General features: G+C 44.2%; 1 protein-coding gene across 1 annotated transcript; it reads right to left on the bottom strand.

The window, feature by feature from the left end:
- Nucleotides 1–42123: 42123 nt before the first annotated feature.
- On the bottom strand, nt 42124–66690 carry Cdc7 (cell division cycle 7). Its single transcript, XM_059274899.1, has 12 exons — nt 66482–66690; nt 65880–66064; nt 57376–57459; nt 57012–57147; nt 54032–54125; nt 53806–53948; nt 52544–52802; nt 51148–51243; nt 50208–50383; nt 49251–49333; nt 46587–46736; nt 42124–43566 (listed from the first exon to the last, which is right to left on the bottom strand). Exons 2-12 carry the CDS (start codon nt 65974–65976, stop codon nt 43187–43189), a joined length of 1698 nt encoding a protein of 565 aa, XP_059130882.1. The 5' UTR covers nt 65977–66064; nt 66482–66690; the 3' UTR covers nt 42124–43186.
- Nucleotides 66691–72089: the final 5399 nt, after the last annotated feature.

Below are 72089 nucleotides of genomic sequence, written 5' to 3'. Positions count from 1 at the left end.
AATAATTTTATTATTCATGTTGTATGTGTATCTGTGTTGAATATGTGCCACATGTATGCAAGTGCCCTCAGAGGCCAGGAAAGGCTGTTGAATCACCTGGAGCTGGAGTTACAGGCGGTTGTGAAAAACTCTACACAAATGCTGGAACCACCCTTGGTCCTCTGCAAGAGTAGAATGTACTCTTAACTGCTGAGCCATCTCTCCAGCACCTACAAAATATCTTTATTACTTTGTTTGCAGTTGTGGATTCCTAGGATAGAAATCATACCCACATTTAAACATGAACATAAACATTCCAAAGCCACGTTGACGAATTTTGGAGTAATTGCCTTAGAGTTATTTTTTAAGCTTTACAAATCAAGAATTTACTGTAGCAATATTTTCATATCCATTTTAGAGTCAGACATCTAGGGCTTACATGTTAGGCAATACCAGTAAGCTGTGCGATCTTAGACAAATCAGTTATGGTCTGAGCCTTGTGTATTGGAGGAGCGAGATGATTTAAGTTCAAATACCTGGATCAGTTCCTAGCTCACACCTGAACCTCTCATGAAGTCATAGTTAAATGGATCGTGCATGTTCTCCCAGACTTCCAAATCTGGTGAGGAGACAGATGCAACTAAGACATCCTTCAAGAAGATTTAAAGTAAGACTGAAAGAAATAAGCAACCTCCTGAAGACACTGGGACCTTCCAGCCAGCAGGAGTCAGGCCCCAGCCTGAGGGCAGCAGAGCTTCAGGAACTGCTTCTCTGTTCACGAAGGACATGGACTCCTCAGGACCAGGGGCTTAGGAGAGCAAGCTGGTGTCACCTTGGTCCCTTCCTGCTCTTGCAGGGATCAGCCTTCCCTCCTGCTTGCCCCTTATCCACCTTTGTCTCCCCCCAACAGGAGCCTTCCTCTACCTTCCCAGGGGCACGCTTGGTTCTTGACAGGCTGATGCTTCCTAAATAAGCAGCTTTGGTTCCAGCAATAAGGCCATAGCAACTCAAAGGCACCTTGTTTGGTCCAGCTCTGACTACTGGGTTCAGATTCTGCTGAGTCACCCTGATATACAGCCAGTCACTTGGCCTGGAGACACTGAGCTCGAAGGCTCTTGGGGGATCAGGGCTGAAATCCCCGTTTTCATGGCCAACTCAGGTCTAAGGCATCATCTTTTACTTTCACAGGTAAAGATTCCCTCCCCTACAGTGACATGGGCTTTTGTCCTTGCTGGACTTGGCTGTTTAGGCCACTGGCCTAATTCCCTCTGGACCCTAAAACCTCTCTTCTTTCTAGCCCTCACAGCATACCAGCCGGAAGACCGAAGGACGAAGCCTAAGGGACACCACGTACTTCCTGACATACACTTCTCTCTCTGGCAGCCAGTCTTGCTCCAGAGACTGAGGGCAGAACTCAGTGCACGGCTCAGCACGGAGCTCAGCCAGTGCTGGGTAGCAAGGCAATGGGGGATCCACAGCACCAAAGGCAGTGGGTGATGCGTGGCCCCAGGAATTTATAGCTCAGGGTGGGCACCGACAGCAAAATGCTCAAATGTAAAATGATGTTTGCTGAAGCCAGCAAGTATTCCCTCTAATAGCAGCTCCTAACTTGGTCCGTTAAAATGATTGCCATTGGCTGGTTGACCGTCCTCTGGTTGGTATTGCCAGGTTTATTTTTAACTTCTGATTCTGATCTTGCTGCTTCGCTTTTCCACCCTGTGCTTGAAAAGTCAGCATGAGGCATCTCTGTGTGCCAAGGAATCAGGCCAAGCCTTGCCTCCTACCATCAGATACCATCAGATGAGGGCAGAGCTTGAGGAGGCCAGAGGTAGTTTTATTTCAAAGATAGGCTTAAACTTTGGACCCTTTTCTCTTACACTGGCCTCTCCCCAGGCTCAGGGTCACATTTTACGTATTACAATTTGAGTTCTTCTTCTTTAAAGGGGGTAGAGAGAACATGGCTTGAAGGATTCTGCTAGCCCATCCTGGGTGGCTGGGAAACCATACAGGGTGTGGTCTCCATGTCAACAGCACCCAGAGCAATGACCAAGAACCATATGGAATCCAAAGGGCTCAGAACTTCAGGGAAAAGTTTAAAACACTTTAAAACCAAGGGAGTAACCAAAGTGAAGTGCTTTTCAATAGGCTATTGGAGCAACAAATTCACAGAAAATAAGTCTGTGGGCTCGTGATGTACCTTAGTTGGTAGAATGCCTGCCTGGCATGCACAGAGACTTGGGTTCAATCTCCCAACACCACATTACACTAGGCAGGATGGTGCGTGCCTGTAATCTCAGAACTCAGGAGGTAGAGGCAGGAGGATCAGGAGTTCAAAGTCATCCTCGGCTATATAGCTAGTTTGAAGTCAACCTAGGACACATAAGAGACTCAGACCCAGGAACCAAAACAAAAATCAAAACCCAGGCTGTGGGGTGGTGCCGAACACCCACCTGCCGCTTTCAGGAACCTCTCCAGTGTCCCACTGGACCTCCTCACTTGGGAGGCCGACATTTAAGGTTCCTTGTTCTTTCTAAAACCCTTCGGTGTCGCCGCCGCTGCTGCTGCTGCTGTTTCTGCGGTTTCTGTATAATCCTAGTCATTTCCCCAGGACGCTTGCCAAGTTCCTAGCCCCATGTTACCTGAGTGGAGAACAGGGAATGTAAATAGTATATAGATTCTGAACAACACCGTAAACGCTTTACAGACCATGTGTTCCAGGGAGTAGCTGAGCCATAAAATTGAAATTAAAGCAACGTGTTTACAGAAATGTGCCAATTATAAAGCCTCTACTTTCTAAATGTAGTTTTTGTGATATGGGACTTTGGGTCCTCAGAGGGTGGCTCAGAGCTGGGAGAGGCAGGAGTCACTGGTAGCTTTCTGTGAATGCCCAGAAACATCTTGGTCCCATTTTTCCACAGCACTCTGGAGTGACTCTTCTTATGGGGCATTCAGTCTTCTGCGAATCTGTAATGACTTGGAGATGGCCCTTCTGATGTGCCCTTCACACAAGCAAGCAACTGCCTCCCTCTGAGTGACAAGCACTGATGTCAACCCCTGCAGCCATGGTCTCCACCTCCCCTCACCTAAAACTAGAAAAGCTTTCCTTCATGGGCATGCTCACAGGAAATGCCTTTGGGTTCACTATTACCGGAACTAGGAAAGGCAGCCTTCCTTCCCCGCTTCCTTCCTTTCCTTTTCTTCCTGTTTCCATGGTTCCTCTGAGTGCTCTGACTCATTTCCTACTCTCTATACTTCTGTTCATTCTATCATGGCTGGGCTCAGCTAGTAGTGTAAAAACTGAAAGCTGTCCCAGCTCAGAGGACATTCTCATACCCCAACATGTGCCAGAAATGGGAGATGGAGGCAGCTTTACATATAAAAAAAAAAGTCTAACCATCCTAGCCTTGGCTGACCTTAGGCCAGTCACTCAGACCCTCCTAGGCTCTAGTTCCTTCCTCCAGTGGATAATGGGGAAACCTTTTGATGCTAGTGTAGGACTTCAGGTCTAGATGGTAGGTCCCACAAAGTGGTGAGTTTGCATGATCACTTACATGATTTGGAAATTTTGTAAGAGTTCTAGAAGTTCAAGAGGAAACAACCCAGAGATGAGTTCTATAGGCCGGGCTTCTGATGGCTGCAAACTGGTGACAAGAAGCTAAACAGCGTTTCAGGAACCAGCAAAAGTCAGAGGAGGCTCAACTCACAGGCCATTTTGGACTAATTTTGGCTGGTGACTCACTGAAGACCAAACCTGCCGAAGTTCATTCACTGTGAGCCAAATCAACAAACTAGGGTGGACACTGGCAATAGCTGAGCCTATCAGCCGGGTGTCCTAGTCTGTGGGTTTGTGGGTGCTGAGCATGCAAGAGCAAAACTCATGATGTTTTCTTAGTAGACTGTGTATAATAAAACTGAAAATCCCCCTCCTGGCTGGAGTCTTTCTCCAGCAGTCATTCCCCAAAGGGAAAGGCCTGCTGGTGGTAACATGTCTTCACAAACACTGAAGTAGAGGGCTGCAGAGACACTCAGTAGTTCAAAGGTCTTGCTGATCCTGCAGAAGACCGGAGCTCAGTGCCCAGCATCCACACCACACAGCTCCCGACAGCCTGTAACTCCAACTCCAGGGGGTCCAACACCCTCTTCTGGCCTCTGCAGGCACCTGCAATCATGTGCATATGCCCCCATATAGACATATGCATGATTTGAAAAGAAAAGAAATGATGTACGAAACTTACAGGCATCTTTTTAGTGCCTTGATATAATTTGGATATGGTTTGTCTCCCAAAGGTCCCCATTGTGATAATGCATGAGCTGATGGGACCCTGAAGAGAGGTGAGGCCTAGTAGGAGGTCCTTCTATCACAGATGTATCCATCTACTGTGGTGATACATTGTGTACCCCAATAAAGCTTACCTGGGGATCAGAGGACAGAGCCAGCCACTAAATTAGACATAGAGGTCAGGCAGTGGTGACACACACCTTTAATCCCAGGAAATAATATGCCAGGACACAGAAAGGTATATAAGGCATGAAGAAACAGGAACTCGCTCTCTTGAGGCTGAGGATTTCATAGAGGTAAGCTGGTTGTTCTGCATCTCTGATCTGTCAGCTTTCACCCCAATATCTAGCTCTGTTTTTGTTTTTGTTTTGTTTTGTTTTTTGTTTTTTGTTTTTGTTTTTTTGGTTTTTTTTTTGGTTTTTTGAGACAGGGTTTCGCTGTGTAGCTTTGCGCCTTTTCCTGGAACTCACTTGGTAACCCAGGCTGGCCTCGAACTCACAGAGATCCGCCTGCCTCCGCCTCCCGAGTGCTGGGATTAAAGGCGTGCGCCACCACCGCCCGGCTGGCTCTGGTTTTTTATTATAAGACCTTTAATATTCGTGTTACAATCCACCTTCCACAGGAAACACAAGAGGGTTAATGTAAAACCTGGAGGCTGGCTTCATCCAGTTCAGTGGCTTCCTATCTCAAAATGTGAATGCTTGTCCCTGAAAAGCCTCTGCTATCTCCATGAAGGATCCTCACCAGAACTGAAACAATCTGTAGAAGTGCCAGGGACCCTTGAAATTCCAAAGCAGCGAGCAAAACAAAACAAAACAAACAAACAGAAACAAACAAACAAACAAACAAACAAACAAAAACCTCCTATCTTTGTAAAGTCAATTGCCTTGGGTATTTTGTCATAGCAACAAGAGTTCACCAAGACTCCTGGCATGTTAATTATATTAAACCCTGGGTCCTCCTATCCTTGTTCAGGGCTTCCGTTGCCACCAAGGTGCTCACCTCTACATTCCATTTTATTCCCAGCCGAGAGTAGACCACACTAAGAAGCAACCTGGCAAACAAACCCCTAGGAAGAGATTAACAATTAATAAAGATAGCACGAAAAAGCACTTTGCAGGGTGTGTTATTTTAAATATACACAATGATTCTGCTTAAGCTTTTTCTGTATAATACTGTATAGGAAATTGAGAAAACTGAAGCACAAATGGGTATTTAATTTGCAGGCTGCACATCTCTAATACCCAGTAGAACTAAGATTTGAATTCAGATCCATCAGAGAGGGAGAGAGAGAGAGAGAGAGAGAGAGAGAGAGAGAGAGAGAGAGAATACCTAGGGTCTTATCTAAAATCAAAGCTGCATGGAATAGAGATTGGTATAGTTACTAAAGAGGAATTTACATTGGATAGCCTAAAGTCCACTGTGGGGTCCTACAGCTGGCCTTCATGTCCTGTGGCATATGAACAATTGTATCCCTTTGGGCAAATTTCCCCTCCTCGGCGCTTAAATCAAAAGGTAGAAGAACTCAACTCGGCAACACGGCAGTTACCCTGAGCTATGGTCATGATGGCCATGTGTAGTGATATTTTATTTGTGCTGAAATGTGGTGATATTTTATTTGTATGTTAATAAATAAAGTTTGCCTGGAGATCAGAGGTCATAGCCATAAACAAAAATCAGGCGGTGGTAGCACATGCCCTTAATCCAATCACATGGCAGGCAGAGTTTCTGTGTGTTCAAAGACACAGCCAAGCATGGTGACACATGCCTTTAATTCCAGTACCAACCATAGAGACCTGGAGGTCTGTATAGACAGGCAGTGACGAGGAAGTGATGTGGCTGGGCTTAGAGCCAGTGAAAAGGCAGAACAGGAAGGCAATAAAAGCACAGGTTAGACAGGAAGAAGCAGGTTCTCTTGGGAAGCTATAGCATGGTGAGCTAAGGTTAGCTGGTGACTCTCACTCTTTCCCTGATCTCTATGGCTTTCACCCCTGTATTTGGCTCTGTGTTCCTTATTTAATAAGACTGTTTAGAAATTCGTCTACAGCCATGAGGCATTAACAGGGACAAAAGCTGTTTCAGAAGGGATACAGAAGAAATGTTTGGTACTCAAAGGAATTTCAGAAGAGTAAGATCGCACACAGGAAGGTGGTTCCAAACCCCCCTGGATGGCATGGGCTTCAACCCCAGACACCTCCAGCCTAGATCCAGGTGGAAACCAAGATGCTTTCAAGGGCCCCCTTGCTGTTGCACACATGTTTCGTTTGTGTCTCCATGGGAGAGGAGACTAGTAAGTTAGTCTGGGGTGTTGTATGATGGAGCTTGATGCTTCAGAGGCTGGGGGGTCCTGAATCTACTTTCAGGAGTGTGTCTGGGTACATTAAGCTCTTCTGCTAGATGTGAGTAATTTCAGTGATAATGTACCTGTATTTCCCTAGGGTCTGTGAGGATTAAGTGGCTAATGTATGGAAACATTAGAGATTTCATATAACACATATGTCATATACGCCTAAAACAAAGAATGATGTCTTTATATAGTAGAGCTGTTTTCAACTAGAGGCAATTTTGCAACACCCCCACCCACTATAGGACACTTGGGGATGTCTACTGTCTACTGGCATTTTCGTTATTACAAGTGGAGGGTCAAGTGAAGGGTGCCCGCATCTGGCCTCTAGTGGGTAGAGAGGCCAGGCCTACAATACACAGAACAGCTGTGGCACTTGTAGAATGGGTTATCTAACCTAAAAATGAGGCGGTTCATAAAAATCAAACTTTGTGGGGCTGTGTCTCCTAGGCGACTCTAAATCCCATCAGCCCGACAATGAAAACCAATGATCACACACCATCATGCCATTTCCAACGTTAGCTAATGCTAACTTCAACGTTAGCTTCATCTTTCAAATCTGCTTCACACTTTCACCTCCTGGAACTTCATCACCGGAGCTGGAATTCTCTCTCTCTCTCAGTCTTCCGAAGTCTTTCTTCAAGGTCTGATCACACCCTGCCCTAAATGGAAGCAATCTGTGAATGTGTCTTTCTCCCCAACCTGCCTGGGAGCTGTTTAAGCTCCTTTTTGTATTCCTTGTAGCAAATGATGAAATAAAAATATGAGTAAATAGCCACACTGGTTCCCACAGAAACACTGCCCTGTTGCAAGCCACAGAAGTATAGTTGGGGGACCTGTGCCCAAACACATTCCTCCACCAGACATCTCTATGGTACTGTGTGTCTTTGACAAAGCCATTTTTTTCTTTTATTCTTTGAGAAAACATCCCAGACATGTGGGATAAAGGTCACCCCATCACGCAGAACAGTAACCAGCTGAATTTATGTTTCTGCCCCCAAGTTCCATGGAGCCAAAGTGCAAATAGGGCGGGTCCCAGAAATAAGAGGAGATTGTGGTGTGAATGCTAGCAGTGTAGAACACTGGGGCCCCTGCCCTCTAGGCAGCCAAAGGGCACTGCCCAGTCTCTGTGGGACTCTTGTTAAGGTCCAGAGAGTGTTGTGTACGTGTCAAAGGAAAGCTCACATTTCCATGGAAGGCCCAGGGGCCAAAGAGAGAAATCAGACGAGTCTGTGGGGCTTCTTTCTAACTGTTCTTTGTCAAAACCCACATGTGGCCCTGTCTCAGTCTGGTGGGTATCTATCTGCATGTGTTCCTGGGTGGAGCGCATACTGTGCAGCTGGCCCCTGAGTAATGATTCCGGCCTTCGACCATGTCGCTAGACAGGGCTGCCTTCTGCTCTCAATTTCCAATCTGGCAACAGAAACTGCATATTCATCTCAAGTCCGGAGAGTTAAGGGCGTTGCCACCACATTCTTCTCCCTTCCCACATGTCTAAGCCATGAGAGAAAGGTTTTGACTGCGTTTTTCTGTGATGCAAATTCATGGCTGAGGTCAATGCCAGTCTAGTGCCTGGTACATAGTAGGTGCTGTTTTCAAACTCTTTACTGTGGAAAATTCCAAGAATATGGAAAGGGTGAGTGAAGGTTCGAAGCATCAGAAAAAGGAGGCTGGACCTCACCAGTTCTGGATTCATGGCTGACACTGCTTTTCATGTCCACCCCATTCGCTTCCCCTCCGGTCTGCACGATTTTGAAGCAATCAGCAATGCAAGTTCCTCTGTAAACGGTTCTGCATGAGACCCTAAAAGAGGTCTCTTTTAAAACATAGGTATGATGGATGTTATAATTACATCTAAAGACTAATTAACATACCATTCAAACTTTTAAATAGCTTCATAATTGTTGTATTTAAAAAAAATTGCTTGGGCTGGAGAGATGGCTTAGAGGTTAAGAGCATTGACTGCTCTTCCAGAGGTCCTGAGTTCAATTCCCAGCACCCACATGGTGGCTCACAATCATCTGTAATGAGATCTGGAGCCCTCTTCTGTATACATAATAAATAAATAAACCTTTAAAAAAATTCTTTAAAAAAAAAAAATTGCTTATTTGATCCAAGACCCAGACAAGGTTCATGCATTGTGACTTAGCTGCTGTGTCTCCTTATTCGTTCTCATTTTCTGTCTGTCTGTCTCTCCTCCATCCCCTCCCTCCCTACATTTCTGTGGTGTCATTTTAATATTCTTTATCTTCTACTTTTCTATAAACTGCTAATTGGATCTTTTTGAAAAAATTAAATTTTAAAAAAGTGTGTATAAGTGTTCTGCATACATGTATGTCTGTGTACCGTGTGCCTTGTACCATGTGCATGCCAGGGAAGGTTATGCGGTTGCCTGGAACTGGAGTCACACGCTGTTGCAGACTGCCGTGTGGGTCCTCTGGAACAGCAGCCAATGCTCCTAACTGCTGAGCCATCTTTCCAGCCCCAGACTAGTTGGATCTTGATATGTCTTCCCCTCTTAATTCTGGAAATACTGCTTCAGTGCGGTGACATGGTCCGTGCAACACTTGGCCTCTCTCTTTTGTGATACTATCAACCATTGAGGATCACTTCCTAGGTCTATTGACTCATTAAAAGTTGATTTTTTTTTTTCTGTGATCCTTATAGGAAACAGAGAAAAGTCCCACCTATACTTGGTCACCCTCTGCAATTTTTCCTCTAGGAGAGGTAGAAAAAATGCTTGTGGGGTTTTTTTGTTGTTGTTGTTGTTTTTGTTTTGTTTTTTTACTAATTAGTAGCAAAAAAAATTAAAAAGAATCACAGCTTCCTATGAGAGTGATAAGTTATCTTTTTAGAATTGTCACAAACTCAAGATTTAAATTTTTCCTATCACATTGAATGTCCATATTGACAGATTGGCCAGTGAGAATCTGTAAAGTTAGTCATTCAACATAGTTTTAGCTGTCTTTGGTCCCATTCTTATAATCTAGGGCAGCAATGTTTCAGGGATTTCTTGAACATTCCCTGCTCTAAAAGTGGGATCACATTTCTCCTGGAGTCCCTTATTCCTGTTAGACTTGCAGTGGTTCTCAACCTGTAGGTCAAAACCCCAAAGACAAACCTCTAGCTCCAAAAATACTTACATATATGATTAATAACAGTAGCAAAATTACAATTATGAAGTAGCAATGAAAATTTTATGGTTGGGGTCACCATAATATGAGAAACTGTGTTAAAAGGTCGCAGCATTAGGAAGGTTGAGAACCTCTCACTGTTAGAAGAAGCAGTGTTCTAGAAATCACTGTGGGCCATGGCTGCATGGTGTTATTGCTAGGTCTTTTCTGTAGGCTGAACTAGGATGCGTGTTTATTCCTCTCAATAAAACACCGTGAGTTCAATTCTGATGACTCTGCTGAGCAGTTTCAACCCAGTTTTCTCCTTTGTCTGGTGGCAGAGAATATCGATGTTCAAATATACATTCTCAAATAATTGTGTAATCATCCTAAACACACACACACACACACACACACACACACATACACACACACGAACACCCCTTTTGCAGAACCAAGTACCAACATTTTCACACTCTAACACAATCCATGCCAAGTGGGTTTTGTTTGGTCCTGTCCCCTTGTGGTCCCTGGGACTGAACCCAGGCCTTGCTCGTGCTAAGTCTTCTACCACTTATCACTTCCTGTTGGGAAATAAGGCCTAAGTTTTCCAGGCAGCACTGAACTTGCCATCCTCCTGTATCAACCCCCCAGTAGCTGGAGTTACAGGCCTGGACCAGACCAAGCCTTGCTCTTGCAGTTCCTGTTGTCTGTATGATAGATATGCCAGCAGGCTGCAGGCAAGTGGAAGTCTCCTGGAATAGCTCCCCTCAGTGTGTTACACTAATCCAGATGTAGGTTCAATTGTTTTGTTATAGTTTTCGCAGACACACAAAACATGAAGTGTTCATTTTTAAAGATTCATTTTTTATTTGTGCGTGTGTGCGTGTGTGTGTGTGTGTGTGTGTGTGTGTGTGTGTGTGTGTGACAGAGACAGAGAGACAGAGACAGAGAGACAGAGAGAGAGAGAGAGAGAGAGAGAGAGAGAGAGAGAGAGAGAGAGAGAGAGGAGAGAGAGAGAATACGGGTGTGGAGATTAGGTGTTGAGAGAACACGGGTGTGGAGATTAGGTGTTGAGAACAGAACTTGGGGCCTCTGGAAAACAGTACTTTGATCTTAATAGCTCACTTGTCTCTGAAACCCCTTAATATTTGTAGAGTAAGTTTTTGATGATTACATGAAACATTTACATGATTCCAAAGTCAAATCTACCAAATGCAGTTATAAAGAGTCTAAACGTTTGTTCTTACCTCATTACCCGTTTTTTTTCTTCTCTTACAGGTAATCATTTTTTTTATTTTATAGTTCATATTTCTGGTCTCTAATTTTAAAATATTACACAACACACACAGTTTCCTTCCCTGTGTGCACACACAGTGTTGTATAGTTGGCTCTTTTATTATATCCCAGAGGTTGCTCCATATTGATACACAGATGCTTCCTATTTCTTCTTAGCATGTACATGTGCAATCGTTTACTTAGTTCAGTTAACAACAAAAACCACTCAAACTCTTTGCATGAATTAGATTGTGAAAAGCCTGTGTTGTTAACTACATTTGAATGGTCTCTTTCTTGACAAAAATAAGAAACTTGTCTTGTCAAAATTATGGATTTGGGTCTGATTTCTGAAAATGGAATACAGAATAGTCACTACCTTAAAGGAAACTTACAATAGTGTTCACCTGCATATTCACACAATTCTTACAGCCAGGAAGTAAGCACCGGTCCATGCAGCCTTCTAACCCTGCAGTCCACTCAGCCTTCACCAACCCCCCCTGAAGCCAAAGGACACCCGCATCCCAAGCTGATGTCACATCCTTTTAACATCTGTCCTTTTAAAACAGTTCCCTTGCTTTGCCTTTCATGACTTGATAGATTTGGTGATTACAAATCAATTATTTGGTTGTACTGTGTCTGTTCCTCGATTTGTGTTTAAAATAAGTTTTTTTGAAGATGAGTCACATTAATTCTGACCATATTACTATTAGGATTAGACCCAGGACCTTGGTGGAGAGGGTGTGGAGCAGGATGAAGGGAGAGAAATATCCAGAAGAGAGGCCCGTCATCCTCTTTGTAAATGTGCTTATCTCACTGTACACAAAGGAAGGGGACTCTAACCGAGAGCGCTGGTGGGGAGAGGAAGCCCTGTAGATAAGAAATCTGGGGCTCTGTAAACTCGTCGCTTCCGTGGACTTTTTTTTTTTTTTTTTAATCTTCTCTCCTTAGCTTCCTCAGTCCCAGTCAGATCATTCTGGGTTAGGGGAGGGGCAAGATCCCTCAGCGAACCTTGGAAATGGTCAAGACAGCTGCTTAAGAAACTAGGCTGCTGGGGTCAGGTGTTGCAGTCCAGAGCAGCGCGTGATGGGCAGCAGCTGTGTGGACAGGGTACTGCACCCCTTCCTCCTGTCGCTGGCCTCTCCCACTCATCTCCCTCACACCCCTGCTGCCGCACACCCCCACTGACACTGCCTCCTGAGTAGGAGCTGGGTTCTCTCTTGTCAGAGCCAGGCCAGGGGAATGGTGTGTCCGGATCAGCTTCCCCTTCGGTGTTCCTCTGGGGCAGAGGCGCTTAGGGGGGACGCAGGAGCAGCCTGGGCATCTGGAAGGAGAGCCTGACATGCATATACTTGATGCTATTTTCAATTCGTCCCTGAGCCCTTTCATTTCGACGGAATTTAAGGGGAGAAGGAAGAGAAAGGCAAACAGGAAGTTAAAGAATTTGTGATTGATTTCCCTTTCAAGACCAGGATGCTGGAGATAGAGGAGCCTAGTGTAGCCAGCCTTCTCAGGGGCCCCAGGGCCCCAGGCAGCCGGGCTCACCAGGACTCCACGCTCTGAGCCCACCTGGCCCGCACAGTTTGGTGAGGAAGAGAGGAATTTATTTGAACTGTCCACGCCCTTTGTTCAGCCCAGGTGTTTGTGCAGCTTGACTCAGGTAGCGCAGAATTGGTTCCCCGAGGGAGCAATGCTGGTAGTCTGGGGTATGGGATCTGTGCATATCTAAAAGCCCCAAACTGACCGGAGGCCTCCTGTAACTGGGTCGGTGCTTCAGTCCACTCATCAAGGAAAAAAAAACAACCCAAAGAATTCCTTCAAACAACAGCTTTGTGATAACCTCAAAGGTTCAAAGGCCAATATTTGCTCACAGGAACTCTGCATGCTTTCCTCACACTTCATCCTTGGGTCTTTAAAACCCCTCTGTGGTGTCTAGCTTATGGAGCAATACTAATCAAAGGTCCGATTGGTGCCTCCACTTGCCCTGTTTGGACTGAGCACTTAACCCTCTTGTGACTGGTATCCGGGTAAAAGTTGGAGCTCTCAAAGGTTTTATTTATCATTTTATGAACAGGACAGCGATAGTGAGCACAACATTGCCAGGGTGGCTTGTGGATTTTGTCAAGAGACTTGATATTTGAAAGACCTTCTTGCTTTGAAATGAGCCTTTGAAAGGTGATCCTTTTGAGACCCTGTGGTTTCAGAGGAAGCGCCCAGCTTTGAGGAGAAATGATTACTCTCTCCCCTGGTCCCACAAGTGAACATTTATCACATCCACGCACCCCTTCGCCGGAGCCCTCTGCTTCCTGACGCAGGAATCGGATCATTTGAAGGAACTGTGCTGAGTGGGGAAAGTGGTTTTTCTGTGCCCACCTGTGCTCTTTAGAATTACCTTGGAGCTTCTCACAGCCCAGTCTTTGACCTTCTGAGGGTTACTATCCGGAGAGCAGAGGTGGCCAGCCGGATAACGGACACGCTGTAACTTCGGCAGCTTTTACTAGCATGGGGGAGGGGTGTTCCACACATCTGTTACATTTGCTGAGCCCAGAACCTGACAACACAGAGGCAAACAGTAAGATTTATCAAATCTAAGTCAGATATTATAATCTTATCGACAAAGGAAATCTTGCCAAGAAAGAGAAGTGGGGGCGGGGGAGTTGGAGAGACAGCGTAAGAAGTGAAGTAATAACCCCAGAAGGCATGGAAAGACAAGGATGTGGTGGGTCAGGTTTATAATCCTGAGGAAGGGAGAGAGTTCCCTGGCCAGCCAGTGTAGCCTTAACCTTCGAATTCCAGGAAAGAGAGAGGGAGAGAGCCAGAGAGCTCTTCCCTGCCCCCTTCCCCCAAAAGGTGTCTTGTGCCCGAATAACTGTCCCCACCCTAGGGGCAGTGGGATGGGGAGAATGGAGCAGAGCATCAGACAGTGTATGCTCTGAGGGCTAAGAGGTGCAACATGCGTGAAGCTCTCATGAGTTCAAGCTGTGTACAACCACAAGGACAAGCCACTTGGCAAGGCACGTTTTCCACGGAGGGTTAGAAAGGGTATTTAAATGTTTAATCGAATAACAGCAGCAAGCAATAATGAGTGTCCTGAGGTAAACTCACCTCTATCTGCTACACCTGGGAGAAGCAGGACAACACATTCCAAGAACAATTCCACGTTTTGAAGAAACTGAGGCCACAAGACTCTTGTCTTGTTCTCTTGGAGTGTTCTCACAAGCACTCAGACTTCTCCTCACGTGACTCCACTCCTGGACCGTGTTCAGAGAAATAACACCCGACGTTGAAAAAGATTCTCTCCCAAATATAACAAAAGTAAGAGATGCTAAAAGGGGGTAAATCTGTGTCTTAAAATGAACGAGACAATCACAAAGCAAAGTAGGAACCACTGAGGGAGGTCTAAACAATTTGTGGACTGTCCAGAGCCAGGAGCACCAAAGGACAGCTGGGTGGGCTTCACTGGGGAGGACTAAAGTGGGAACCGCGTCTGGGCAAAGCAGCTGAAGACCCAGTGGAGCACCTGCCACAGCCACGCGGCAGAGATCAGCAGTGTGCCTCTCTGCACACTCAAGCTCGACTCCTCGGACCCCACAGTGTGATCAGCCACCGGGAAGGTGAGCCACTTTCTGTGCGAAGAGATTAAGTGTGACTGTATGTGCCTTACCGTTTTGTGACCTGGATGCTGTATACACCAGGACGCACATATTCATAAACAGCTGGGATACAAGAGGTTTCATCCCCAGCTCACAGCCGGCATTGGCGAAGGAGCAGTCCCTAAAGATCAAATCAGCTTGATGGTTCTGAGATTCACAGAGTCAAAAACAGGCAACAGAAGGTGTTTGAAATCTGTTTTGTGTTTGTAACGAGAAGTGAAAATGATCTCTCTTGGGGAGGGTACAGCTAAAAACAAAAGTGGGGTCAGAGGGGCCGGAGAGATGCGTCAGCAGTTAAGAACACTGGCTGCTCTTCCTGAGGACCCAGATTGGATGTCCAGCACCCATGTGGTGGCTCACAACCATCTGTAACTGTAACTCTAGTCGCAGGAGAGATCTGACGCCCTCTTCTGTCCTCCTTGGTCACTGCATGCATGTGGTGCACAGACAGACATGCCTGTAGGCAAAACAAACACCCACATATATTTTTTAAAGAGAGAGAGAAACTGAGCCAAACCAGTTTGCCTTAATTATTCTGCATAATACAAATATTTACTTGTTGCCTTCTCTTTGTGGGCCTCTATGCTGGGTTGGGAGTAAGACAGTCCTTACCTGATGATAGAGAGGTAAGGAAATCATCGATCAAGTAATGACTCACATAACTAACTGTACTTGGTACTAATGATCTATTTTTTAAGCCTAATTTCAGCTAAGAGACAGGATAGATGGGCCTGTGTGTACAGATCTGAAGATGGGCTTCAGCCCTACCGTGTTCCTGCTGAGGTTGCCCTAGGGGACAAGTGGAGCCCATTCATTAATACTTGGGCAATGAGCTGGTTCTTTCTGACGTTTCAGAGGATATGTGCTCCCTCTGGCCTCCTGGCTGGCCTGGAAGGTCCTTGTGCGCTCACAAACACAGGATTGTTTGCTCTCTCTGGCCAGGATAGCTGGGCTGGGAACCAAACTGGCCTACAAACTCAGGTTTTCTCATTTTATTTCAAGGACAGCCAACTTCAGGCCTTCAAAACAGGCTTATGGCAACACTAGAGTGATGCTGAGGTGAGCCAAAGTCAATGCCACCAACAGGACTTGCTGCCTTCAGAATGATTTCCCAGTCTTTGAAACAACTACAGGGGTATTGCCAGAGCCTCCCAGAGGGAAGGAGCTGGGATGGCATTAGCGAGGAAGTTGTGCATTGATATGATAAAAGTTTCCTAAGAATCCCTGACCTTGCTTATTTCCTAGCATGTGTGTGAGTTCTCCCTATAATTCTTGAGGGCACTGTGAATTTTAGCAAACCTATTAATGAATCAGTTCAATACAGATACATGCTAATTCACTCTTTGATTTGCCTTAATCTTGGGTTGTGGTCTATACCCTTCTTTCTACCCAGACTGCTGTGTCAACCCTATCTAGATTTCCTAATGTGGGTCAGGAGAGGAGGTGGGATAGGAATGGCTACAGAACACTATAAAAGATGCATTTGTTTCTTCTGAAATATACGGGAAAACTGCATTTCACACATCCCCTTGGAAGTTCCTTGGAGGTTCAGACCACAAAACTAGATTCTAGCCAATTGACTAGAGAGAATATGGTGTATATTACTGCTAGGCCCATACATTAAATGATTACAATTCTCCATGTTCTCACTTTCCTTTCTGGAGTGACTCTGAGCCCAGAAGTCAACAATGTAAGATGACAGAAATGTAGACCCCTGAGTCAACACTTGAAGGAGATGCCCCAGGATGCTTGTGGCGTACAAATTATATAATCTAGCCTAGACTTGGTTTCTCAAACTGTGACATACTTTTTAAAGGTGGAGATCTCCAGGTTTAATGTTGAAGAACAGAAACAATAATCTAGGATAAGTCAGGAAAAATGACTATTTTAAATGATCCCTTTCCCACAGAGGAAAAAAATGATATGTATAATAATAATAATAAACATCATCATCATCATCATCATCATCATCATCATCATAGCCAGCCTACCAGGCAAAATATTGCATTGCCATTTCCAAGTTTTCCATGAAGCCAGGTTTCTGCCTGAGTTGTATTCACTAAGGTACAGACTACAGAAATTTCTAGGAAAATTCCAATTCACAATTTGGAAAGTTTAAACAAGACTGGAGGAGGGAATGGATCTACATTCCCATGGTAACAATGGGTCATCTAGAGCTGAGGATGGCCCAGTGGCTAAGAGCACTTGCTGCTCTTTCCAGAAGACCTGAGTTCAGATCCCAGCACCCCTGTCAGGCAGTTCACAACAGCCTGTAAGCTCCAGGGGGTCCAGTGCCCTCTTCTGGCCTCTGAGGCTACCCATACACATTACACACACACACACACACACACACACACACACACACACACACACACACACACACACAAATAAATCTTTAAGAAAAGAATCATCCAGTTTTCTTTTCTCTCAAGCTCACAATTTAATGAGGTAAAACAGAAGAAAAGAGAAAGAACGTTGAGGTCTTTCAGTCTTAGGGCTTTAGACCTGGAATTTTCTCACCCAGGGGAGATTCTCCTTAAATGTGGATGCAAAGTTCACTGTAACTCAGACTGGTCTCCAATCTCCTGCCTCAGCACCCCATGTGCTGAGATTAGTGGCATGCACTGCCACACCCAGATTAAATAGATTCCATTGAGTGGAACCTGTGAATACCAAACCTTTGCATTATAATATTTCCAAGGATGTATATGTCTTATATACAGTTTTTGCTATAGAAGCTAAAGGAAGCAAGTTCTGCTTTCAAGAGAGATGAAGTCTTGGGCCTGAACCTGCTATACTTGACCTAACATCTCTGGTTCCTCCTATTGCAGACCTGAGTTATCAAGAAGTCATTAAGATGTGGCCAGAGACTCCATTCCATGACCTGCGTTCAGATAAGTAACTACAATATCAGTTTGAACATTTTATCTGAGAAGAGTGTGAATTCAAAGGACATGGTTGCAAAACTGAAGACAGGAGCTATGATCAAAAGACATGTCCTAGTTAGCTTTGTCAGCTCCACATAGCCTGGAGTCAGCGGAGAGGGGCGTTTGGGGGGGGGGGATTGTCTTGTTTATGAATTGCCTGGGGGAGGACCCAGACCACTGTGGATGACTCCCCATCCCTAGGCAGGTGGTCTGGCCTGAATAAGAAAGTGAGCTCAGTGTGAATGAGAGTCCGCCAGAAAGTAGTGCTTGCTCCTCCATGGTTTCCGCCCTCAAGTTCCTGCATGAGTTCCTGCCCTGACTTCCTCAGCAGTAGACTGTGGCCTCCCTCAACCCCCCCGAGTTGCTTTTGGTCAGGGTGTTTTATCGCAACAACAAAAAAAGAAACTAGAATATAAGTCAAGAAAAAAATACAGCCAAAAAATGGGAGGAGCTTTGGTCATCTAAGAATACACTCTGCTGATCACAGAGCAAGAGCTTCTTGGGGAAACTGAGGGATTCACAAAGCCCTACCCGAGTGCCTACTATGTGCCAACGACCCTACCGATGGCTTCTCAGCCGTCGTTTAATTTCTCTCCTGTGTCAGTGAAGGAAGTAGTAGAGATTTCTAGTTAGAAAACTGAGGCTAATTGCTTTGGCCAAGTATCAAATTCAGATTTTTAGCTACAGTCTCTCCAACTTTAGTGTTTTAATTCCCCATTTGGAATGTTGCCCCCCTTAAACAAAACAAAACAACAACAAATGCTTTTAAAGTCAGGGAGAAAGGCAGCATAGAATAAGAAACGAGCCATATTTGGGATATTAGCATGCCCAAGTGTCTGTGTACTGCCTCATTTCTACATAAGCCATTAGCATGGTTCCTATCACCCTCTTCTCCATGCTCGCTGGCCTGTAAGTGGGACCTACTCCTGCCTTGTATTTCAGTCCTGAAACATCTGTCTAAAAGAACTAAACGGTGATGGCTTCTAATGTAAGTTGTCTAAATGGCTTTAATATTTTAACTTCTAGAATTCCACAATATAACCAATGTAATCACAATAGAATCCACAACCCATCTGCACAACAGGAAACAGAAGTCATTCTCGGTGCTGTGTACTGTGCTCTGTCCCTTTGAGGATGGACAGGGAAATCATCTATATCCATATCAGTGTTGTGAAGGCAGCATGGGGTAGCCTGGAAGAGAAGTTGGCCCAGGATCTCACTGGCAGCCACTGTGGGAAGCAGCTGGTGTGGTATGGCAGCCAGGATGAGCCTTCTCTATCCACATATACGCTTCAACATCTTCATTGTCTTTGGTGAAAAAAAAACAAAAAACAAAACAAAGCTTTGAGATGCTTCTTTGCTACTTCCTGATTGGAAAGCTTGTATTAACTTCCCATGTCCTTTAACTGAGGCAGAAAGGGGTCCTTGGGCGGCTGCCTTACCCTGAGATGCAGGGGTGAGTCAGGGTGAGCCTCAGACACAGGCTAGGCCCTTTGTGTTGCTTATAGGTGCTGAGTAACCGTGGTCTTGAGGAGGCTTCGGGGATGAAGGGTGGAACCACAGAGATGATTCAAAACAGCATTTTACTTCCTTCCATGGATGATGTTTGTGTGGTAGGGGAAGACCCATCAAGGGTCCTGGAACCACAGTGTCTGAGGCACCACAGTGAAGAAGGCATCTTCTATAGAGTGGTGTGCTGCTCTGAGAGGGGGAAACGCTTTCTGTACACAGAGTAGTGGCTGCCTGCTCACCCTGCACTTCTAGGTTACAAACATCAGTTTCAATAAGGCAGATGTGTGAGGCACTCATACTGGACTTAAGTCCTATCTGTAAAGTAAACCTATCCCGGGAAGGTTTACTTATCTGAGCTTCAGCTTTGTGCTTGAAGTGGGGACAACTTGGTTATGATTATGAAAATGGAGTGAGATCACATCAGTTAGCACTGAGCACAGTCCCTGACTGCACACACAGGCTGAGCAGGGGAGTGGGGTGAGGGGACCAGACACAGACATGGACACCATTCAAGGCTGCTGACTCTCACGGGCCTGGGTTGTATCTTACGTTGACTTTGAATTTCCTGCTTACCAGTATAGTAGCGATGTTAAGGGAACCGCCTGCTGAAGTTTGGAAGGATAATGGAAGAATCAAATAGGAGGCAAATAGGGAGCAAGCTAAAAGTTGGGAACAGGACTAAAAGCTAAAATGTTAAGGTCTAGAATATTAAGAAGCAGGGCTGGAGAGATGGTTCAAGAGGGTCTGGATTCAGTTTCCAGCACCCACCTGGCAGTTCACGAACTGCCTAAATTCCAGTTCCAGGGGCTCCCATCCCCTCTCTGGCCTCTGTTGGAACTACATGCACATGGTGTACAGACATACATGCAGGCATTCACACATACACAGAAAATAAAAATAAATCTTTTTTAAAACCTAGTAAAGCAGAAATGGAATTTAGGATGGGAATGCTCACAGAGCGAAAGCTACTGTGGGAAGGATTTGAGGAAGGCCTCTGCACGGGGTGGTGGGTGTATGGATGAGTATGGATGCCTTTCCCTGAGAGGCATGCTATAGCCACAAGGCTGTGGCTGACTCGTGTATGTAGCTGGCCACACAGGCTCTGTAACACTCCCCATGATCCTCCTAAATTTACTTCAGAACACACAGCTCAGTTACAGTCAGATGTCTGCCTACCTACTGTGAAAAGTAGTAACAGATACAGACTCCCATGCCATGCTGGGTGAGAGGACCTAGAGTTGGAGCTGTTCAAACTTCTTTTCCCGCCCTGAGTTTCCTCACCTCCTTCTTCCTTACTAGAAAGGGGGCCATGGTTCAGGTTGCCCCAGTTTAGAGTCTCGTCACAAACAGGCAACAGTTCTTACGCTGTAGTGTGTGTACTAGTCACCAAGGAGTTTCAAATGTAGGCCTGTGTGAGGCCTTGATCCTGCATTTCCTAATCCAGAGTGATGCCATTCACCTGAGACCCACGCTTTCAGAGGAAAGATCTGCCAACGACTCTAAGCAGCGTAACTGCATGTCAAAATCACTTGATTGGAGTGTTTTCTTTTGTTGTTTGGAGGTGACTGGGTGCTAGGGATTGAGCCTGGGCCCTGAAGCATGCTAAAAATGGTGTTCTGCTGATGAGCTACACTCCCAGACCATGTGTTTTTTGTTTTTTGGCTATATTTTTCCACCTTGAATTTCTTTTATCTTTTAAAAATATTTTATTTAATATTTATACATACATATTTGTTTGGATCAAATCCGCTCTCAATTCCCTTTTCTCCAATTCCTCCACTTTTTCCTCCCAACTTCATGTTCTTTCTATCTATCTATCTATCTATCTATCTATCTATCTATCTATCTATCTATCTATCATCTGTCATCTCTATCCATCCATCCATACACATATACTCACTGAGTACACTTGGTGCTGCCTGTATGTATGTAGGTGTAGGACCATGTACTGGAGCATGGGTAGTATCATCTCAGGGCCCACATCCTGAAGAAAATAGACTTCTTCCCCCAGCAGGCATCAAGTGTGAATAGTACCTGGACTAGGAATGGGACTTCGAAGGCTCCCCCACATCCATGCTAAAATATTTTGGTTTTGGTTTTCAAGCAGGATCTTGTTATGTATCCACACTGGCCCAGAACTCAGAATGATCCTCCTGACTCAGCCTCCTGAGTGCTGAGGTTTATACAAATGTACCACCTGACTAAAATAAATAAGTTCAATTAATTAAAATAATAATCACACACTGAAAGGCACATTTATTTGGTATGCCTCAGTGACTTGGAAAAAACTGCATGGAACTTAGTCTTCTTCATGAATCCTCACCCACCTTTTCCACTGATGTTTTCTTTGTTAAATGGGTGACAATAAAGTCAGCCTTGTAACACCAGGGAACAGAGGGCAGCTGGGTGCTGAGAACCCGGGGCTGAAGAGGATGAGCTTAGAGAAGAGGCCCAGTCACATTGATTTGCAGGGGCTATCACAGGGGACTCTGGGTAGAGCTGCCCAGGGAAAGGAGGGGCCCCGACACCAGAAGAAATAAGCCCCAACAGAGGCCTCCTGAAAAGACATCCGGTTTTAAAAATGGGAAAGAAATGCCTCCATTTGACAAGTCTCAGAGGACATCGTCCCCTCGCAGCTTCACAGAAACCAGACCTATCCTGCCCTCTAGCCCGCGGCGGTACCCCAACACACTCAGTTGCAGATGAAGGGAATTCCCCAGGAGGGTGACTTTTGGTCGTTCTTGCTCAACCTATGAGTTGCTGCAAAGTGTTCCAACTTCCTCCCTCCCTCCAGCATCTCCGTACAGACTGAAGGGAAAGGTGGGAATAAGAGTCAGACACCCAGTTGTGCCTGGAACAGACTTTCTGCCCACTTCAGAGCAGGGTCAAGTGAAAGGCACAGTTGGGGTTCTGAGAGAGAGGGGGGAAGGGCAGGGAGAGGGCTGCCTCTCTGCAAGACACAAAGCCGGGAACAACCCTGTCTTTGCTTCACTGACAAAGGAGAATGAGGGACTGGAGCCAGGCTGGCTTGAACTGACTGCAGAAAAGCCACTTTTGTAACTCACAGCCCTGGGGCTGTGATGGAAACACTGGCAGGGCAGCTAAGCAGGCCTGCACTCTCCAGGAAGCGAGACCGTGAACGGTCCCATGATTAGAGGCTTTGCGGTTGTGGACAGGTTGCCCAGAGCCTCAGGGACTTCCAGGATGTGGTAGGAGTAAGAGAGCCCTCCAGCCCCTGGGGTCCCAGCGTCCTGGGTATACCTGTCAAGTACACCTGTGCCTAGCGTTCTGGCAGTGAGGCAGTGTGTGGGCTTCAACAACTTCCTGGATTGTTTGTGGCCAGGCTAGCCATTGCATGGTCCCTCAGATGTCCAGAAGGCATCAAGGTCCTCCAGGACATTGCTCGGCCGAGGAGAGGCACAAAGTCTAAGTCAGTTGATAGACAAGGATGCAGTGGGTGGTACACTCACTGCTCATCATAGCTGATCCTTGGCTCCCATTGCCTTCCAATCCCTTTAATTGATACAGAATATGTCAGATCTGCCCCCAATGGATGCTATAAGAATTTCAAAGAGAAGGTGGCATCTGTCCTGTTGGTTGACAATGGATTTCTTAACAGCATTGGTAGGTACATCTTTGTATCCAAGTCATCAGAGAAAGGCCTTACTACCTACCTAGCACCACCCTGCTGTGGTCATGTGGTCACCTGTGCAGAGATGGAGAGGTCTCTGGGGTCCAGGAAGAATGAGTTAGGTGCTGGCATATGGGTGGGATGTGGACAAGCAGAGGAAAATGGGAATGGGCAATACAACCAAAGACTGAGGTGAGTATGGTGGATTTGGGGGCCTTGGGGTTCAGCAGGTGCTCTGGAGAGGCAACTGGGGTGGCAGGACACCACAGTGCTCAGGAGGGCACTGGCTTGGCAGGACACCACAGTGCTCGGGAGGGCACTGGTTTCCAGGGTCTTGAGGCTCATCCTAGTTCCTCTGAGGTTAGGAAGATCTTTTATCAGGGTTCCAGACTTATAACCAGAATTTATAAAGGATTCTAACATGAAAAATGAAACCATAACATTTTTGGGAAAATGGATGTAACTGGAGAGTATTATGTTAAATAAAAAAACAAGACTCAGAAAAACAAACACTGGATGTTTTCTCTCAGTAGAAGCTAGATTTTAAAATAAATGATATGCTTGTATACGCATGCGTATAAAAAGGAAGTCTAACAATTCAACTGGAGAAGTTGATAAAAATAAAAATGGCCAGGGTTTGAATGGATATCACAGCAAAGCAGATCTGATGATCAGCATCATTATTTACCAAGGAAATGAAAATTAATACCACTACTATTCACCACTAGAATTCCAACAGCCAAGATTGACATTTTCAAGTTTGGGCAAAAGTTGGAGGGAACTGGAACTATAAAATGGGACATTTAATCTAGGTAATAATTTGGCAACTTCTTAAGATATTAAACGTGTTTGCCATATGACCCAGATATTCCACTTCTAAGTATCTACATAGGTATACGAAGACATATAATTACATAAAGACTTAACGTGCAAAAGTTCATAGTCACACAGTATAATAGTTCACACTGTAAATTATTTAATTTATCAACCTGTACATACATAAAGGGGATAGCCATACAATGAACTACTATCCACAATAACAGCGGAACGAACCACTGATACAGGCAACAACATGAGTGAACTTCATGTCACAAGGTCAGTGTTAGATTTTATTGATTTGCCATCTCTGGACACTGAGAAAGTATGGAAACAGAAGAGCTCACAAGAGCAAGGGCATCAATAGTGATTGACTGCGTAAGGGTAGGGGAAACTTTGTGGGTGGTAAGTGTTCTAGACTTGGATACATATTACTATTATACTGACTGTACAACCGTACAGATTTACTTAAGCTCAAGTATATCCTTATAATGGGTGACCTTGATGCATGAATTATACTTCAGTAAAGGTACTAAAACAGAGAGCAGAAAATCCTAGAGGCCTTTGAGAGACAACGGTTGGTGTGGGTGTATATGTGTGTGTGCATGTGCACCTGCTCACAGGAGAGAAATCACCTATAGAAGATGTGTTTAAACCTGAGTGCCGTGGGAAAACAGACGCCTTGCTGAGTCTGAATTTGGTTGTGCCATATGCTAACTGTATGAACTTGAGATAAACTACATAGCTTCTCAAGCCTGGTTCGCCTCTTGTGCACACTCTATAGTAGTAGTGAGCATTGACGGCAACGTGTTAAGTGCTAAGCCCAGAGCCTGTCACCACAGAAGGTGCTGGCTGAGGGGAAAATTCTGAACTGATTTCTTCTACAAAAAAACTCAAGGATTTGTTGAAACCACAGACTTGTGGGCCCTCTGGCTATACTGTAGTAGATTCCAAGACACTCACTGACCTGATTTAGCAGCCTTAGTAATGACAAAGCCTGGCACTACTGTTCACAGACCAAAACTTTGGTTTCCAGTACTGGTTCTGCCAGAATGGCTACATGTGAGTATACCATAGTTCCTTACCTTCTCTGGGTTCCCAAGACAGACCCTTCCTTCACAGTGGGGGTGTTAAAAGAAGTCACAAGTGTCCTGTGTAAGGTGATAATGGCACAGAACACAGGGAGCCCGGCACAAAAGGGACACAGTCTAGCTGAGCACTGCTAGTCTATGGGCTGGAATATGAAGGGTAGCACAGCAGGAGGCCATGGAAATTTTCACAAACCAAAATTGGCATTTGGAGCTGAGCTGGAAGTTGTGAGCACAGGATGTTGTTGAAAATGGTGGTGGGTAGGGCAAGGCTGCTACCTGAGGTGCTGGCAGGCTTCATCCCTGCCAGTTGATTGCAGGAGGATGTTGGGTCATCAGGAAACAGGGATTTGAAATAATCCCACAGGAAGGTGTGAACAACAGAAGTAACTGGGGGGGGGGGGGGGCAGGGCGCCCAGCAGGCATTCAAAGATGGCATTGTGGTAGATTCTTCCACTTGCCCCCCCCACTACTAACCACACATCCTGGAGTGGGGGGTAAACTCATTCCTGGCTCAGGATGCTGGCAGCCAGCCTTCCATGTAACTGTGCATGGTGGACACTTGCTATTTATTTTGGATCCCCAGGACATGCTTCTACTTTTTCTTGTAACCTCACTTGAATTGTTTTGGGGGGAAATTTCCTCTTCCCCCATTATGTACAATACAGGAATGCTGCCCTCCTCTGGCCAATTAAATACTCTCTTGGAACTCCAAATAAGGCTGAATTGTGGGCAAGAACCGAAGAAAACGCTCATGGAAGACCTGATGTCAAGGCCTTCACTCAACCTTTATTTCTCATGTTGGAATCCCAGATCTCCTCCAGTTTCCTAGCTGTTCTCGCAGCCCATGACCTCTTGACACTAGTCCATCAACTTGTTTAGCTAAAGGGGGCTGTGGTCCATTCTGTTATGCAGAACAGACCTGGGATGGAGATGTGTGTGACATTTGCTTGGTGCAGTTTCCATGGGCATGCAAGGGGAAAGAGCCCACCTCTAGGGACCCGCCTTCAAGCTTCCGATTCCTGACCTGGCTATGTGAATATGGGTGAGCCGCTAAATCCTACTGAGGGTCAATTTCTTCTGTAAAATGGAAATGCTATTACTTCTCAGCATTGTCAAGATTAAATGTACTTATGCATCACGTTAGTGCTATGGACCCAGTGGCCTGGACACCTGTGAAGAAGCAAAAGAGACATGAACAAGATGGGCCTAGTATTCATGGATCGTACACTCTCAGAATCGGAGAGGGACATTGGAAATATGTTTGTAAGTTTGGTAATGTTAACAGAGAAGTTCAAGGCACTGTGGTGGTTGTTAGCAAGAGGGCCTAAGGAGCCTGGGAAAAGAGGGCTCCTGAGGTCTGCTTTTCATCACGACATTCTACATCTCGAGAGCATGTTTTCTTCTTCATCGACCACTCATGCCCACATATTTGAGTCCGTGAATGAAGGCACTCCACACTCCACGGAAGTCCTGATTTCGCTCAGTGGCAGATAAGCAACTGCCTATTGTACTTGAATCCTAGATTCAAACCCACTCCTTTTAATAGGTGAGCCTGTTGGCAGGGGAGGGCGGTCCTTAATCTGAGCTGAAGGAGAGTCAAGGTTCACAGAAGGGGAAAGGCACAGGCGACACTAAGGTCTTTAGAACTGACTTTCTCATTAGCACGATCAAGATGGAGTCCTTCTAGAGTTGGCGTTGATAAAACCATAGAGTCAGAGCAGGTGGTTGCCAGGGCGCCTGCAACAAGCCTTTCTTCGGCGATATTAACTGGCACTCCACTGAGAGTGTTGGCTGTAGGCAACAGACTTCCACCTGAGAAGGTGAGTTTACGTCACAGGGGATGTTGGTGGTGATAGGTAAAAAGATCGCCCATCAGTGGGTAACTCTGCAGATGCAATAAGCCAGTAAAGCTGAATTAATGAGTCCAACTCCAGTAAACGGAGCAAAGCAGCTCCCAGGTGACTCTCAGAGGCAGAAGAGGGGGTCACTTGGCAGGTCTGGTGACCAGGTCTTAAATACCCTGTAGGCATGGTCTTGAGCAGCCCCAGGGGAGGAGCTGACCCTTGGTGGGCTTTCTGAGGGGCAGGGTCTGGAATGGGAGGAGTGAGACCTGAACAGAGATTCCCAACATGTGGCCACACATCTTTCTCCCCACCTTCTCTCCTGCCTCCAGCTGAGGAATCAGAGAATTTGGCTGAAGGTGTGTGCTGTGAGACATTCCCCTCTGCCTGCCACAGAGCTATAAGAAGGGATACCAACTCTGCCCATGGGTCTGAACTCTCCTCAGATTCCCCACCATGGTCAGACCATGGTCAGAGCTCTTCTGACACACCTACCCCCGACAATCTGTCTCAGCGTCCTCTTAAGCCCTGCATCCAATACCTTCCAAAATTCAGGATAGGTACCACCTTGATCACTAAACCAGCAGTTCTCAACCTGTGGGTCTTGACCTCCCCGGGGGTCAAACAACCCTTTCACAAGGGTCACATATCAGATAATCCTGCAGAGCAGATATTTACATTACAATTCATAACAGCAGCATTACAGCTATGCAGTAGCAATGAAAGTAACTTTATGTCCGAGGGTCACCACATGAGGAATTGTACTAAAAGGCTGCAGCATCAGGAAGGCTGAGAACCACTGTACTGGATGCTTCTCTAGTATCACATTTCAAAATGTCAGCACACCAGAAAACGCTCTTATATGGTCCAGAAGACCCACTATTAACAGATGAGGTAACCATGGCTCACTGGAGTTGAGGCTCCTATCCATGTCCATGGTGTAATCTTGGGACACCTTTAGACCTCTGCTAGCATCTAGAAAGGCCAGATTATCATGTGATGGAGTCCTAGGGAATGTGCCCCTGGTAAACACCCAGAATCACGAGAACCAGGGGAGCGTGAGGCTCTGTGCTAAGCACTGGGGAAAGACAGAAGGACAGTGAGAGGCGAGTACCCTAGGGTTCTGGTAGAGCTGGAACATTGACAACAGTGTCAGGTATCACACAAGACCCCATGAGCAAGAGCTGTCTGCCGAGTGTGGTCCAACCAACATGCCTGAAAACAAGTCCCTGGTTCCTGCCCACGGATCTCTAAAGCTGGAGGTACCTTATCCCCAGACACTTGTGTGTATTAATAGCAATAGAATCTTCTAGCCACAGATGCTTGAAACACTGCAGTCAGCTTTTGTTCCCATCTTTCCCTTAAGTCCACATCTAGTTCATTACAAGGTCCTATCGGTTCGGTCCTTAAATTCTACTCCACCTCATCCAGAAACACCAGAATTGCTTTCCTGCCAAACAGCTCTTGCTTCATTTCCCTGCTTAGAATCCTGGGGTGTTGCAGAGCACCATCCATGGAACTGAAACGAAACTCCTTAGTTTAACATCTATATTCCTTTTTGAATTAGACTCAACTCCCATTTCCTCCCTCGTCTTGGTACTCTCCCACAGGAATGTGTCGACCATGGTTCCCCTCCCTCACTGTACTTTAACACCTGCTGACTCTCAGGGATCACTAATCATCCTAACGACAGTAAACCACCAGTCTGGCGCACACCTTTCCAGGGAACCTGTGCAGAGCCCACACCTTCAAACACTGGGATCTCACAGTCAGACCACTAGCCACTTCCTCTAATCAGCCCAGGGTCGGTCATCAGGTATCTCGCATTAGGGAATTCCTGGGCCTTTGAGCTGGCTGCAGGTATTCACCCTCGCCAGTCTGGCACCCATTCCTTCTTCCCTGCCCATCCTTTCTCACACCCATCTCTTCTACTGTAAGGAGTCAAAGATTTAAGGTCCTGAAAGAAAATTATCGGGGAGTTTGCATAAAACGGCTCCAAAGCAAAGCAAGTTTCACACCAACAAATAGTCAAGGAATGAATGCCAGCTCTAGGCAAGAACTATGCTAGATACTAAGTGGGCAAAGGGAGGGATTTGAGATCTGAAAATTATCACTACCTGTCAATTGTTCAAGGATGATAGGCATGTAAACCATGTTGCTGCTTTGAGGCAATATAAAGAAAGCTATGTTCCTAAAGGGTACAAAAAAAAGTACTGAGGCTTCCCAGCATACACACATGAAGCTGGAAATGGTGTAGCATGCCTGGAACCTCACTGGGGAAAAGGCTGGGGAAACAGCTCAGTCAATAGCACAGCAACAGAAATCCAATCCCCAGAACCCACAGAAAAGCTGAGCACAAAGAGGTGTGGTGGTGCAGGCCTTTAACCTCCACATTTAGGAGACAGAAACACACAGAGCTTTGTGCATTTGTGAGTTTGAGGTCAGCTGGTCTGCATAGTGAATCCTAGCTCAACCAGAGCTACATAGTAAAATCCTGCTCCCCCTCCCCCCAAATCAATAAATACATTTCAATTTGCCTGGTGTGGTGGTGGCATGCCATTACTCCCAGCACTTGGGAAGCAGAGGCAGGTGGACCTCAGTGTTCGAGATCAGGCTGGTCTACAGAGTGAGTTCCAGGGCAGCCAGGGCTACACAGTGAGACACTGTCTCAAAAATAAGAAAGAAAAAGGAAGGAAAGAAGAAAGGAAGAAAGAAAGGAAGGAAGGAAGGAAGGAAGGAAGGAAGGAAGGAAGGAAGGGAAGGAAGGAAGGGAAGAAAGGAAGGAAGGGAAAGAAGGTAGGGAAGGAAAGAAAAGTAGTGAGCACCTTGTAATCTCAGCAGCAGGAAGCAAAGCCAAGTAGATCCTTTGTCAATCATCCTAGCCTACTCAGTTCCAGCCCAATGAGACAGCATGCCTCAAAAGGGTGGGAGGGAGGTGTGTCACCTGAGACCTGAGATTGTCCTGGCTTCTCCTTGCACATGTACACATGTATATGCACAAAGAAAGAAAGGAAAAGAAAATGCTCTAGAGTTTATACCCAGAGAAAACTAAAAAGCCAAAGGCCATATTTTTCTCCTTATTCCAATTTCATCATGTGCTGGAATATATGGACACAGTGTTCTAATTCCCACCTACTGCATGCTTCCCAGCTGCCAGTTCTAACATCTGCCATCCCTTAAATGTGCAGCGGAGCATCAGGCTTGAGGGATCGCACAGAATTGCTAAGCCCCTACTTGGACCGATTGTATAAATACAGTCTCTGGGGAGAGAAAAGAAATCACCAGAGGAGCCTTACGTCATCACATATATTCTTATGAATATTACAGATGTCCATTAGGCAGAAACTTCTGAAAGTCTGTGTGCACAAGGAGAAAGTACTCCAGATTTCTCAATGGCAGGGTTAAGGCTAGAATTCTTGGCTGATAACATTGCTATACAAGGAGAGTTTGCCGCAACATTTCATAACTCAAGAGTGCAGGCCCGAGGCCACACTCTTACAAAATAGTTGGATTCATCTCATATTGTGGTGATGAGAGAGTGGGAGGAATTTAAACATTCTTAGCTTTGTTTGGATTATCAAAACAATTCCTCTTTGTTGAGTGTACCAAGGTGTATCTCATGACTTGTCAAGGGCAGAAGACAGGTTAGGAGCCGATGTGGAGGTAGAGAAATGCTTTCTTCCCTTACTACATGGAGGCTTGAATAGAGTAGGGGCAAAGAAGCCCAGAAAGGGGAGGCTGAAAATGAAATGAGGAAGAAAGCAGACGGGAGGGAGGAAAGCAGAAGGAAAGACCTCGAGGTGCTTTGGACGTCCTTGCTGGAGTTAGCATGGAAACAGTGCAAGTCAACTACGCTCTCTGACCACAAGCAGAAGGGTGAGGGGGAAAGGAACCTCCCAAGCCTCAGGAGCAGCTTCCTTCTAGCTGTGAAGGTAGGGCAGGGAAGCTTCTAGCATTTATGTCCATGCCCAAGGACTTAGAAAGGCACCTCACTGCCTCAACACATATAACATATAGCTTTGTTCCTAGAAGTCAGCTTTCTTTTAGCTTAGTGTTTAGCCTTCACTGCTGGGTTAGAGAGCTTAGAACCCTCTATTTAGAGGTTGAGAGCACACACGCACTCCCGCACACACAGGAACATGATACCCTTAATCCTGAGGCTAATGTCAGCATTGGAGTTGGGGTGGACTGTTGTGGAATATTTAACTATGCAAAGATGCGCTGCATTTGTTTAACTGTGTATAGATGTATTGCATTTGTTCAACTATGTAAAGGTATGTTGCTGTTTTACCTTGTCCGCCTAAGGCACCTGATTGGTCTAATAAAAAGCTGAATGGCCAATAGCAAGGGAGGTAGGTATAGTTGCAGGAGAGTAAGGAAGAGGAGGAATTTAGGCTTGAAAAAGAAAGGGAGACACAAGGGGCCAGCCAGCCAGCCACGGAGGAAGCAGGAATATAGGACACACAGAAAGAAAGGCAAAAAGTCCCGAGGCAAAACGTAGATGGATAGAAACAGATTAAATTAAGTTAAAAGAGCAAGTGGGATAAACCTAAGCTAGGGCTGAGCATTCATAACTAATAATCAGTCTCAGTGTCTTTATTTGGGAGCTCGTTGGTGGCCCAAAGAAAATGCCAACTAAGGTGGACAGGGCTCACTTGACCAGGTCCTTAACATCACTAAGGGTAGGGCATCCAATACACTTCTCATATTCATCTCTAAATGGACTACTGTGTTAGATTAAAGAGCTACTGGGAGCATTACTGGCTGCTTAAGATGTGTCTTTTGAAGGGGTTCTCATGTTAAGTCTGGTTCTTTCTAACTGCTGCACTCAGCCTTCTTATAGCAAACTGTCTAGATCAACATGGCTTCTCCTAGTGGATATTTTTATATCACCCACAAACATCTTTCTATGGCCTCCATAAATCCGTGCTTTGCAAGTAATGTTTAACTTCCTACAAAGTCTGTGATGAATCCTTTAGTCACTGAAAATATAAGCCAGCATAAAATTCTATTTAGACAACTGCTGTTGTTGCTTGACTGAGCATAGATGCTGTGGTAGCTAAGAAGGCTGCTGCAGGCTTCTGGACCATTTCTCCTCTGCTTCACTGAGCTCAAAGAACAAACCACAAAAAATATACCTCATTGCAGCTGTGCCATGTGCCGACGCAGAGAGAACCGCATAGCTTGTGTGTACTCATCTGTGTACAAGTATTTAGTGAGGCCTGATTGTTTCAAGCATTAGAAACACAAAGGTACATGAGTAAGATGATAGAGCCTTATCATTGGGGTCACAGTCTTAAATGATAGGAGGGACTGGTAATACAGTCCTGTAAGTGTCCAATAGGAAGGGCTAGAGGCTACCCTGAACTGTGGGAACAAAGCCATTCCTTACCACGGGTTGTTTACTTGTGCCAAAGAAGAGATGTTAAATAGGTAACCAAGATGTTTGAGAAGGCAACATTTGAGCAGGGTACTGAACGACCCACCGGCTTTGTGTTCACAAGAGGTATAGGAGTGGAGGACTGGGCAGGAATGGGTGTGAGGTCAAGGAAGTCTTCCTAATCACCATCAGTGATGCCCAGAGAATGAAGAATTCAGGGGCAGAGCCTACACCTGCAGTCAGCCAGGTGCAGGAGGCTAAGGTTTGGTGAAGCGCTTCAGGCAGAAGGCATCTGCAAAAGCCCAGAGAAGGAACAGAGGTGAGAAGCTGTGGATAGAAAGTAGTTAAATCCTCACTAGGTGTTTGCCTGAAAACTTAGTTTTGTGCGAGAGTCCATGTTTTGTGTTTATGTCTTCAAAGTCTTACTGATACACCCATCCTAATGCTCTGGACAGCTGCCTCACAGAACATGCCAAAGGAATTCCTGCCATCTGGTGGACAGACAATGTCACAGTGCATAGCTCCAGGGTCATAGCATCCAGGATTCTATAAGAAGTCATATGTAGCTGGCAGCGGTGGCCCACACCTACAACCTCAGCACCTGGGAGGCAGAGGGTCAGGAGTTCAAGACTAGCTTTGCTTACACAAGCTCTTGTCTAAATTAAAAACAAACAGTGAGGGGTTTGGAGAGCAGATCAGCCATGCAGAGTACTTGCTCTCGCAGAGTGCCTGGGTTTGATTTTTTCAGTAATCCAGTTCCAGGTGGTCTGACACCCTCTTCTGACCTCTGTGGGAACCGTGCACACATGTAGTATACAGACATACAGGCAAAATATTCATATACATAAAATAAAATTTAAAAGTCTAAAAAAACCCTAACAATAAATAAAATACCCTGATGTTCTTTATTCTTTTGTTATCATTGTTGTTAGATTTATTTTTAATTATGCATGTGTCTGCATGTGTATGTCCACCTGCATGTGTGTGTCCATGTGCATGTGAACTTCGGTGCACATGGAGGTGCCCAACATGGGTGCTCAGAACCAAACCTGGGTCCTCTGCAAAAGCAGCAATTACTCTTAATTACTAAGCCATCCCTCTAGCCCCTCAGATGTACTTTTTAAAGCTAAGGAAGATGCTCTCTTGTATGAAAGCAAACAAGGACAGAGAGGGGAAAAAGGACAGGGAGCCCACTACACAGCTGTGCTGATGCTGTACAGGGGCGCTGTAGGCACATGAACCCTGCTTTGCAGCCGAGACTCCTTTACTTCATGATCCTCTTGTCATAGTTTGTCAATCAATAAAGGGTAAACAAGGAGGCATTAAGACCTTTCCCAGTTATGCCATTTATACTTTTAAATATAAATATAGAATTAGAACACTTGAGGCCCCATTCAGTGCCCAGAAGACACTCAGTGACACACGTCTGTCAGTCAGTCCCCAGTACAGACGGCTCAGATGGTTCAAAGTCAAGTTGGAATGCATTTCTAACAACTTTAATATACTCCCAGTTGAGGGAGACAGTTTTATAAATGCAACTTGGACACAGAAATGTTGATTTCTCAGAACAAACAAGCTTTTGGAACTGACACAGTACTTTTAGAAAAATTCCAGAATAAGCGGCGTCCGGCATGTATGAATTATACTAGCAAGGCACAATCAAGTGTGGACATTATGCTTTTCCATGGTATTTTATACATGCTTGAATTTTTGTTATGGCATTTGACACATGAGCAAGAGTTAAGAAATGGGACTCTACTAGAGAATTACAGCATTTTTGCTCACTGGTCTCTAATACGAGACTGTGAAGGGTTACTGTGGATAAAATGTCCACCAGCTGTTTCTCCTCTGCTGAGGTCAATGTTCTAGGAACAAAGTACCAGCAACTTGGAGAGGAGAGGAATTAGTATTGAGATGGATGGACCGTGGGGGAGCTGGTAAGTCACGGGACAGACGGTTCATCACGGAAAAACAGTATAACCCTTTAGATGTCTAAGAATTAGGGACTATCTTTAGACTGGAGCTGTTCTGATGGGGCTTGCACTCTCATGGGGTCAAGTTCCCAGGCAACTCTAAAGTTTAGACTGACCACTTCAGTCATTAGCGGCAAGAAATGTGAGGCAATGTTAAATGTGGTCTCTACCTTCATGATAGGTCTTCAAGGAAATTGCTGTTTGGGCTGGAGTGACCATGGTAGGCTTTATAGAGAAAGGTGGGCCTGCCAATGGCCAGCTATGAGCAAATGCATTTGGGACACACAGACTGAAGGGAAGAAATTCCAGGTAATGGTAACGACAAAGTCCAAAGTCCCCTTTGGTTTATTCTGAACCGAAGCACCACCCTGGAATACTGCCTTGATTCAAGTTACATTTTTACGAGGAAGGGAAGACTATTGGAGCAAGCAATTTCATTTTTCTCTCCTTCCAGTTTCTTGTCTAGTGTAATCATATACTAGTTTTCAGAAAAGTTAGAGGGGCTGGAGAGATGGCTCAGAGGTTAAGATCACTGGCTATTCTTCCAGAGGTCCTGAGTTCAATTCCCAGCAACCACATGGTGGCTCACAACCATCTGTAATGAGATCTGGCGCCCTCTTCTGGCCTGCAGGGATACATGCAGACAGAACACTATACATAATAAATAAAGTGAAAAGTTACGGAGGGAACGCACACAAAGGATAAATGCCTCAGTGGAAAACATGCACTCTGGCTGAACATAGTGGGCATGCCTGTCACAGCAGCACTTGGTAAGAGGCGGCAGATCAAGGGCATCCTTGGCTACACAGAAAACTCAAGGCCAACCTGGGCTATGTAAGACTTTGTTTTCAAAAAAAAAAAGAAACAGAACATAAACATAGACACTCTTGTCAAGAGAGGTTTCTGACAGACAGAGCAGGCTATAGTTATATATTTAGGAATATTTATGTAAACAATTAAAGGCATAAATTTGAAGAAGAGCAAGGAAGTGAATATGGGAGGGCTTAGAGAGAAAAGGGGTAAACGATAAAATTGTGGTCTCAAAAAACACAAGAAATAATCTTTAAAAATTAAAAAAGAGAAGTTTCTAGTCTGGTATTATTGCCAAGAAAGCAAATTAATTAACAAATGCATTACTTCAAGTAGTATTTGTCAAGCACCTAACTCCACATGTACCTGGCTCCTGGCCCCTCAGGGTTTGGACCAATGAAAGGATGCTTTCTCAAAAGCCGGACGGTGGTGGCACACACCTTTGATCCCAGCACTTGGAAGGCAGAGCCAGGCAGATCTGTGTGAGTTCGAGGCCAGCCTGGGCTACAGAGCGAGATCCAGGACAGGCTCCAAAACTACACAGATTAACCCTGTCTCGAAAAACCAAAAAAAAAAAAAAAAAAAGACACAGAAGTGTAGAATGCTGAGGTGTTTTTAACTGTAACAGAACTGATTATGCTTCTTTCCTATAAATAAGCATTTGATATGAGTATTTACTTGTTGGGTTTTAAAGCAAATCGTGAAAGGTGCTAAAGGGCCAGTGAAGTCAGTCCCCAGAACCCAACTACAGAAGATTGTCCTCATGCACCATTTAAATAAATAAACACAATGATGAATTTTAAAGGTGTGCATCAGAGACACTACTCAGGCCCCAGCACCCATGTCGGGTGGGCTTATAACTCCTGTAATTCCGTTTCCAGTGACCTCTTTTGGACCCCTGCAGACACTCAATTCACCCACACTCAAGACACACAGAGACCAGTTGTGATGGCACAAGCCTTTAATTCCAGCACCGGGGAGGCAGAGGCAAAGGAAATCTCTGTGAGTTCAAGGCCAGTCTTGTCTACAAAGAAATCCTGTCTAAAAAAGAAAAAAGAAAGAAAAAAAAAAGACATGCATATACATGATTTTTAAAAATTGCGCGCACACACACACACACACACACACACACACACACACATCAGGCATTTATTTCATCACCTTACAGAAAAGTGTATGTTAAGGAAACATTGGTGATACTTTCAGAGACTACTCCTGTACCTCCATCTGCAGTGTGGCTGGTTTTGTTTTTAATCAGAGCATTTGAGTAGAGGAAGACAAGAATCAGCAAAAACCACGAGAAATATAAAAAGAAGCATAACTCAGGTGTTGAGACACGTGGTGGCAGCTGGGCTCCCAGACCCTGCCCCATTCTTAAAGACTGAGCTAAAACAACACCGTGAGGCTACGGAGCCATACATCTGCTTCCAATTCACTTTCACGGTCTTCTCCCAGTTGGAGTCATTTCTACAGCACATGCTATGGTCTTCGGCAAAGTTACAGAAGGAATCTACACAGGGCAAATAATTAAATACACGCGAAAGCACATGACGGTGAGTTCAAAGCGGATACGGAGCATGTGCATCACTTCTGAGTAGAAATAAACCATCCAACAGTTCTTTCACATTCTAATGTATGCTCCTCACCCACAGCTGACAGAATCTAGCTTTTACTCTTCTGGTTTGGGGTGTTCTGTCTTTTTGGCTCATTGATAGTGGCACTGACATTGTCTGAATCTAGCATCAGAGGTGAGGTTATTAATTTTCAACCTTCTTTCATGCGTTGGGATTAAATTTTCTAGTGCAAAACCTATTACTTTTCTTTAAAAAAACATTTTAGGTTTATTTTCATGTGTAAGAGTTTTGCCTGCCTGTATGTGCACCACACGTTTCTGGTGCCCACCAAAGTCAGAAGAGGGTGTTGGATCCCCTGGGACTGGAGTTAGGGATGGCTGTAAACCATGTAGGTGCTGGGAACTGATTCTGGGTCCTCTGTAAGAACAAGGAACATTTTTAACCACTGAGCCATCTCTCCAGCCCTGTTACTTTTCCTAAAGCATTGCTTCAGTGGGGTCCAAGGTAGAACTAATCTGCTCCATGGTGTCACCTTCAAAAGGATACTCTGCTCACAGAATATGCTTAAAAATAAGTGCAAAACCATTCACACGTCTGTCTCTTAGTCACCGTTCTTGCCTTACAAAAGTCAGGAAAACACTCTTCAAATAGGTTTGAATGTTACTACTCCTCTTGAACTCTTTTCCATCAAGTGTCAATTTCTAAAGCACTAAAAACAAAGTTCAAGGACAATTTTATCTTTTAAATTTTCTTCCACTGAGAAAATAAACAGCTCATATCAAGCTCGCTCTGCTGTGGGATGGTCTGTATGTCAAGTGTGTTGCTGATTGGTCAGTAAATAAATCACTGATTGGCCATTGGCTAGGCAGGAAGTATAGGCGGGACAAGGAAAAGAATTCTGGGAAGTGGAAGGCTGAGTGAGAGAGACAGGGCGAGCCGCCATCAGGACAAGGAAGATGTAAGGTACCAGTAAGCCATGAGCCATGTGGCAAAGTAAAGATTAACAGAAATGGGCTAAATATAAGAGTAAGAGATAGACAATGACAGGCCTGAGCTAATGGCCAAGCAGTTTAAATAATGTAAGAGTCTGTGTGTTTATTTTATAAGTGGGCTCTGAGACTGGCGGGACTTGGTGGCGGGAGCTGGAGAGAAATTCTCCAGCAACAAATGGCGTCCAACGTGGTGGCAAGAGTTTCCACCTAAAAACTTAGAAAAAAGATTCTAAAACGGAACTAAAAACAGCTTCCTAATTGTCTCTCTCAAATGAGCGGCAGCTGCCGGTTTGAGCTACTGGCGGGTTCCTAATGTGTACTCTCGACCTGCAGTATGGTAGGAATGAGGCCTCTGCAAGTAACACATTAAGCTATGTGGTGGATTTAGCCTTTGCTAGTACAAAACAAAAAAAAGAAGTTTCTGGGCTACACGCTACTTTGGTAAAAGTGTAGACCCACTATTTCTGAGAGTTATGGCTCCCAGAGCTGGCGGAAAGCGGACCGCCGCCATGTTGGGAAGCTGAAGTGGGCGGAGCCAGCAGCCACTGCGCCGTTTCAGGCTTAGAAGGTTGCAGTTTAAAAGCAATAGGCTCATGCTAATATAAAAAAAATAAGCCACGTAAAGATGACTACCACACAGAGAATCTGGATTATGTTCTCTTTGATATTCGTAACTGCAGAAAAACATTTGATTGTAAAAGCTGTTGAGTTATGCCAAAATGTATATTTTAAAGGTACCTTGACTTCAAAATTTGGATATAAGGATATGTTGCTTTGGAAAAGAGTCTCTGCTTTTGTTTCCACAGAAAGCCAGAGACTATGGATTTGTTCCAGATTAAGATACATCAGGTTTGACCAGCCAAGACCCCCTGAAAGGTCTCCAATGACACCATGGCCCAGATGATTCAACATCCAGAATGGTTTCAAGGCAACTGGCTCAGACGATACAGCCTCATGGACTACTCCATGATCCTAAAATTTTCTTCGTGTCCCCATAAGATACAGCGCCCCCCTCCAGCAGGAAGTAGTAAGAGAAGCTACGCCCAAATTCCCAAATATACCAAGCTGGCTTTAGAGATGGAATTGGCTCACTCCCCCTCTAAACCCAGACATATTGCTCAAAAAAAAAAAAATGGTTAAGCGATTCTTATGTCCCAAATCAGAAGAGCCCTCTGGTGTGGGACAGACAAAAACCAATATTTTTATTTAAATCAGGTTGATTATAAATGCAATCTCTTTCTAAAGAAAAAAAGGGGATAGTTTAGATATGATAGGATGAAAGGGTAGATTAATGAACCTACTTTTAAAGAGTAACAACTTGTTTAAAATGTTTTACATTGCTATAGATTTTAGTTTATTGATACAAATTTAAACTTAATTTTGTTATACTGTATATATATTTCTATTCTTGTTTGAGGTATTATGTTTATGTAACTCATTTAAAATTGTAATGGATAATTAAAAAATAGATTAATAGTTAGTCATCTATGATAATATTTGTAGCCATGTTAATTAAGTCTTCTAGGTATACATAGATATATTTCAGATAGATAGGTAGTCTCAAACACTTCAAAGACCTACAAAATATGGCATTTAAAATGTTTTAAAAATTTAGACTTTCTGGACAGTGAGACATGTCTGCTCCTGACAGCACTGATTTACTTCAGAGAGGAGGATGGGCATCGAAGACACTCCATACGGAGTTTATCTTCACCTTGACACAAATAGCCATTTGGGCAAGAAACTGTTCTTGCCTGGACTGTCTGATCAACTGGACATGCAGGACCCATACAAAGGTGACCACTGAACTTTGTTTGACAAAACGGTCCTTCAGGTTCCTGCTTTGCAGAGAAAACTGCCAGACATTCTACAAGACACAGAAAAAAGTGAATAAGAGACTCTAGGCCTGTGGGCTGAAGACAGATGCCCCAACTTTACAAGAAAACTTTGCATGACTGTCCAGGCTCAGCTGTCTCTGTCTACCCTACAAGACTCCTAAAAGTTGCTTATATCCTTCTCCATTTCTCAGGTAGTAGTATATCCTTCTGAGGTCTTTGATGTGGTTAAAGACTAGATACTTACAATTTTCCTTAGTTATAATAAAAGATAAGTTAGATATAAAACCTTAAACTTACAAATATAAGATAGATAGGATCTCTTCTTTAATATTGTAACTGTAATTCTTGCTTGATAATTGTTTTGTTATATGTAATTTTACTATGTTAAAGTTAAAACCTTCCTTTTTAAGAAAAGAAAAGGGGAAGTGCTGTGGGATGGTCTGTATGTCAAGTGTGTTGCTGATTGGTCAGTAAATAAATCACTGATTGGCCATTGGCTAGGCAGGAAGTATAGGCGGGACAAGGAAAAGAATTCTGGGAAGTGGAAGGCTGAGTGAGAGAGACAGGGCGAGCCGCCATCAGGACAAGGAAGATGTAAGGTACCAGTAAGCCATGAGCCATGTGGCAAAGTAAAGATTAACAGAAATGGGCTAAATATAAGAGTAAGAGATAGACAATGACAGGCCTGAGCTAATGGCCAAGCAGTTTAAATAATGTAAGAGTCTGTGTGTTTATTTTATAAGTGGGCTCTGAGACTGGCGGGACTTGGTGGCGGGAGCTGGAGAGAAATTCTCCAGCAACATCGCTCTCTCTCTCCTCTCTCTCCGTGTGTGTGTGTGTGTGTGTGTGTGTGTGTGTGTGTGTGTGTGTGTGTATACCATCTGCAGGGTTTACGGTCTACTTCCATCTCACGTCTGTGTGATTCTCACCCAATCTGCAGTTGCTCTGAAGACCATACTTTTCCACTTGAGATATCCAGAACACCACTGGAGGTGGAAGCCTTACCTTATCGGTGACTCTGGTTATTCTGATGAAAGCCTCAACTACTTCTGATTGCTTATCTGGACCCTGAGTGACAGGCTACCCCTCAAAGACAGACGGCAGTTCAGACACACACACTGACGAAAATCAGGGAACAGCCGCATCAATTTTAAGATGGGAAAAAATTCTGAAGCAGGATTTGACACGACTGTCTGGAGATAGTGCCCTTTAGAGACCACGGATGACACGCACACGTGTGGGTGGAATCAGCACATCTGCAGACGCCGGCAGGCAGCATTACCCGCCAAACGTGGCTTTTTTTTTTTTTTTTTTTAAGATAAATAACTTTACAGTGACGTGTTAGGCTGCAATTACATAAACAACAGAAAGTACTAGGACCTAAGCCTACAAGTTTTGTGGGTCTCAAGACCTTATGCAATCAATATTCTGACATCTGTAATGCACATCTGTTCCTACAAATGCTCATGCCAGAAACTAAGGGATTAACATTACTTGATGAGTTTTATTCAGATTTTGAAACAAATTCAGTTGGACTCTTTAGAATAACAATCCTTGAGCCACTTTTTATTTTTCTTAATTTGAATCATTAAGAAAAGCATAATCATCTCCTTATTAGGGAAAGTTTCATTAAAAAGGTTTGAAGTTCAGCCTGTTTCAAAAACCAGCACTTGTAGCTTATGTTAATAGTTCTAAATGTCTAAAGGCCTATTAAACGAAAACAACCTTAACAACCCCAAGTTCAAGCAGTAAGAATTTTTAAAAAGCTGGCCATGAAGAGTAGTCAAATATTCCAGGAACTTTTATAATAGGGAAATATTCAGTCACTTTGAGAGTCTTGCTTACGAAGCCCAGGCAAACCTTGAGCCTGTAACACCATGCCAACACAATCTCCTTAATCTTCCTTTAGAAATGACTGTCTTGCCTGATTACCTGAGGGAAGTATAAGATGTGTTAACCACAAAGGAGCTGAGGAGACAACTCGGTGTAACGCTTGCCACTGAAGCACAAGGACCTGAGTTCGGATCACCAGAACCTACAGACATAGCTGAAGTCAATGGCAGGCACCTGTAATCCCAGCGCTGGAAGGCAGAGAAGGGTAGATCCCTAGGGCTTGCTGGCCACTTGGCCTGCCTGTGTTGCTGAGCTCAAGGTTCAGTGAGAGCCCGTCTCAAAATATAAGGTGACGCCACTGAGGAAGACATATGATGGCAACCTCTCTCTCTCATGCACACACTCATTCACACACACGCATGCACAGACATGCACTTATTCACACAGTCTCTCTCTCTCTCTCCCTCTCTCATTCACACAAGCATATACATCGCCATATGTACAGGTTCCTTACTAATTCTGATTAACATGGTGGGGATGTTTCCTCAAAACTGATGAAACACCCTGCAGATTCCCTGAAAACGAACCTGTAATACCGGCTGCTTTATTAACATATCTTTATCTTTAATTCTTGATGTCAATCAAGTCCTGTCCTAAAAGATGTTGAAACGACAGCTCTGAATTCTAAGTTTCCTGAGACTGTTGCTCCCTCTTTTGGTAAATTCTTTTATCTTCTGACTCTCCTGATAGTCAATTTGTGAGTTAAAACTGTAGCTGGATTAGACTTCATTCTGATTATTAACACAGTGCTTTACATTTTGGAACCTGGTAATTAGGTCAAAGAGCACATTGCTACAGACACTTCCATCTTCTCTAGCTTAACTTAGCTAGGCCAGTATTTGTACATTTACTATCCACTATATAGTGGAGGAGGATTGCACATTAATCTCAGGAGTAAAAATCATTTTACTTATACTATATACACTATACAGCCCTTGCTGGCCTGGAGTTCAGTATCCAGTCTAGGCTAGCTTTGAACTCAAGAGATCAGTCTGCCTTTGCCTGCTGAGTGCTGGGATTAAAGGTGTGTACCACACCATGTCTGGCTGGAATAAAAAATGTACAAGTTGTTTCTTTTTTTTTTCCTCCTCTCCACTCTTTGGCTCTCTCCATGGCTCAAGCAACCTGGGCAGACTACAGACACATACCACATGTGCCTGGCTAAGTTACCATTCTTTAAAAGGAGTAATCTGACATAAGAATCTAAAAGGAAACGTTTATTATTAAATACATATCCCCAAGACATTCAAGTTAAAAAAAAATACAGCATAAGACAAAATGTGTATGCACCATTGATCTATCAGTGTTCAAAACAGGAAAGTGAATTTTCTGAGTGAGTGACAGTTCCCTGGAACCTGTGATTACACAAAGGGGACTCCTCAGCAAGTCTACCCTCCCGACCCCCGAGAAGCCTGGCGTGCTGTCACAGACACCGAGCAGGTGAGTGTAAAAATGCACAAACGCTGTGCACGTCCTTCGTTACTCTGTCTACTTCATTACCTTTCTTCCCAGTCCTCCCGAGACTCCAGGAACCATTCTTCCCTGAGCAAGGTCAACTCAGAACAGAATGCAAAAATCTGGATGCTCCTGGCAGACAACACCCTCAGGTTCCCAGGTGTATGCTCACCTTTCCTTGTGGTAGCTACCTAATTAAATAAACTAAGATGGTGAGAAAAAAATGGTCATACAAGAAAAAGGAGCATTTCTGCCTTATCAACAATATGCACATTATTAGGCTCCCAATATAAACACATGTAACACTTTAAAAGCACCAGAAACTCTGCAGTAAGCACCGCATGACTTACAATGACTGTCTGAAGTGGTGTCATTTGCCCACATCTCTGCAGTCATTGTTTGTGTTTATATATATGCACACCTATAGGAAAGATCATGTCTCTCCTACGCACCACCAAGAACAGTTCCCCATGCACACACAGCGTAGACCACACCGATCTGGAAACAGTCTTTTTCACTCTTTACTCCCTGTCATATCTGTGAATCATATGACTTGTTCCTTGAACCTGTGCCTCAGGCTAAGGCTGCTCCAGAAGCAGAGAAAACAGGAACTAAAGCTCTGCCTCTACTTGGTGGTTTAACTAAAGATCATGTTAAGGACTCCCCTGGACATTTAATAATTCTTAGTCTGTTTACAATCTGACACCAGAGCAAACACTGTAATTTGAAAATAAGTTATTCATCCTCCCTGGAACCTGTGCTCAGCTACCCCACCTTACAACACACAGCAGACGTGAATGGAGACCCGCATCAGGAACGCATATCCTTAAAGAACGGATGCAGCAAGGCCGCTTCTGCTGTTATTCTAGAAGCTGGGTTTAGATCTAGAAGTTTATCAAGCAGGTCGTAGGCTTCATCAGGTACTGTGTCCCAGCCTTCCAAGTTGGTAGTACACTCCCTGGGACGACTCCCACAGCCATCACTGTCCCTTTTATTCAAGGAATCCTCTGAGTGCTGTGCTGGAGATGTCTGTACGTGGTAAGAAGCTTTATGGTCAGTGTTCTCTGGAGAAGTATAGCCTGGTGGATTGACTGCTAACTTGGGAGTGTTAGGGTCTAGACCCCTTAGTCTCTCACAGAGTTTCCTCAAGTCTTGTGCTGGGACTTCTTTGCTACACAAAATTGATTTGCCTGAAAGAAAAAAAAAATTACCTGAATATATCACAAGAACTCATGAGAAATATGTAGGTCATGTGCCTCATGAATGTATTCAACCTTCACAGCTGAAAGCCAGATTACCAAGTAGGGGATAGAAAACAGAAAGCAGGGATTTACGGAGCTGTGCCAGGCATCAAGCTGACTGCCAACTTCTCTCCAGGCCTCGGTGTATTAGGATAGTCCTGTGTAAGTTCTCTGCTTGGCACAATAATCATATTTGTGAGGTCTGTATTCAGAAAGTCCCTGCTCAGTTTCTGTTCATCAGGGAAGGTTGAATTGTTACCTTTACTGTGTCTGTCTCACCTACAAGACTGTGAGCTCCTTGAAGATTAAGACGTTATCCAGCTCCTGAAACCTATCCATTCCCGTACACATGAGATACTGTCTGTTGTGCTAGATCCTTTATTTACTGGGATATTCTGGATGCTATTCTAGAACAACCTATCCTGAAGAGTAGCCAAATCCTCTCCATACCCTTTCTTTTTTCTCAACACTTCATCTGTAACAGTAAATGTTTCTTTGGACTAGGCCTTAAGATCTATTACTGACAGCTCACAATAAACAGTGCCTGGTACCCACCCCAGGCACATTCAGGAATAAATCAATCAACAAACCAGACCTCAGGTTTTTTCAAAAAGATAAATGTCAGGCTGGGGAGATAACTCAGTGGAAAAAACACTTGCTGCACTAAGTGTGAGAAATGGAGTTCTGCTCCCCATAGCCCACACAGATAACTAGTGAGTGTGCGGCACATCTGTAATTCCGGTGCTCAGTGAGCAGAGACAGGAGACCTCCCAGGGCAAACTGACTTGTAAGACTAGCCATATCACCAAGCCGTGACTCCGTGAATAAGGAGAGCAAACGAGGAAGGCTCCTGGTGTCAACTTCAGGCCTCCATAAGCACATACAATTTTTTAAAAACATAAATGTCTTTAAAATAACCTGCCATTAGCTTATTATCAGAATGGGCAAAAATAAGGACAGAAACAGGTAATCATGAACTATATATACTTCCTTATTAAGCAGAAATGCAGCTTTAAACAATGAGATGCACATGGAGATTCCCTGTTGAAGGATGCAGCTTGCCAACAAAGCAATCTTGGTTCTAAGAGCCTCCTTTACATACTCTACGATAATTACTAGACAGGAAGAGGGTAAGTGGGCAGGAAGGGAGGGAGCAAAGGAAGCAGTTAGCACAAGCTGAGCTTAGTGAGAACGTAACACCCGAGTCCATTTCTACTTTCCAAACACACTTCTAATTTCCTAGGAAATTCCAGCCCGAGGAGGACAGCCATACAGTTTTATTCCTTAACCTATTCGCTTGTTCTGACATAAGAGGAAGTTCAGCACGTCCTAGGCGCTATGTACACACAAATTTTAGCACGTGACCAAGAAAGAGTACATTTAAATAAAGTGTTGAGGGAAACAACCTAACGCACACATTCAGCCAGGATATATTGTGTCAGGCACTGTTTTCAGCTCCAAGTTTTCTTTGAATTTATCAATACAACTCCACGAGTATTTACTGACCACCTACAAAGGGAGGCTCTGCACAACACTGGCAAGTCAGCACTGTCATGGAACAGCACGTCGGTGGTACTGCGTCCTCTGCACCCAGACCAAGTTTATAAGATCTGACTGAAGTAATTCCGTAACTGGCCCTCATTATAATAACTTGGACTATCAATGAGGGAAATTCAAGCTTTTCAACAAAATGTTTGGTACTGGCTGACAAACTCTGGATCCCCAACCTTCTCTTAAAGCTGTTTAATGGGAGGTGGAACGTTTTAAGTAGTTGAGAACGAATGTAAACATGTTCTATTTTTTGTAATGTGATCTGAATTTCAAGATAACCATGTCACTCCTGTGAGCACTATGTCAGCCTATTAATGCGGAACAAAACTTTCTTATGATAGGTTGGCAGGCACAAACTGCAGAGTCAGTGTTGCTGACATACTTTTTGGCAAGTCTGTTTTGAGACACTCCTAAAGACCACCACACAGTTTTTCTGGCACATTAGACCTTGGCAACTGGTGTTCCAAAGCAAGGGCATTTTTAAGAGTCATTATTCTAAACAGAAGCAGTCCTAATAAGCATTCCATTTTTCTAAATTATATTTTCCATGTGGGCAGGGTAGGGACAGACGTATGCAGCTCTTAAAGCTTGTCAGTCAATCCTGATATGTATTCTTGTTCAAGAATACATATCTGGGGCTGGGCACACAGCAGCTTAGTTACTCGTACCATCCACCGACAGAGGGCACCCAAGCTGGGAAGTAACAACTACAATACTACCTGGAGAACAGACACATGGTGGGATCTGAGTTTGGGTTACTAGAGCAAGGCACCCCATAGATTGCGTTATCTCAGTCTTAACCTGTGCTGTTAATATTTAAGTTCAAGAGCTGGGTGTGGTATCATAATATAAGCACTCAGAAGGCAAAGGCAGGAGGCTGTCTGTGAGTTCCAGGCCAGCCAGAGGTATACAATGAGACCCTGTCCAAAAAGTAAAGAAATTACATACACATAAGACAATATGCCGTAAAGAAAGGTCTACCTGTTTTACTTCTCTGCCACTCTAACCCAAGGAAACCAAGGACTAGTAATACACATTTCTATTATCTTCCCTGACAGTGGTCCTTACTTCAGTGCCAAGTACCTGATGTTTAATAGACAACAGATTAAAATTTATTATTAAATAAATGTCAAGTTACAATCAAAGAGTTAAGATTACAAAGCTGAGTTCTTCTAGCTAGTTGACAAAGAAATGTAAAGTCCAGCTTTTAATACTAGAGTCACTAGTACTCTGTAATAGAAAATGATTTTGTTTTAAAGAAAATAACTGTTTTCAAGCAAGTGAATAATTTCCTAAGAGTAGATGACTTTATGCATACTGAGCAAGTTTATTTGCAAGGAGAATTTTATAACAATTTATTTAGCAATTTATAGGTGATAATCAAAAGAATCTGCCTTGTTCTAGGATATAGAACTTACCAAAAGCTTTAGCAGCCTGGATGGTTTCCCTGGATCCCCGAATTGTCATGATTTGAGCCAAAGCAGTTAAGTCATCGCTGGCCTTGTAAAATGGGTACCGCCCACTGAGCAGGGAGAGGAGGATGACACCCGCAGACCACATGTCAATCGCTGTGACAGAAAACAAGCTTTAAAAACCAGCCTGAGGCCGGGCGGTGGTGGCACACGCCTTTAATCCCAGCACTTGGGAGGCAGAGCCAGGCAGATCTTTGTGAGTTCGAGGCCAGCCTGGTCTGCAGAGTGAGTTCCAGGAAAGGCGCAAAGCTACACAGAGAAACCCTGTCTCAAAAAAACAAAACACCAGCCTGAGCTTGTGAACGTGTGACCATCTAAACCGGTAGCTGCAGACCTTTACCGCGAACTAGTATCATCCTAGGAGCCGTAAAAGTTAGGATACATGGGCTTGAATCAACAGAATCCCCATCAAGTAGTTCTGGAATAGGTATTTAAGTTTCTTGGGAGATTTTAATGTATAACCACAACTCTAACTCAATATTCTTCCTGCGAAATAGTTTTCTCTCTTGAACTAGAATTAGAAATATTTCATCATTAGAAAACTGTAGGTAAATGTACTTTTTATAGGATCAAAGGAAATTTAACAATTCAACATTCAGGAAGACATCCAGATGCTTCTCAAGATGGAGCCTTTCAGTGAGACACTGAGCATTAGCCCAGCCCAGCGACAGCCCTGGGTCTGAGCCCCAACACCAGCCTGACTTGAGTCTCCTCCTGACTGTCCCAGCACTAAGTGCGGCGGCCACTCAGCACTGACTGTCCCAATACTAAGTGTGGCCACTCAGCACTGACTATGCTAGTACTAAGTGCAGCCACTCAGCACTGACTGTACCAGTACTAAGTGCGGCCACTCAGCACTGACTGCGCTAGTACTAAGTGCAGCCACTCAGCACTGACTGTACCAGTACTAAGTGTGGCCACTCAGCACTGACTGTGCTAGTACTAAGTGCAGCCACTCAGCACTGACTGTACCAGTACTAAGTGTGGCCACTCAGCACTGACTGTGCTAGTACTAAGTGCAGCCCCTCAGCACTGTCCTTCTTAGTTTCGTTTGTACCACGGTCTGCTCCCTCAGTGTCTTCTCCTCCACCCTGTGCTGAGGTTCCTCAGCATTCCAGTTTCTTCCCTGCATGCCCCCCTCAGGCTCCACCCCCTTGACAGCGGCAGCTGTATATATATCATATATATATATGATATATATATATATCATCACCCACACACCGGTGCTCAGCCGCGTGTCCATTCCAGCTCCTCCCTGACTCAGACTGAACTGCTCCTCTGCAGGACATTCTACTGGATATGCCATAAATCTCAAACCAGCGATGGCTCAGTCCAATTTTACCTTTCCCTATAAACCAGGCTCTCCGTATTCTCTATCTTGTTTCTGGGTACACATTTACATCCCTCAGGCTAGTCATATAAATACCCTGATGCCTTTCCCCTCGGTACCCCACACAAGTTTTGACAACCAACACCTACTAACGCTGTCAATTCCTTACTCATTTTTCCATTCCTGTGCCAATGCCATCATTCATGTATCCCTCACCCCTCACCTGGACCACTCCAGGATACTAGCCTCCAGAAGCTGCTCTTCTGCACATCTGCAGGGACCTAGAGCACAACCCTCACGGTCTTCCTTGAATGGCCTCGACTGGCCTACAGGCCGAGCGGTTTAACACACGGAATCTGTGTCTTCCCAGTGTACTTCCAGTCACCTCCTGAATTCCACTTTACGTTACAAAACACTGAACTTAGGTTTCCTCTACAGCTAGACTATGCTGTTTCTGGAGTTTCTCAGGTCATGCTCAATGCCAATCTCCAACTCCACAGTATTTCCTCAGAGGTCATCTTTTCTATGAACCTGCTTTCATACCCCTTTGGGTAAGAACAGATGCCCCGCAATACCCTATAGAGTTTTATCACCACATTCAACAAGTCATTTTGTAACTATGACCATGTGTGTCCTACTATAATGTAAATAGAGTTGTACTCATTTTTACATCATTAGCAAGCACAGGACTGGTACATAACGAATGAATGATTTCTTCAAAGCCCATGATCCAAGTGAACAGCAGGAGTCATCTCGTTCATCTAACATGGTGTCTCCAGATTCCACCTCCACAACAGGAGTCACCTGTACATTGACAAGGTGTCTTCTAAGTTCTATGACTTTCTGGATTCTAGAAACCTTTTCTCTTTTTCAAAATCTGTTAACTGCTATTGCATGATTTTCATGGTAACAAAATAATTAATCAAAAAAATTATCTGTACCACAGAAAACTTCTGAGGTATTAAGTTAACAGGTAAGTGCTATAATTCTGATGCTGACAAAAACTACTGAGCAAGCCTCCCTGATTGATATATGTAGCTCTTGGCTTTCTTCTCTGAATCGGCTCTGTGTTTCTTATTTAATAAGACGGTTGATTACATCTACAGATATAGTATGTCATTTAAAAAATACAGCATTAAGATCAGAAAGTTGCATACAGAAACACATATCTGAGTGGGAAGTTGCACTAGCAGGGCTCAGCGTCAGGCACCAGCGACGGTGACGAAATAAAACACATCTGGGAGAAGCAGTGTGAACGGATCCCTACGTGGGCTGCGTACCTGTGGTCTGGTTAGGACACTTTGTCAGAACCTCCGGCGCTCTGAATCCTGGCGTGCCTGCCCGAGGGGCAACCTGCTGCCGCCTGATGAGGAGGAAATAGGACACCTCGTTAGGTTAGTGGGGCACGGTGGTGCACGCCTGTAACCCACCCGAGCTTGGGAGTCAGAAGCTAGGCTGCTCTACACAGATAAGAACTCCAGGACAGCCTGGTCTACATTAAGAGTTCCAGGACAGCCAGGGCTACATAGAGACCCTGTCTCAAAAAACAAACAAACAGAAAAACATTGAACTATGTTAAGTCCAAAAAACAAGCTATCAATTTAGTTCACATAAAATTCTGTCTGGTGTCAATATAAATAAAATTCTTATAAGCACTGAAAACTGACTTCGATAAACATTCTGGATTTTATTCATTCTCCCCCACCAAGCCCCAAACCCTGGCCTTATCCCAGACAATTTTAACACAAATTCCAAGTATAAAAACAGACGGTAGATAATAAAAACTGTAATAGAAAAACAGAACACAAAAGGAATTTATATAAAAATTCTTTTGTTTGGGGATCCTGAGTTACTGATATACTTATTCACATGTAGATTTGAGTTAATCAGGAAGAATCTATAAAAACCAAGTCTAAAGGAAAAACTTTCAAGGCAGAGAGAAGTAAGAAGCATTATTTGGTCCTGGTTATTCAACACAGGCTGGAGTAAAGCTGACAGAAACAAGGGCTTCTGCAAGAGATCTCTCCAAGAGCCTCCTCCACCCACCCTCAGCTGCACACGAGAGCAAACATGTTTTCATCAAATGAATACATGGCAACTGTTACTTGTCTACTGGATTGCTGTGTACCAGCCCACATTTACTTGCTTTCACTCACTAACCAATATCCCACCAGTTGTTTCCAGTTCTAATGTTGTCTGGCAACGTGCTGTGACTCTACAGAACGTCAACACCTTACCTCGACAGGCAAATGCTGCAGACTTTATCTGTCCCGTAACAGTCACAGGTCAGGACAGCCGGGCAAGAACTGGCAGTTTTCCTCATCACACTAGTCACAGCTTTTGTAGAAATGGCCGCCTTTTTTGTTGCTAGCTTTCTTGAGATTATATCCACAGTCTTTGATTGCTTTATGAGCTAAAAAAAAAAGCTGTATTTTCTATTTCCACGACATTTAACATGATGCCTTCAAATGCTGGCACGGTAAAAGCATTATCAAAAGCATAAACTTCATTCAAAACTGCTGCAGGAGCTACCAGACTGCAATTCAACAGCTCTCTATTAAAATGTTTTAAGGCCACTGGGCATGGTTGTACATGTTAGTAATAGCTGAACTAGGAAAGCTGAGGCAGGAGGATTCCAAGTTTGATGTCAACCTAGGCTATATAGTAAAACCCTGTCTTAAAAAAAAAAAAAAAGTTTGGCTTTCTGTCTAATAACCTAGTTAGCGTGGCAGGTATTTGAGACTGTTAGAACAGTTCTCGATATTCTAGGAGCCAGTACTAACCATGACTAACTACCAAGGTCTAACTCCAGTTCAGAACGGTAACTGCAGTACACTACGCCATCCATTGTTTGAGCTCTGGCTGTCACAGGGTCCTTCAGTCAACTTGAACTCACCTAACCTGAAGGCCTACTGTGTGGGGACTGTGAGGTGCTGGGAACTCGGGAAGTGTAGCCCTGTTCTCAGTGCTCCTCTAGAGAAAGAACAGCAACAGCTAATCAGAACTGAAAACTCCACCAAAAAAGTTCAGGAAAAAATTAAAGATGACTGAATTGATTAAAAATACCTTCTGCCAAAGCCAACCTCTACCACATGCTCTAGTGCTAACTCTAGCGGATCCCCTGAGCTCCTCGGCGCGCGGCTGACTGACGGTTGACTACGAAGCTACATTACTTACTTTCTCTGCAGGGCTCTCATGTGAAATGGAGCTGTGTATATTGAAATTTCTTTCTCCAAAAACAGAGCGCTGGACAGAAAGGCCTACAGATCCCTCCTACAATACCAACAAAAACAGGAGAATAAGGGTCACATCTGTAACACTTTCTGCCAGCTGTACTCTGCCGCAGCGTTAGAGTTTAAGTGACGGAAACAAAACAGCCACATCCAAGCCGTTCTCAGGCACCAGAACACCGTGAAAGGAGGGAATAGTCCAGACACCTAGTAACACACACTCAATGTCACCACAGTCCACACACAATGTCACCACAGTCCACACACAATGTCACCACAGTCCACACACTCAATGTCACCACAGCCCACACACAATGTCACCACAGTCCACACACAATGTCACCACAGTCCACACACTCAATGTCACCACAGCCCACACACAATGTCACCACAGTCCACACTCAATGTCACCACAGTCCACACACCATGTCACCACAGTCCACACACAATGTCACCACAGTCCACACACTCAATGTCACCACAGCCCACACACAATGTCACCACAGTCCACACTCAATGTCACCACAGTCCACACACCATGTCACCACAGTCCACACACACAATGTCACCACAGTCCACACACCATGTCACCACAGTCCACAATGTCACCTATGTCACCACAGTCCACACACACGTCACCACAGTCCACACACAATGTCACCACAGCCCACACACCATGTCACCACAGCCCACACACCATGTCACCACAGTCCACACACCATGTCACCACAGTCCACACACACAATGTCACCACAGTCCACACACACCATGTCACCACAGCCCACACACCATGTCACCACAGCCCACACACCATGTCACCACAGCCCACACACCATGTCACCACAGTCCACACACACCATGTCACCACAGCCCACACACCATGTCACCACAGTCCACACACTCAATGTCACCACAGTCCACAGTCAATGTCACCACAGTCCACACTCAATGTCACCACAGTCCACACACACAATGTCACCACAGTCGCTAAAACCACTTGCAGAGGCTTTCATTCTCCTGTGAGGCTAAGATGGAGACAGACACTTCAAAATTCCTGTATAATTTACCTCTTTCTTTAAAAAGGAGAAAGGACATCTAAATTTTTAACATACAGGGAACCCGCCCCCCTTTATCATATAATGTAACTTATAACTGCAGAGACTAAGTTTGTCAAGTAGGGTATTTTGGTCTGAAATAGAGTACTATCTCAGTGAAAAACTAACCAACGGAAACACGTAACAGAGGTTTTTTAAATCTCAAGCACCACCCTAGCACTGCATCCCCCCCGTAGCTGATGGACAGCACTCCTAAACGTCCGTATCTGAAAATGTAAAAGGCAGAACCTTTCCGTCTTTCCCTTGCTTAACGTGAGTCTGTGTGTTCTGTGCGTTCGCGTAGGGTCTCTTGACAGAAGTTTTTGCGGCACACTGCGGATCCAGATTTTTAGGTGCTGGGCGGCTCAGGGAGCCCTTGTGTCCAGTGACTCCATGGTACTTGTTTCGTGGACAACCTTCCTGCTGAGCCTCAGACTGGACAAACTTGAGAAGCTCTATCTTTGTGTCATGGGTTCCTTGGGCCAAACCAAAGTCCACCAAGGCATACCTAAGAAGCAAAATTAAGTATTATCACCCTGCTATAGCGACTTAATTAATAACACTGTACTGCTCTCAAACCACATTCAGAAACTAATTGACTCCAGAACAAATAAGAATGTAAAATAGGGGCTGGGGGCTGGGGAGATGGCTCATCGGTTAGGAACACTGGCTGCTCTTCCAGAGGACCCAGGTTCAATTCTCAGCACCCACACGGCAGCTCAAACTGTCTATAACTCCAGTTCCAGGGGATCTGACACCTTCACACCAATGCACATAAAACAAAGTTAAACAAATTAGTAAAAAAGAATTTATAATAGCCAAAAGCAAAAAACAAAAAACAAAAAAAAGAAAGAAAGAAAAATTCTCAAGAACTTAATAGCTAAGACTGAAAATCAGAGAAAGATGGATCCTTAGTGACCAGTCAGTTAAGCACTTTCTCTCTACTTAGGGCCTGCAGACAAGGCAGGGGAGCGATGGATAAGACACAGAAAGCAGAACCCTTGGCTGTTCAGTATGAAAAAAGGGCATTACAATGGGTACTTTCTAACGGAACAAGTATAAAGAAATTACAGAAAACACAGGGCTACAGAATTAGTCTGAATTTCCTTACCATACTAAGTATAGCATATAATATAAATACTGTTTTTAGCTTGTAACATCTCTTCCATATTTAATCAACAAAAATACACATATAACAACTTTGGTGTTAAAACAGAAAGCTGACTATGTTGTCCAGTGTCCCATTTACTAAAACAAGAATATGAAGCCTAGAAACAAGGGCTCCAAGGTCAGAATGGGCCAGATTCTAAGTTCTTTCATCTAAGTGCACATCTCATGATGTACATTGTTATTAATATAATTTCATTTTCCTCATTGCATTTTCTCTCCCCAATCACAATAAAACCCTGAACAGAAACCACGTGAACACTGTGGTTGTTTACACTGTATGTCTGAGAGATGGCCTCCACAGTGCAAATTCAACTATGTTTTCCAGGATTCTTCCCACTTACTTTTTCAGGCGTCTATTATACAAAAAATTGCTGGGCTTCACATCACGATGAACAATACCAAACTGATGAATCCGTTTCAAAGCTATGAAGAGATTAAACATATACTCTCGTACTTCTTGAAAGGAAAGAGAATTCAAAATGTCCTAAAATAAAGTTATGAATGAAGTCACAAAACCATTCAACTAAACATTTAGCTAATTAAAGTTACCAAACTATTAAAACCTACCAAAAACGACTCATGTTCCAGATATGGCATGGCAATAACCACATGATCGTTTTTCCTGAAGCAGTACTTAACTCCCATGACGTTATCCTGCCCCCTGGTGGGAAACGCACAGTGAACTTTAGAGGGAAGGTCAGATGCACTATAACTTTATGCCTTAAGAAATGAATTATTTTAGCAATGCACATGTACTTACTACCAGAAAATCCAAAATCACATTAGTGAATATAAGCATTTAACTGACATATAAAAGAAAACTTTCGAACAAAAACAGCACCAGTTACAAGGTTACTGTAACAATCCAAACATGAGATATCTGCAGTTTTAACTGGGGAAGTGGCAGATAACAAGGCTAACTGGCAGATAAAATATTACCTGCAACAGGTTTTAAAAATAAATAGCCGGTGGTGGTGCACGCCTTTAATCCCAGCACTCAGGAGGCAGAGGCAGGCGGATCTTTGTGAGTTGGAGGCCAGCCTGGTCTACAGAGTGAGTTCTAGGACAGCCAGGGCTACATAGAGAAACCCTGTCTCAAAAAACTGAGGGGAAAAAAAAGTAACATTCATTGACCATCATTATAATCTGCCAAAGCTCTGAGAGATTCTGAAACACTGAGTCCTAATGGGATGCGTCCATCAACCTTTCCTGTCAGGGCCCAGCGAACAATGCTCGGGGGGAGGCAGAAAGACTGCAGGAGACAGAGGGGATGGACGACTCCAAAGATGCAATGCCTTCCACACAGTGACTGAGGCACGTATAAACTCACAGGGCCTGCACAGGTTCAAGCCAGATGGGGTCCCAGAGACGTGGGGGAAGAGGGGCAAGATGCAGGCTCCCAACCCTAACCAAGGAGCTATCCGCAACTGACACCCCCTTGCAAAGGAAAAATTAGTTTCCATAGAAATTAGATGCCAGTGGAATCTCACTAGATATATTAACCACACTTAGAGCAGCCCCATGCCCAGCAGTAGATGGCTAACACAAAAGGAACTCAATGCATTTTTATAGACATTTTGTCTCATATTTGTTTGGGCATTTTTTGTTTTTTTTTTTTTTTTTTGGTCTTACTAGCCTTTTGCCTATATATTTTGGTTTCTATATATTATGGTTTCTGACCTTGTGTTTTTGTGGGTTTTGTTTGGGTATGTGTGTGCGTGTTTCTCATGATTTTTCTTTTTCACTCACTCACTCACTCACTCACTCACTCACTCACTCACTCACTCATTCAGAGATCCTCCTGCTCTGCCTCCCAACTCCTGAGATTAAAGGTGTGCACCACCACCCCTGGCCTTAGTCTGTTCTTTGGTTTGTTTGCCTTTTTGTTTGCTTTCTATAGAGAGAAGGTGTGGAGTTGGGGGGATGGGAAGGTCCTCGAAGGAACTGGGGGAAAAGGAAACCATGATCAGAATATATTGTATGAAAAATTTCTCAGTTGAAAAACAACCCCCACCCCCAAAAACCCAAAACCTGTCTCACGACACCCTCATGGAAAAAGTCGTGCTCCACCCCGTTTTACAAGTGAGGAAACAAGGCAAGAACTTCCCCAAGGAGTTAAGTCAAGAAGGTATGATCGAATCCAGGCAGTTCCTCTAGAGATGTACTCCTACTCACTACTCCAGACTTCTCTGTAAAAGATGGGGAGGTCAATGTAGTCACCAACAGAGCAGAAAACCAGAGAAGGAAGCATCCTAAGCCAAGTTGACCACACATTAACCACCGCATCTTTCAAGATGGGAAGCCAAGAAAGGCACTGAGGACGGACTTGCAGAAAAGATACCTTTTTTTGGCTTAGGATCTCACACTATAGTTCAGTCTGGTCAAAAAACACATGGAGATAACTTCTGCCTTGGCATTGTTGGGATCATAGGCATGCCAGATTTGGGTGATGCCAGTTTAGGAGTGAAATGAAGACACTGAGGTTGGTATCTACGTGCTGGTTTGAGCAACTGAGTAGACAGATGTGGTGCCTTTTACACACAGGCAGATGAGAAATTTGCTGGACTGGTTATTCTGGCTAGGCAAGACAGGTTAAAGTTTAGGGATGTATGTACACATCTGGGTATGGGTGCAATACACAGAAAGACAAAAATTATCACATTCTGTTATTCACATCTGGAAGCCAATAAAGTGGATCTCACAGAAGCAGGAAGTAAATAGAATCACTAGAGGGCAAGGTCAGTAGGCAGGGCACACAGGAGGTTGGAAAATGGTTATCAAAATATATCTAGCTAACAGCAATAAGGCCTCGTGCTCTACCACACAGCAGGGTGACTGGAGTTCAGAGCAATTTATTTACACATTTCATCTGGGGTTTGAAATACAAAAAAAGATACATCTTTAAGGAGATAGAATCATTACTGGACCTGATTTGATCATTATACATTATTTGCTTGTATAAATCATTACATCATACTGTATAAATGTGCAATTACTTTGTGTCTACTAAGAAAGTCAATTATGTTCAACAAAGAGAGCAACACTGAGTGTGCAGTCAAAGAGCAGTGTGTGAGTAAGTGAGGAAACCCGGCCACTGCAGAGCACGGACAGCAGTGCAAGCAGAGGACAGGTCAGCTGCAGGCGGGGAGCACCGTCACCACGCCCAGATGTTGACAGGACCGACCTAGCAGAGAGAAACGACAAACGACTCCGTCCTAAGACTATCACGGGAGACAAGGCTGTCAGTACTCGAGATGCACACACTTCTCCCCACTAAGACAAGCCCAGGTCATAAGCCAAGGCTGGCTATTTGCCAGGAAGGAAGGTTACATGTAGAGATGGAATATGAACAGGAGGCCCCCCCTGGACCTCAGGAGAAATCCCCTCTAAAAGGATGAATGGAAATTTAACCATTGCCAGGTATGGGGCAAAGCACAGGTGACTGGAAACTGTAATTTAAGCACAGCCTCATTATTCTTGTTAAACTACCGTAAATATTATAAACCAGGTAGAGTCAATTCAGGTGAAATGCCTTTAAATTGCCTACCCCGCAACTGTCAGACACTGAAGTTCTGCTGCGATTCTTACAGGATGACTTGTTGGAATTAAGTGTTTCAGCGCAATTTTCTCTTCATGTCCTACTTGCAACTGTGCCGTGGCCAAATAAACAGAGCTGAAGGTGCCTAGGAAGCAATTGAGTAGATTTTTCATATTAGGCTTTAAAAATGTTACGGTAAACAATGCTATAAGATTAATAAATATCTTAATGGAATAATACATTAAGTTATGACTGTTTGTTTTATCCTAAATATTTATTACTTTCAGTCTTTAAAGGGGGAGAAAATCTGTTACCAGTTACCAACATTATCATGGTTTCAACAGTTTAATAGTAAAATACACCCTTACATTACCTTCTCCGATTTTGTCCTTAATTTTGAACACACTGACAAGCTGTGGTACAGCTTCACAAAGCTTCTCAATATCTTTTTTAATGCCTATGAAGGAAGGAAAAATTTACAGTTAGCACCTGTAACGAGAAGTAGTTAAGGTTTTTGTTGTTGTTCATGTTGGTTTTGGACAGGGTCGCTGCCCCTCCCCACCTCCCTGAGACAGAGTTTCTCTGTGTAACAGCCCTGGCTGTCCTAGGACTTGCTCTGTAGACCAGGCCGGCCTGGGATTAAAGGCGTGTGCCACCACCGCCAGGCTTGGGCAGGGTCTTGTGACAAGGGTTGTGATTCTCCCACCTCTGCTCTCAAGTACTAGTACAGGAATTTGACATCACTGCCCAGCTTATAATTTCTTAGGTTCAATGATAAATCAATGAAATACATTTTTTTAAAAAGATGTATTTATTTATTATGTATACAATGTTCTGCCTGCATGTATGCTTGCACTCCAGAAGACGGCACCAGATCTCATTACATGTGGTTGTGAGCCACCATGTGGTTGCTGGGAATTGAACTCATGACCTCTGGAAGAGCAGCCAGTGCTCTTAACCTCTGAGCCATCTCTCCAGCCCCAATGAAATACATTTTAAACCAAGTAATTAACTACAAAATGATAAACATTAAAACCTCACAGAGTTGCTAAAAAGTTGCAAGTTGCAAAACGATAACTAGCAGGAAAAATAAAAAGATAGCCCCAAAATTAAACACGGCAAATTTCTACTGTATTGGAGGAGCTACACACTAAAAGATATACTGCTAGTACATATTTGGCCTTTAAGATGAAAATGCTAAGTTTAAAGCAAAAAAAAAAGACCTAAAGCGGGGCAAGGTGGTGCATGCAGTAGTTCCAACTGCTCAGGGCACTAAAGCAGGAAGACCATTTGAGCTCCAGGAGCTTAAGGGCAGCAAGGAAAGAGAACAGTGGAAAAGTTTAAAAAAAAAAAAAAAAAATCTATAAGGGGGTGTGCTAGTACATGCTGGTACTTCCAGCACCTAGGACATGGAAGCAAGAGGATTAGGAGTTCAAGGCCAGCCTCAAATACATAGTGGATTTGAGGCCAGACTGTCTCAAAACAAACACCCAAAATATAAAATGAAAAAACTGAACACGCACTGTATGCTGTGATCACAAGATGGCACAGTAAGGGCACAATGCAATCATCCTGAAAACGACTTCCTCCATCAGACACAAAATCTTACAGGCGGGAAAGTGTTTGGCACAGAATGGTCAGTCTATCTTAGGAAGACAGTCTCCTAAGGTTCTCTAGTTTGTGGGGGAAAAACTTGTTTAATGTGTTCCCAAAGTTAATGGCATCCTCTATTTTTGACCCCAGAAAAACTGCTAATTTTAGCTAAATACAAAAGTACACATAGCTACAATAAGTGGAAGCAGTAATATAAAATCTAATAAACTACTGATACAAAAAAGAACCACCTAAGAATCTTCAGACTCTACTGTAGAATCGAAGCCAAGCACAAGCCAGTTTCAGTAATTATTCATACTCAAAGCTGAAGGCATTTTCAAAGTGCTTTCACATGCATTACTTTCTCAGATTCTTTTTTTCTCTCTGCAGCGGTGTGGCCAGAACTCAGGGCTCACACTAGGCAAGCACTACCCATCCTGTAGCTCCTCGTATCTGACACAGTCTTGCTATGTAGCTCAGGCTGGTTTCAAGCTTGTAATCCTCCTCCTACTTCTTCCAGAATGTTGAGACTCCAGGCACATGCCACTGCCTGGCCTTCAAATCTTCGTAACAGCACTATGATGTTGGTACAGTAAGAATGAACATCTGGCCAGGCATGGCGGCATAGCACTTGGGAGGCAGAGGCAGGCATCTCCATGAGTTTGAGGGCAGCCTGGTCTATATAGCAAGTTTGAGGCAGCTAGCTAGAGTGTACAGAGGGAAACCCTGTCTAAAATCAGATACAGGTATCTAGTCAGAGAAGTTACATCATTTGCTCAGCATCAGAGAGGTACCACTGATGCCTACAGACACTCACTCATAATTACTACCTTTTAAAACGTTCTGCAACAAGTACACTTTTAAAATGAACACACTGGTGCAGCTGGGCTTCCACCGGATTTTAGTCTAGTAGAAGAGACAGACATTCTTACTCTCTTTTCTTGTTTTTTTTTTTTTCCTTTTCTTTTTTTTGTTTTGTTTTGGTTTTTCGAGACAGGGTTTCTCTGTGTAGCTTTGCGCCTTTCCTGGATCTCACTCTGTAGACCAGGCTGGCCTCGAACTCACAGAGATCCACCTGCCTCTGCCTCCCGAGTGCTGAGATTAAAGGCATGTGCCACGACTGCCCGGCTCTTGTTTTTTTCTAAGACAGGGTTTCTCTGTATAGCTCTGGCTGTCCCGGAACTCACTCTGTAGACCAGGATGACCTCGAACTCATAGAAATCCACTTGCCTCTGTCTCTTGACTGCTGGGATCAGAGGCATGTGCCACCACCGCCCAGCTGTGTTCTAATGTGGAAAAATGAAAGAGAACATTTGCTGTGTATGCAGAGACACTGAAAAAGGAATGAATGGTGTGAGAAGAGTTAATGAAACACAATGAAACCCAAAAGGGCAAAGCAGAGAATAAGTGAATGCTATACAAAGTTTAAAGTAGAAAAATGACAAGTAGAAGGCAGATGTGAAGGGGACCATCAAGAGTCAGAGGTGACAGAGTCCAAGGAGAGCCAGTACAGTGTTCTGTCTGCCACAGTGACCCACTTAAAGCACAACTTACTCAAGCTGCCCTCACCATGGTGAGATGGAAACTCCACACGATTTCAATACAGGAGGCAACGTAACACAACACTGGAGATGGGGACCTAAGTTGGAAACGTGGATCCCCTGTATACCATACCGAGATGTCTGTCTTGAGCACAGAGTTCATCTCATCTGTGAATCTAAGTTTCCTGTCTGCAGGTACACGTATCACTATTATTATTATTGTAGTGTGGAGGATCAAACCTTGTGCCTACTAGTAAAGTGCTCTACCACTGAGCTACATCGCTCGATAGCTGGGTTTTTTTTTCTTTTTTTTTTAAGAGATTTTCTATTCGTTTTACGATAGCTGTTGTTTTATCATCTACAGAAGAAAATAAAAGTTGGGATAAAAAGGTTGTAATAGTTTCCATGTCATTTGATTATTTAGAAGATTAAAATAAATGTGTACACACACTTTACACAAAGCTTGTCACACGGTAAATGCTAAATGTATGACTATAATAATTCTTACTATTCTAACTATAATAGTTACATTGCTTGAGACAGGGTCTATGCAGTCCTGGCTGTCCTGGAGTTTGCTATGTAGACCAGGCTGGCCTCAAACTCAGAGATCCTCCTGCTTCTGCCTCCAAAGTGCATGAAAGGCTGTGCCGCCACTTCCAGCTATATTTGGCTTGAGAACATTAACTTATGCTTTAATCACTGATTTATCTCTGACATCTAGAAAAGTGCCTGCATATAATAGATACTAAGTATCCATCACTTGGGTATGTTTCGATCTCATCATGGAGTAATAGCATAGGAGTATGTCATGTTTATTTTGGGACTTTTATATACTGACTTAATTTCCTATACTTAGGGTATCATATAATTTCATACAAGCTGGAAATCTTTGAAGAATAAAAAGAGAGCATTCGTAATTATGTTGTGACAACAGGTATAAACTGTCATGGACAAACCAAGATGGTGCCTGTACCCACTGTAAAAGCATGCACTCGGGTATCCTGTACCCACTGTAAAAGCATGCACTCGGGTATCCTGTACCCACTGTAAAGCATGCACTCGGGTATCCTGTACTCACTGTAAAGAATGCACTCAGGTATCCTGTACCCATAGTAAAGCATGCACTCAGGTATCCTGTACCCACAGTAAAGCATGCACTCGGGTACCCTGTACTCACTGTAAAGAATGCACTCAGGTATCCTGTACTCACTGTAAAGAATGCACTCAGGTATCCTGTACCCATAGTAAAGCATGCACTCAGGTATCCTGTACCCACAGTAAAGCATGCACTCGGGTATCCTGTAATCACTGTAAAGCATGCACTCGGGTACCCTGTACCCACAGTAAAGCATGCACTCGGGTATCCTGTAATCACTGTAAAGCATGCACTCGGGTACCCTGTACTCACTGTAAAGCATGCACTCAGGTATCCTGTACCCACAGTAAAGCATGCACTCGGGTATCCTGTAATCACTGTAAAGCATGCACTCAGGTACCCTGTACCCACAGTAAAGCATGCACTCGGGTATCCTGTAATCACTGTAAAGCATGCACTCGGGTACCCTGTACCCACAGTAAAGCATGCACTCGGGTATCCTGTAATCACTGTAAAGCATGCACTCGGGTATCCTGTACTCACTGTAAAGAATGCACTCAGGTATCCTGTACCCATAGTAAAGCATGCACTCAGGTATCCTGTACCCACAGTAAAGCATGCACTCGGGTATCCTGTAATCACTGTAAAGCATGCACTCGGGTACCCTGTACCCACAGTAAAGCATGCACTCGGGTATCCTGTACTCACTGTAAAGCATGCACTCGGGTATCCTGTACCCACAGTAAAGCATGCACTCGGGTATCCTGTACTCACAGTAAAGCATGCACTCGGGTATCCTGTACTCACTGTAAAGCATGCACTCGGGTACCCTGTACTCACTGTAAAGAATGCACTCAGGTATCCTGTACTCACTGTAAAGAATGCACTCAGGTATCCTGTACCCACAGTAAAGCATGCACTCGGGTATCCTGTAGCCACAGTAAAGCATGCACTCAGGTATCCTGTAGCCACAGTAAAGCATGCACTCGGGTATCCTGTACCCACAGTAAAGCATGCATTCGGGTATCCTGTACCCACAGTAAAGCATGCACTTGGGTACTAAGACCCTCTACTTGAACACTATGAGGAAACACTCAGCATATATAATTTAAACTTCATTCTTTCATCAAATATTTTTTTGTCATTAAACTTGGAACATACAACATAAAAAACAAGTTTGTTGAAACAACATTTAATCCAACTGCTGCCCGGCACCTGTGCAGTGCAGCATTTTTCTTAGTAGGGAAAAATTAAAAATGATTCAAAGCTTCAACAATAAAAAGAAATGACAGCATATTAAACAATGAAATTTAAACCAAGATGTAGAATAGTTAAGTATCTAAGAAATTTTCAAAATATATACTAAGCAAAACAGAACAGAGGAGTTGGGTGTGGTGTTCAGAGGTGGGGTACTTGCCTAACAACACAAAACTCTGAATCCTATTCCTAACACTGAGGGGAAAACAAAGTTAGAAATATGTTGATTATGATCCCAACTTAATTTTAAAATATACATCCTAGGCCCAGGAAGATAGCTCAGTTGGTAAATGCTTGCCTTGAAAAGTATGAGGACCTGAGTCTGATTCCAAAACCCATGTCAAAAAGCCAGGCATGGTGGCCCACACTTTTAATCCCAGGGCCAGAGCAGTGGGAAAACCGGATCTCTGGGGAACGCCTGCAAGCCAGCTTAGCCAAACTGGTGGGCTTCAGGCCAAAGAGACCCTGTCTTAAAAACAGAAAGAGTGGCAGTACTTGAGGAATGATGCATACATGTGCATATGTGTGTTCTCTCTACACACACACACAACTAAAGGACTAAATACTGGAAATATTTTACTTAGGCTTTCGTATTTTCCTAAATTTTCTTCAATAAGCATGAATAATTTGTTGTTATTACAAAAATTCAACAATACTACTAAACAAAGGGCTTTGCTATTCATCTGCTATACTAGGCATTTATTTTGTATCATTTAATACTAACAAACCCCTACTGTGGGCTGGATCCTCTTTGGTTTTACACATGCAAAGATAGACAAAAACTCCCAAAACCCCCACCAAAAAAACTGAAACTTCAATAAGGAGTTAAGGTAACGTAGGCACATAATTGCTTCATGATCTATCTCATCTGACTTATGGTATGCCTGGACCTCATCAGTACTAGTCTTTCCTAAAGTGGTATTTCTGACATGGCTTTCGCTTTTATTAAGAGTCACAGTAAAGAACTCATGGGTAAAATTTCAGCATGTTTTATAAGTTATCATGGGCACTATTTGCAATGGTCTAAGTTGAGTTACATGACAGCTACAAAACTTTTGAAACCAGAAATAAAAATCACCCCACTAATTCATCCCATTTTCAAGATATCAGAAAAGGAGCATTCCTCTGAAAATAATTCTAGAACCAGATCAGATTCATGCATTCACACACTCCAGTCGATGAACAATGTGAATAAGAGGCCAAAATGAATACGGGATGCTAAGTGATACAAGAATATGACTATGCTATTGCATATGTATGTATGTGTATTTATTAATTAAAAAAAAAAGCCAGATGCCACGCGGTGGTGGCACAAGCCTTTAATGCCAGCACTCGGGAGGCAGAGGCAGGAGGATCTCTGTGAGTTTGAGGCCAGCCTGGTACGACAGGTCTACTGGTCCTGAGTGAGATTCAGGACAGGCACCAAAACTATACAGAGAAACCCTGTCTCGAAAAACCAAAAAAAAAAAAAAAAAGGCCAGACTGAAAATAAGTTATTTTAAAAATTAATAAAGGACAGGGGAAACCAGGCAACAGTAGTATTTTAAGATCAATCTAAAGCATATAAAATGGACTGGAAATCTAACAGGAACGGAAGCAGACAGTTTAGGTTAAGGAAGTTAATGGTACTTCAACAAGGAAGGGAAGAGGAGCCTCAAGCTTTTAAATCACAGTAACAGTGGTGTTCATCACCATGGAGAGGGACACTGAGAGGGGTTCTCATTGTGACAATAAATAAGTTTAGTTTTAGTCAAGAAATCAAAAATACAAGCCCGGCGGTTGGTGGCGCACACCTTTAATCCCAGCACTCAGGAGGCAGAGGCAGACGGATCTCTGTGAGTTCGAGGCCAGCCTGGGATACAGAGTGAGTTCCAGGAAAAAGCTCCAAAGCTACGCAGAGAAACCCTGTCTCAAAAAAAGAAACCAGAAATATGTGACATTATGCTTTTTTAAGTGACATTAAAGCTTTTGGGAGTTTACAAACTATAGAGGAAAAAGTAGTAGGATCATTGTGTCTAGGATAAACATTAGAATGAAATAGTTGTTTTCACTGTGTCTAAGGTAAACATCAGCATGAACAGTTGTTTTCTTTAAGTACTTAGACCTTAAAGAAATCATTGCAGGAAACGATGATTGTTTTCTGTTATCTCTAGAGTGTTTTTCTGAAGGAGCTTTGTGGTCTTTGCATGGCTCTGACCACAATAAGGCCCTGGCACACCTGGAGCGTCCTGCTTTACTGGGTACTGCACACAGTGCACAGTAAGAACTAGAGTTGCAAGGGTGTGATGCTTCCTTCAGGAAACATAAAGATTAGATCAGGGCGTTGGTATGAGGAACTTCTCTCCCCCCCCTCCCCCCACAAAACCTTTTGTGTAACAATCAATAAATACAGCTGTTTGGGGTTCAGTTCATAGAAACTGTTCCTCCCTGATGTAACAGGGCCTGAAGTTAATCTGGAGTGTCTCTTAGAACAGCGGACAACAAATAAAGTGCATACCATAAATTAAAAGTCAAAATTAGTATCTTCTTGGACAAGCCTAAATTTTCTTAGGACAAAGAAGATGGCTAGATTTTAGGAAAGAACACAGTCAACTGGGACTCTTCTGCTTAAAAACACGTATGTTAAATGAACACTGACACATGGGCACTGTGCACAACTGTATGAAGACATACATTGTTTCTGGAGGTGGGGCTGAGACAGGGTCTCAAGTAGCCCAGGCTGGGCTTGAACTCCTGATCCTCGTGCCTCCACTGCCACCTGAGTTTATGGATGTGTACCACCATGCCCAGCTGAAGGGGCACGTTTTAGTTCCTAAGATCCCGATTTTCAGTCATCATCTTGAATCGTGAGAAGTGGTGTTACATCACTGCTACAAACCATTCCATTCTGTGAATTCTGTTTCTGAATACTTAAAATTCCTTCCCAATCAGTTTCTAAAACCAACACAACCTGTTTCCCTAGAAAGTCACTAACATTTGGACCTAACCAAGTTCATTTAAAAGGACAAAGTTGGATTCCAATCTTTTTTTTTTTTTTTTGGTTTCCCGAGACAAGGTTTCTCTATATAACAGTCCTGGCTGTCCTGGATCTCAATTTGTAGACCAGGCTGGCCTTGAACTCACAGAGATCCGCCTGCCTCTGCCTCCCGAGTGCTGGGATTAAAGGTGTGCACCACCACCGCTAGGCTCAATCCTCTTAAAATGCAATCCAATCCTAAATCTAGATTTCATGAATCTACATGGACACATGAAGACCTAAGAGTCAGGTGTTTGTGTTTTTTGTTGTTGATGTTTATTTCTCAGACTGTAATTTAATTGGAAGGGAGCTTCTCTTTCCACCTAGTTTTTAACGAATTAGAAAACGCAGACTCGCCAGGCGCCCGTGCATACCTGAAAGTTTCACATTCTGCTCATATCTTTTTAACGAGTCGTCAGCAGGACTCCTGTCACAGCCAGGCAGGGAAGAAAACGCCATGGGCTCTTCCATCTGAGTACCCTAGGAGGCTCCCACGACACACAACTGGGGTGCAGAACGTCAGCTACAACACAGGCATGTCCACCGGGGAGTGCAGCCGCTGTGGAAATCAGAACACTGTGAGGAAGGCGAAGTCACTCGCTGAACCAGGCACGGGACAGAAACAGCGGCCCTCACGGGCACCAACATTAACCCCCCCACGCCCAGAGGTCCCAATCCCAGCCTGGGAGGCGTCGCTGGCCCGGGGCTGGGCGGGAACTCCTGCGGGCCGGCCCGGGCTGGGGACCCGCCCGCCGGCGGCTGTTGGGGAGGGACCGCGGTTGGACCTGAGAAGACCCCGGAGGAGATTGCACGCCGGAAGGCTGGCCCACGGCCCCGCTCAAACCGGCCCAGGGCGGCTCGGTGCCAACCGCGAGCGCCCGGCCGGACCGCCGGGGCGGCGATGAATGAATGGGCCGGCCTGGGCGAGCTCGGAGAACACCGGCACGGCAACGGGAAGCGCAGTGCGCAGGCGCACCTCCTCCCGCCGCGGGAGCCCGCCGCGAAGCTCCCAGGAGGCTGGCAGGGCGACAGAGCCTCAGTCCCGGTGGAGAGTCCGCTCCTGACCCCTCACAGTCCAGAGCGGTGGCGCGCACTGTCAGAGACTCACGGTTCCCGGGAGCCGGGGCGTCCACCGCCGCCAGGAGCGCCCACCGAGCCAGTCCCGGAACGCGCCTGCGCGAGTCTTCCCGCGCTGCTTTGAATTGCTCATGCGCACTCGGCAGCCCCGGCGCCCGGCCGAGGGGCGCTGGCGGAAGAGGTGTGGTCCGTCTGCAGGCCCGCGGGTCGGAAAGGGCGGTCCCACCAGTTAGAGCTCCGAGTTATCCTGCAGAGAACATGCCCAGCCGAGTGTCCGTCCTCGGCGTCCGCCTCAGCCGCACAAGCTGTGGCCGTGCAAGACACCGGACGCTTCCCGGGTTAAAAAAAAGCACTTTGTGGAGTCCGTTTTTACTTTTTCTCCACTAAAAACAAAAGAGTAACTGCTGGTTGTTTGTGGCTTTTATAGCAGAGAAGAACAGTGTCGGTCAGTGTGTGTTGATCATTTAGCTGTGATGTAAGCCAGCCTTCAGGGGCTGAGCTGATAACAGCGGTCAACACGGCAGTCAAAAGCCATCCCAATTTCGCGCCTTTTTAAAACAGCCAACTGAGTCTACATGTGCATGGGTGTGGGACGACCATGCATGGGACTCCCTCCTACCACGGGTTACATCCTCAACGATTCTTCTTCACCTGGCGATTTCCCACTTGCCAAGAGCTCAGCAAGGGGTAGGGCCCGGAAATTACCCGCCCACTCTGTGCTGGCACTTTGGCTGGTCTTGTGCAGGTTAGTGCAGCTATTGAACGCCATGCCGCATCCAGAAGGGAGCGTTTCACAACACTCTTTACCACCCCCAGCTCTTACATTCTTGGGGGACAGCCGACTTCCACTAGACCAGCCTAGCTCTTGCATTCTTACCGTTTCATCTTTCAGTAAATTCCCTGAGCCTTGGTGGAGGAGAAGGGTGTTGATACAGATTTCCCCTTTAGGGCTGATCACTTGGTCTCTTATTCTCAGAACTTTGACCGTTCTGTATCTCCGTAAGGACAGCTGTTGGGCCAGATATTATCTAAGCATATATAGACAGATAACTGAGCTCTGAGAGCTTACAGCATTTTCTGGAGCATTTTCTGGTTGAGCAGAGAGGGCTAACAAGACTGAGAAAGAGTGGGCCTGAGAGATTAAAATGATCATAGAAATCAAGGAAGGAAGTTTTACAGTTACAGGGGAGTGACCAAGAGTAGCAATTGCTACAAGAAAGTTGAGGACACAGATTTAGACCCTGTGGCACCTGGCAGTGGTGGCGCACACTTTAATCCCAGCACTTGGGAAGGAGAAGCAGGCCAGCCTGGTTTACAAAGTGAGTTCCAGGAAAGGTTCCAAAGCTACAAAGAGAAACCCTATCTCAAGACAAAACAAAAAGATAGACCCTGTGGCAGAAAGTTAGGCAGAAATATTTTATATTAAAGCATTATTTAAGAAGAAAAGACACTCGCTCAACCTTTCTATGATCCTAGGAAAGGTCAGAGGGGCTACAGGAAATGAATTTTCAATGTAGCCGCAGAATGGTGGCTCAGAGGTAAGTTGTATTTGATTCCAGTGAATAAGGAAATGTGTCCTCTTGGAAGAAGCTAAAACTGCCTGACAAGTTCCTATGACAGTGAATAGGCATGGGTGTAATTCCAGTGGGGCTTCTTGTTGATGATTTGTTCATTTTCAGTGTTTCTGCAGTGTGAAGACTTAACCAGGGCTTCATGCATTCGAGGCAAGTTCTCTATCACAGTGCTACATGAACTGCAGTCCTGTGCAAGGAGGGAGTGAACTAGAGGGAAATCTAGCTACCGTTCACTCTGAGCTGTGCATACAGACCAAGCTCCACCATGTTTATCCACTTGTTGTTAAACGTCTGTACTTAGTCAAAATAGTTGTGGGTTAGCTCTGCTAGGGTGAGGACAAAGTCCACTGTATGTGCATTCTGAACCCCGAGGAAGTTACCCTAACTGCCTGGGACGCTGCAGAGGGAAGTTTCTGTCCCGCTAGCAGCTCCCAAATACCCAGCAGCCACTTCCCAAATAATTGATTCAGAGGCTTAATATGAATTATAAATTCTTGGCCAGTAGCTCAGACTTATTACTAACTAGCTCTTACACTTAAATTAACCCATAATTCTTATCTGTGTTTAGCCACATGGCTTGGTACCTTTTCTCAGTATGACATGCTCATCTTGCTTCCTCTGCATCTGGCTAGTGACTCCTGACTCCGCCCTTCCTCTTCCCAGCATTCTGAGTTTGACTTTCCTGCCTAACTTCCTGAATAGCTACTGGCCAATCAGTGTTTTATTAAACCAATTTGAGTGACAAATCTTAACAGTGTACAAGAGGGTTATCCCGCAGTAGAACTCTGTTTCCTCATTTATACAGTGATGATGACAAGTGTGTCTGCAGTTATCTCACAGATCGGTGAATTGATAGGTGTGCATTGAATGCCTGGCTTGTATCACATCTGTTCACCAAGAGTACCATGATGGTAAGATTCCTTAGCAGTCACTGACATGTTAGGAAATGGTCAGGACATACTTCTCAAGTGTTGAGTAAATGTGTGTGTATAACAAAATACGTGATGGGGAGAGGGAATGACTAACTTTTTCTGAATTGAAGTCCAAACTGGGTTTTTGAGAAATTAATAGGAGCTCATGCAAATAGAAAAAAGGAAAGGTACAGTTCTGTAAACAGACATCTCATTGTCTTAAAAAGCCTAAGTTATTAAAACATTTAAATGCCATATTCTGTTGGTCTTTGAAGTGTTTGAAGATTACCTATCTATCTGAAATATATTTCTGTATACCTAGAAAACCTAACTAACATGACCATAAGTTTGCTAGATATGGGTGACTATTATAGATGACTAATTATTAATCTGTATTTTTTTTAAAGATACATATATTTATTATGTATACAATATGCCTGTATGCCAGAAGAGGGCACCAGATCTCATTATTGATGGTTGTGAGCCACCATGTGGTTACTGGGAATTGAATTTAGGACCTCTGGAAGAACAGCCAGTGCTCTTAACCTCTGAACCATCTCTCCAGCCCTAATCTGTATTTCTTAATTATATATTATATTTTTAATTGAGCTGCATAAACACAATACTTTAAACGAGAGTAGAAATACACATACAGTACAACAAAAGTAACTTTAAATTTGTATCAATCAACCAAAATCCATACTAATGTAAAATATATAAGATTAATAGTTGTTTTTTTGGATTAAAGTAGATTCAATAATCTACCCTTTTATCCTATCACTTCTATATCCCCTCCTTTTCCTTTTAGAATGAGATCCATAAATCTAATCTCCTTTGTTCAGCTTTTTTCATGACCAACAACAACTTGTAACTAGCCCCTCTTAAATGATAATAAATATCCATAACCCATTTTTTGGGAATGCGGGCATAGTTTTCTAGACTACTTCCTATTGATTGGGGGTGCTGATAATCTCTGGGGGACTTTGAGAAAATTTAGGATTATAGTCAAGTCCTGACTGGAGTATTCTGTGAGGCTGGATCATCTCAGCCAGCAGCCTGGAAGCTGTTCTGGATGTAGAACTCAGAGGAAATTGTAACAGAGGTGCTCTGAAACATTGGGTCATCTGGGCCATCCACTCCCATTGGAGATTTTTCAGGGAGTCATCCTTGATCAAACCTTAACCTGGAATGAATCTGCAGTCCCTCATTTCCTGTGGAAAAAAAAGCATAACCTCTCCCCCAAAGTAACATATCTTTTGACTTAAAGTTTGAAGTCAAGGTAATTTTTAAATATATAGGTCAGTTTACTATAGCAGTTTTCATGATCCAAGGTCTCTTAGCAGCCAAAATTTTTAAAGACAACACAATAATACACATAACCCAGACTCTGTGTATTTTCCATCTTTAAATGGCTTATTATGTTTTTATTATGCTATTTCTTTTTTAAGGACTTTCTCTATCCTTTTTCTTTTCTCTCCCAAGCCTACATATATTTTTAAACACTCTGTGACTTGTTTAGAGGCTCTTTTTTGTCTGAGTCTGTCCTTATTGTACATCAGTAACCTTTTCTGTCTGTATGAGCAAAAAAAAACCTGCTCTGTAACTTAGATCATGGCATCTGGTGCTGACTCCTCCCCCTCAGTTCCCTGAGAGTCTGTTCTCATGGCAGAGGTACGTTTATTGCCAGCTCTGGGAGCCATGTTTACCACCCCAACTCGGTGAAATTTCTGGGTCCATGTGGCCACCGAGTAATGTGCTGCAGACTCCTCATAAACATCATGTGAGTGTTTGGTAGCAGGACCTCTTAAAAGAACCACCTGTTTTTGCCACTAGCACTGAGCCAAGAAGCTGTCTCGTAAAGGAGCTGTGCCTCTGCTCACCGCCAGCAGACAGAGCCCACTAGAGAAAAGGCAGCTACTGAGAAGCTGTGCTTGACTCTGTTCTTGTGTGTCTAGACTCCTTTTTTAAGCTTTGTCAGGTTTTATTTGGAAACTTTGGCCCCACATTGGGCACCATAGGTAAACAGACATTTCCTTTCCCTACCACCCAGTCCTGAATAACTGACTCAGAGGCTTAAAATGAGTTATAAATGCTTGGCCAATAACTCAGGCTTGTTACTAGCTAACTCTTACACTTAAATTAACCCATATTTCTACCTATGCTTTGCCACGTGGCTCATGGCTTGTTACCTCATTTTTTACACTGCTTACTCAGTGGCTGGCTGGCGTCTCTCTCGATTCCTTTGGCTCTGCCCTCCTTCTTCCCATCATCCTCAGTTTGGCTTTCCTACCTAACTTCCTGAGCAGCTACCAGCCTGTCAGCTTTTTATTAACCCATGAGAGTAATACATATTCACAGTGTAGAAAAGGATTGTTCCACAGCACGCTTAGATGTTCTTATAGGGCTGAAGCAGATTAGGACATCTGGAGAACGCGTGTCAGAATCATTTCTGCTCCAATAGTGGAGAAAGACCGGCCTGAGTTTCTGGGAAGTGGAAGGCTGAGTCAGAGACACTGCCAGCCTCCACCATGACAAACAGCATGTGAAGATGCTGGTAAGCCACGAGCCATGTGGCAAGGTATAGATTTATAGAAATGGATTAATTTAAGCTGTAAGAACAGTTAGCAAGAAGCCTGCCACGGCCATACAGTTTGTAAGCAATATAAGTCTCTGTGTTTACTTGGTCGGGTCTGAGCTGCTGTGGGACTGGCGGGTGAGAGAGATTTGTCCTGACTGTGGGCCAGGCAGGAAAACTCTAGCTACATGAGTTGACCTAGAGAATAAGTGGGGGCCTCATCTTGAAATTTCTGTGTGTTCTCTTCTCAAAATGATTGATGATATAGAGCATCTTTTTTATGTCTTCATTGGCCATTTGTATATTTTGTTGAGAAATGTCTATTCAGGTCCATTGCTGTTTATTGTTTTAATTGGGTGGGGTTGTTGAGTTTTAGGCATTTTCTACATGTTCTTAATGTTAGTCTCTTGTTAAGATGTGTAATTAGCCGATAGTTCCTCCTTCGGG

This window comes from Peromyscus eremicus, chromosome 10, assembly GCF_949786415.1.
Source record: "Peromyscus eremicus chromosome 10, PerEre_H2_v1, whole genome shotgun sequence".
NCBI classification, from domain to species: Eukaryota; Metazoa; Chordata; class Mammalia; order Rodentia; family Cricetidae; genus Peromyscus; species Peromyscus eremicus.
This window is presented reverse-complemented; position numbering and strand designations above follow the sequence as displayed.

Coding starts and splice junctions, on each gene's coding strand:
- Cdc7 (XM_059274899.1), bottom strand. CDS start 65,976: ATGGAAGAGCCCATGGCGTTTTCTTCCCTGCCTGGCTGTGACAGGAGT. Junction 53,949..54,031: donor TGGAACATGAGTCGTTTTTG/GTAGGTTTTAAT, acceptor ACTTTATTTTAG/GACATTTTGAATTCTCTTTC. Junction 52,803..53,805: donor TATAATAGACGCCTGAAAAA/GTAAGTGGGAAG, acceptor TTTGCTTCTTAG/GTATGCCTTGGTGGACTTTG.